Source organism: Ochotona princeps, chromosome 25, assembly GCF_030435755.1.
Source record: "Ochotona princeps isolate mOchPri1 chromosome 25, mOchPri1.hap1, whole genome shotgun sequence".
NCBI lineage: Eukaryota > Metazoa > Chordata > Mammalia > Lagomorpha > Ochotonidae > Ochotona > Ochotona princeps.
This window is the reverse complement of record NC_080856.1, coordinates 23,203,808-23,275,896: the sequence shown is the minus strand read 5'-3', so window position 1 is coordinate 23,275,896 and position 72,089 is coordinate 23,203,808. Positions and strand designations below refer to the sequence as shown.

At 43.9% G+C, this 72,089-nt stretch overlaps 1 protein-coding gene across 1 annotated transcript; it reads right to left on the bottom strand.

The window, feature by feature from the left end:
• Positions 1-27,442: 27,442 nt before the first annotated feature.
• Positions 27,443-55,051, bottom strand: MTPN (myotrophin). Its single transcript, XM_004594383.2, has 4 exons — positions 54,711-55,051; positions 38,727-38,840; positions 37,811-37,894; positions 27,443-28,634 (listed from the first exon to the last, which is right to left on the bottom strand). The coding sequence occupies exons 1-4, from the start codon at positions 54,780-54,782 to the stop codon at positions 28,548-28,550; spliced, it is 357 nt and encodes a 118-aa protein (XP_004594440.1). The 5' UTR covers positions 54,783-55,051; the 3' UTR covers positions 27,443-28,547.
• Between the last annotated feature and the right edge of the window lie 17,038 nt (positions 55,052-72,089).

Genomic DNA, 72,089 nt, shown 5'->3' with positions numbered 1-72,089 from the left:
CTGAAGTGGAGCAGCTGGGAGCAACGGGCACTCATATGAGTGCAAGTTGAAGCTTAACATGCTGTGTCATGGTGCCTAGGTTACGTTTTGGGAATCATACAATCCAGAAAATTTGGGAATAAGGCTCAAAGTCAAGACTGACTTAAAAATGTAGCTCTCTACCTTCTGTCTTCCTTTGCTTTATTTTGTGTGATTTTAATTTACCCAGCTAGTGCCAGCCAGCATCTTTTGTGAAGGACCCTTTGGTCAACATCTTAGGCTCTCTGAACCATTGGATTTTCTTTTCTTTTTCTTTCTTTTTTTTTTAACTTGAGAATCAGGGTCAGTGGTGGGTAGTGTTCTCGTTTACTCACTCACTTTCCAAATCACTGTAACAGTTGGGGTTGGGCTGGACAAAACCAGGAGCTGGGAATGAAATCCTGGTTTTCCCTGTGGGCAGTGGAGACCAGTTCCTTGAGCCTTCACCATTACTTCCCAGTTTCTGTATTGGGAGGAATTGGAATCAGGAGCTAGGACCAGCAATGCAACTCGGTCACTCTGATGTGGGAGACAGGGATCTCAGCTGTGAGGTTAATGCCCACCCCTGATGCCTTCTCTTTTGAAGCCATTCACCTCTGGTCTTGTAGAGCCGGAGGAACCATGGATACGCTCTAATGGAGGGGCTTGGGCTATGTTTGTTTGTGTTTGTTTACAGTAACAGCCATTGGACTGAATTTGCTTGCTGATGTGGATTCTAAGATTTTGACACATTTGTTGATTTTCATTGACAGCATGGAACATCATACTGTTTCTATTCTAGGCGTGGGAAAGTTCCAGCCTGCGGGTTACAGAAGGCTTGCAAACTGATTTGATCTGGTCCCACCAAGGAAACCATAGGTGGAACTTGAAATTCAATAGGTCTATAGCAGGTTCATTGCTAAACTGGTCATTTTGCATGGCCAACAAATGATGTTATCAATGTCCAAGTGGCCTGTGGCAGAGAAAAGTTCTCCACCATTGCATGGGCCTGCTATTCAGTAGGGACCATATTATTTGCATAAGAAATGGCTTAAGACATGTGTTGAACCATCCATCAAAGCACAGGCACCAGAGGGTTGGAAACTGCATGAGCTGAACGACATTGCTCTAGTAGCCAAACACTAAACTCCTCTGATGATGCTTGGGTGGAGATGTCTGTGGTGAGCACCATTTCAGTACTGTCACGTGGGTAGAGGCTGGACTCTGTTTGATATCAGAGTAAATAGGAGGAGACTCTGTAATGTGAGGCAGCTACAGACCATGTTTAAGGGGTCCCAGGGCTTTATGCTTAGAGGCATGTTAGAACACTCAGGAGGGCCCAGGTGTTGGCTTAGTGGTCTAAATCCTCACCTTGCATGCACCAGGATCCTACAAAGGCACCAGTTTGTGTCCTGGCTACTCCACTTCCCTTCTAGCTCCATGCTTGTGGCCTGGGAGAGCAGTGCAGGATGGCCCAAAGCCTTGGGATCCTGCACCCATGTGGCTCCTGGCTTTGGATTGTCTCAGCTCTGGCCATTGTGGCCATTTGGGGTATGAACCAGTGAATGGAAGATCCTTCTCTCTGACTCTCTTTCTCTCTGTTTATCTACTTTTCCAATAAAAATAAATTAACCAAACAAGAAAGAAGGAAGAAAAGAAAGAAAACTCATGAGACCTAGCATGGGATTTTACACCTGGCTCGGATCTACTGCAGTAAAACAATCAGGGTACACACTCAGTTGTAAGAGAAGAACATGCAGATCTGGAAGAATCCACATGGAGAGTCTGGATGAATCCGTAGGCAGGGTTCCTGATCTCTCACGCTCCCGTGAGGAGTCACACTAGAGCTTCTCTGCTCTGTCACTGCAGATGCAGCAGCGTGTGTGTACTATTTGTGCCCAAGGGACTGCAATCCACCCAAGGTTTCAGTTGGGGTCTGGTAACACAGGCATCATGGTGTCTCATCAGGATTCCAGGCCCTCAGAAAGAAACTAGGCACTCAGTACAAACCACAAGCTTTGCATAAGTGGCCCAGACACTGTCACCTAGGGAGTAGTGTTAATGTCAAGTTCCCAGAGGCCAATCTTCCAAGCAGATCTTTCTGAGGGTAGGAGCCTCAGCCTGGTATGTACACTAATTACCACAATATCACACTGTGAAGGAGAATGAGAGGGCAGGACATAAAGGCAAGGGGAATTTTGTGAATTGTATGAATTTTTAAAGCTATCTATTTATTTGGAAAGAGTTGTGAGAGAGTACACACACACACATTACAGCAATTTAAGCTCATTGGTAGCGCATTGTGTCTTTTGTGTCCCATTCTGTTTCTAGCTGCCGGAACAGTGCATATAGTGATGCCCTCTAAATATCCGTTGAATGACTTGGTTTGTTGGAAGGAAGATGGGTGCCAGGAGATTTGTCAGAAAGACAAGAGAGGGCACAGAGAGGGAGCCTGACATAGGGTACTGGGAACAGCCATAGAGAAGTGATTCGTTGAGCAATATTTGGGAGGTAGAATCAACAAGACTCTGTGACTGATGAGAGATGAAACTTATGGACAAATGAGGAAAGATGACTTGAGGATTTATATCTTGTTCTTCTAGTGAAAGGTTGATACCACCAAATGAGTCAGGGAATCCCCGAAGTAGAACACAAAGGATCCAGCAATGGTAAGTTTGTGATTCTTCTGGAGCATCTAGAGGGAGAAGAACATGTGGGTGTGGACCATGACAGACACATCTGTATGGAAGCTATAAGGGAATTTTAGAATACAGATGGTTGATAGATTGGTATTATATGTGTGTGTGTGTGTAATGAATATACAATGAATATAATGAATAAACACAGCATTGAGGTTTGGGTTGCTCAGATAGATGAGCAATAGGATGCTCAGAGAAAACAGATGTAGATATACATCTACAGATGAATACACCAGGGACAAACCTAAGGATTTACCACAAATAGATAATAAGTGGAGAAAGTGGAGTTCACAAAGGAATAGTCACATAAGAGAGAAGAATCAGGACATTTTTCTACGTGTTGTGGGGTTTCGTGGGAACATGGAAATTCTGAGGAAGTGGAGTGATTAGCGGTGTTAAATTTAGCATAGAGGTCAGAGAAGCAATGAATAGAGAGCGCCCATTGGATTTGGCAATCAGGTGCTCGTAGGCTCCTAGCGGCCAGGAGAACTCTGCAGGTGGAAGTCAAATTGCAATATAACGAAGACTGAATTGGAAGTGGGGAGATGATTAAAAAATCGTTCTTTCAAGAAGTTCAATGAGAATGCAAGGAGGAAGAACACAAATAAAGAGGCCACAGGAATGCTTGGTTTGAGACTGTCTTTAATGCTGTTAGACATGAATGTACTAGGCTTGTGTGCTGAGGGTGAAAACCCAATGAAGGGCTGGTGGTGAATACAGAAGAGAGGTGAGTGACAGAAGGAGAGCTAGGGGAAAAGAGAGAGAAGGACCTGGAGATGTGTTGTGAGACACAGAATGGTACCAGCCTTCAGCATATGCCAGGACACTTAATTCTAGCAATCAAAAGAGAAGAACAGAAGGGTGGGCTGAGGCATGCAAGATTTAATAAATATGACCACAAGTTTCTCAATACAGTAAGCAAGTAGTTTAAATTCTTACACTTAGGCAATGCTACTTTTGTAAAAAGTAGAAGCTGAGGACCTGGCACAATGGTGTAATTGGTTAATCCTCCCCCAGCAAGCACCGGGATCCCATATGGGTGCTGGTTCATGTCCTGACTGCTCCACTTCCCATCCAGCTCCCTGTTTATGGCCTGGGAAAGCAAAAGAGAATGGTCCAAAACCTTGAGACCCTGCACCCACATGGGAGACCTGGAAGAAGCTCCTGACTCCTGACTTCTGATTGGCTCAGCTCTGGCCATTGCGGTCAATTGGGGAGTGAACCAGCAGACAGAAGGTCTTTCTCTATATATTAAAAACAAAACAAAACAGAAACAAGTGGAAGCCAAGCCATCATACTCTGGTAATCTGAGCACAAATGTTCCAGCAAGTGGACTTGAGGCAGGGAGACCTGGGAACAGGTTCTTCCAAATTGGTATCATGAGCAACAATAAATAACCATGACCCATAAAGCAGGGGCAGGTTAGAACGCAAGACCACATCAGTCTCTCACTGGAGCATATACTCAACTTTGCTCAGGACCAGTGTGTGGGTATAGAGCTGCCATCTCAGACACCAGCATCCAATGTGAACACCCATTCATGTCCCATCTGCTCCACTGTTGACCTACTTTCCTGCTAATGTGCCTGGGAAAGCAACAGAAGATGGTCCACGTCCTTGGACCCCTGCCACCCATGAGACAGAGTTGGAGCTCCTGTCTGTCTGGCTCCGCCTTGGCCAGCCTATTCTGTTGTGACCATCTAGAGCATGAATCGACAGATTGAAGAGCTCTCTCTCCATCTCCCCCCACCCCCGTCTCTCACTTGTGTGTGCATGTATGTGCCTGCACACACGTGCATTATATACATGTGACTGAATTACACACTAAGCAAAAAAGAATTCAGATACAGCATGTTTCAAAGACAACAAATAGTAACAGAGTGACTTGAAGGATGGGTAATATTTGGATATAAGTATGTGACACATGAGGAGAGATCTGAATGATGCTGGAAAGAACCTGTCAGGGCAGGGGAGCTGTGAGACCCTCATCTATTGTATTTGAGGATAACAGTCCAGCATGGCTGGAGGCCAGCAGGTGAGCGGCAGGACAGTCAGAGGGAACAAGATCCTCTTGGGTTTTAGAGGCCATTGAACGGACCGCAACTTAGAATGTTAGGAGCTGTTGAAAGACTTTATCCCAAGAATGGCATGATCTGATTGACTCTCAAAATAGACTCTTACAGTAACTGCGTGGAAGAAGCATCCTTTCAGCGAATTAAATCCTATTAGATGCTAGGAATACACTGAAATGGTGTGCCACCACATAGCTGGTGAACTGCTTTAAGTAATAGAAAAATCAGTGGTTATATTTCCTTCAAGCATCAGTGATTTCTGACTGGATTAACTCAAAGTGCTCCTCTTAATGAATGCACAAAGTTTGTGTAAGGTAGTTCATATAATAATCTCTTTTGAAGAGTTACATCTATCATAAATTGAGTGCCAAGAACAAACTCCTAAGCAAAAGCAGGTACTCTGTTCCCCTAAGAACTTTTGGCAAGCAGTACCAAGTGCTAATTAGCTCATTAACGCCTCAGTGCTAGGACGCTTTCAATGATCTCTTCTGCCAGGTCAGAAGTTCTCAGCTTTGCTTTGCTTTCATATAATCTTGGACAAACTGTTGTACGTTGTCCATCACAAGTTACAAAGTGGGACGGGCAGTCCATTTTCTTCACCCTCCAAAGGCATCAGGGGTGACTCTCAGGTGCAGGGGTTCTGACACACTTCCAGAAACTCTGATCTTCTGGTGTCTCAGGCATGGGTGGCCAACACCAAAGCTGGAGGCAGCTGTGCCAACTCAGCTTGTCGCAGGAGGAGCAGTAGCCACATTCCCCTCAGCACCTGCAGGTGTTCAGGAAGTTTTGTGCTTGAACTTCGAGACATTCCTTTGATGTGAATGCCCTAAGACTCCAGAGGCCTGACTGGACTTGCTGCCTGGAGACAGACACTCCACTGTGTTTGGTAACTTCCAGCTGAGAATAGCTCCCACTCCCTTCCTACAAATCTCCAGGGAAGCAGGAAACTGCTCTTTTCCATAAATGATTGGGGAATTCTGGAACTGCCTGCTTCTCAGGTTGAGGAATGTCCAATGTTCCATTGGTGGGCAGAAGCATATACTCCAGGACAATTGAACGAAAACAATACTTCTCATTTGACTGCTGTTGTTTTTGTAGAGTCTGGATGGGACTTTATTGTGATCTGGGCTTGTGTTCCTCTGTCCAGACCTGGCAGTGCCGCAATCTTGTTGCCTCCCTTGGCCACATTGCTATAATCCTCAGCATTTTGAGACTTTTCTTTTATGACTTTCCTGTTTATTTCTGGGAGAACGAAAAAAATTGGTTACCTTAAGCTCTGACCTGCTGCAATTGTCTAAACAATCCCGGGGATTCAGCAGCAGGCAGAAGCGTGTTGGTAAAGGTTAGCATCTGGCAGCAATGGAACAGTCGTGCATGGTTGAATGATGCGGACAATGATGCGGACAATGATACGGGTGCTACGGCCTGGACCAGCCCAATCCCAGTGCCCATGACTGTTGGTGAGTGCCATGGTCATGCCTCGCTCAGCCTGTCACCACTCCCAGTTCTCAAACAAACCAGCTGGCATGGCAGTCCCAAAGGTTTGAGCCCACATTCCCCACAGAATCTGTTCCTAGACCCAGTTCTCTCGTGAGCTGGTTGGTGTCACAGCCCAGCGTAACATGGTCTATACCTTGCCCCGACACACGCTGGCAGTTACTGAGGTTGAGCACTATCAGGCAGGCCTCCCAGCCATGGCTTTTATTGGTAACAACTAGCCAAAATCAGGTCTCACACGTGGGTGGGTGTATTGGTTTGGCCCCAAAAGGTACTCTGGTTTCCCTCCTCTAAACCACCCAGTCTCAGCCCCCTGGTTTACCTGCAAGCACAGTAGCCTGGTTGGTGGAAGTCCCCTAGAAGTCACTCCTCATCTGTCTCGTTTTCCCGTAGCAGTCTTCCCTCCCACACATCTCTAGACCCACTTCCCTGAGCAAGCCACAGCCCCCCATGCCTGCAAGCACACAGATCCTCAAGCCTAGTCCTCTGGTGGTGTGCTATGCCAGCCTGGGTCGCTGCCTGCCTATCCTGTTAGTTACAGACTAAACAACTATGCTGGTGCACTGGTATAATTAACACAGATTGGCATTAACCAGGCCAAGGATGCCCTCCCCGCAAGCTCCATCCGACCTTGCTGGAGCGGCTCACGGAGGGCACAGCAGGCAGCGCACAATCAGGGTGTCCGAGACCTGGCTCGGCCTTGACACAGAGTGCACTCGGATTAAAACTTGTGACATTTGCTCATGCCACTCAGGGACCAATGAGCTTTCAGTCTCTGGAACTCAGTCCCAGTGGTTGCATTAACACAGAAAAACAACAACAACACAAAACAAAACAAAACACAAAAAACCAACATTGTGTGAAAGCTGGAGAAGACCACAAAGCTGCTGTTTACACAACACCCCACCCTGGGACGGAGTGTATTGCCATGGAGGTACATCCGGAGGACAGGTTGAGGCAAGCTTTGGCTGTGACCCACAACAGGAGATCTGCCCAAGTGCAGGGAGGTTTGAGAGCTTCGAAAGGAAGAGGTGGGCAGATTTGGAAATCAGCATGGCTTGGTGTTCTGGTCCGGTCCTGGTCGATGGATTCTGCTGATCCTAGAGAAGTCCACACAGAGGCGTGGGGCAGCTTGTCATTCTTGAGACTTTCTCACAAAGAAGCATCGTGTGTGTGTGTATGTGTGTGTGTGTGTGTGTGTGTGTGTCCCTGTAGTAGAGCCTTTCCACAGCAGGCGCTGGTGGGATGGCAGGGCTGGGGCTGTAGCTGGGGCGTTGAAACAGTGTCACGTAAAGCTGACTATGCAGCCAGTGCTTCCAGATTTTTTTTTTAAGATTCATTTCTTTTTATTGGAAAGGCAGATATACAGAGAGGAGGAGAGACAGAGAGGAAGAGCTCCTGTGCACTGATTTACTCCCTAAGCAGCCACAACGATCGAAGATGAGCCAATCCGAAGCCAGGAGCCTCTTTCAGGGTCTCCCAAGTGGCTGCAGGGTCCCAAGGCTCTGGGCTGTCCTTGACTGCTTTCCTAGGCCACAGGCAGGGAGCTGGATGGGAAACGGGCCACCAAAATATGAAACCAGCACCCATATGGGATCTCAGTGCATTCAAGCCAAGGACTTTAGCCGCTAGGCTGCCGCACCAGGCTCCAGATTTTTTTTTTTTTTGAATTTTTATCAGAAAGCATATGAGGCAGTGATGAGCATTTATGGACATTTTTTATGTTGAAAATTTAAAATTTTCTCATAAAATTTTAATATTTAAAAAATTCTAGTTTTAACAGATTAAATATAGCTCATATATACAATGTTTAATGCATTACGTCTTTCCTCTCTCTTTCCCTTCCTCCCCTTTCTCTTTTTTCCTTCTTCCTTGTGTTTGTGATCTCATAGTTTAAATTTACCTTTGAGTAAAAAGACTTAATGTTTCACCAAACAAGAGGCATAGCAAATAAAAAAGCAAAAAAAAAAAAAAAAAATCAGTTGAGTGGGAGTATAAGCCACAGCTGTAAATAATTGGGTAGAAAAGTGACCAGTGGCAGTGATGTTCTAGAACACTTGTCATCTCCTTGCTGGTCTTTCCTTTATAATATCAACAGAGTAGTTTTAGCCTTAGAGCTTTGGGAAGCCAGTGGTTACAAGAAAGAACTTGAAGTGATTATTTTCTTTGTAAACAGTTGCCTTCTATGTATCACAAACGACAGCTAGTTTTCCATAATAAGCTTCATACATTATTTAAGTAACTAAATACAACAAAAAAAGTAATTAAAAAAACTGTACAAACTTATTGTGGCTTTGGCAAAAATCTTGATGAGAATATGTGAATGACTAAAGTTTTGTGAAAGGTGAAATACCACCTTGGGGTGCCAGGAGCAAAGGTGCGGAGTGGAGCTCTCTAGGGCGTTGGGGGTCGCTGGCTTTAGGAGGCTGAAGGCATTGCTCTGTTGTCTTCTGGCTTCCAGAAATGCTGAGGGGACTTGAGGAGTCTTGGTTTCCTGTCTGGGAGCTTGAGGGACCTCCTGCTGCTCCTCAATTGCTCTGGGTTTCCGTGCAGATGCTCCTTAGTGCGGACCTGGTTTCATTCTGTGTTAAACCCTTGATAGACCCTTCGTTGTACTCTGGGAGAAAGACTCTCTCTCAGCTCTGGAAAGTTTTCTTGAGTATAATAATGATACTAATAATTATAATTTGTTTTCTGCTTTTCTCCATTTATGGTTATTGTCTTAAACGTGTATTTATTTCTTATGTATTTGGAAAGCAGAGATACAGATGGGTAACAGACAAGGATCTTCCATGCACTGGGCTACTCCCCAGAAGCCCTCACAGCTGGGACTGGGCTTAGGCTGAAGCCAGGCATCTCTAACTTGGGCTCTCACACGAAGGACAGTTGTTCAAGCACTTGGACCGTGACTGCATTCCTCCTAAGCTTTCATTAGCGGGAAGAAGTACAACCAGGACCTGGACCCAAACAGTCCTAAGTGGAGCGTGGTCCTTCCAAGCCCGGTCCTACCTGCGGCCCCAGGTGCTCCTGGCTCTCAGCTGTGGAGCCCCAGTTTGTCCAGGTGCCAGCTCTAGTCTTCAGCCTTTCTGTTTCTCTTGTCTTTTCCCCCCTGTATTTCATCTGTCTTTTAAGACTTTTTTCTGGTGGTTTCCTCAGATTTTAAGTTTTATTTATTGGGCTTTTTTTTTTTAAGATGTATTTATTTTTATTGGAAAGTCAGATTTACAGAGAGAAGGAGAGACAGAGAGAAAGCTCTTGCATCACCAAGGTTTTCCCGGCCATAAGCAGGGAGCTGGATGGGAAGTGGGGCAGCCGGGACACAAACCGGCACCCATAAGGGATCCCAATGAGTGCAAGGTGAGGACTTTAGCCACTAGGCTACCATGCCGGGCCCAAAAATAGTATAGTTTTAAAGAAGAACTTTCGCAGAACAACAAAAAAGTATTAGGGCAGAAATTGAAATGAAAGGATCTGGCGCAGTAGCTTAGCTCCTGGCTTCAGATCGGCTCAGCTCCCGCGGTTGCAGCCACTTGGGGAGTGAATCAGTGGATGTATGTAGATACGTATGTAGATCTCCTCTCTGTAGATCCAACTTTCTGATAAAAATAAAGAAATCTTAAATATATGTTGCCACTATTTTTCTTTCTTAGATGTCATCTTTGGAAATCTGTTGCGTTTCGCTCTGCTTTCTTGGCGAATGTCCTTTGTTTTTTACACATTGGCTTTTTTTATTCTGCTTGAATTTTTTCTCTTACTGTGAATGCTTCCCTCAAGTGTCTAGCGAGCCTGGGTTATCACTTGATGATAGTGAAAAATTAAGAAGAGACTGGAATATCCAAAAGAATTGAGTCGAAAGGAGGACTGAGATATCTGTATGCCAACGTCGGTTGTAGCATTATTTAAAATGATAAAAGGTAGAGACGGATGAAGGGTAGTGATGAAGGATAAACAAAACATGGCATCTGCATAAGATGGAATATTATGTGGTTACAAAAGGAAGATAATTCTGATCCATGCTGCAACACAAGAGAGATCACCCGAGTCAAATACACCAGACGCGAGAATACAAATTATTCTGAGTTCACTGTTGGGAAATATCTGGAATAGGAAGGTTCCTGAAAACAGAAAGTGAATTAGAGGTTGAGCAAGACCAGGGCAGGAGGAATGAGAGAGCTATTGCTTAAAGGTTGCAGAGTTTCTGTTTGCGATGATGAAAACAATGGAGGAAATAGAGGGTGGGGGTGATGGTTACGTAACACTGTGAATGCTCTTTGTGCTACCGCATGGCCAACTTAAGGTAGTATTTCAAATAGTTAATATGGCATGAAATAAGAATGCATACTCATGCAACAACAATAGACATTTTACTAAGGCAGGAAAAAGAGTGAATGGAAGTGCTGAGCTAACGGGTCTGGATTAGGCCCTCCCGGGGACTCTGAGCCAGTGCCTCAGCATCCCCTCCCTTCTCCAGCAGACTCTTCCACTGTCTTTCTTGGAGCACGCAGACCTGGCTGCCCGTGTTTTGAGAACGAGTAGGGCCACCCAGCCAGGAGGACAGGGGCCTCCATCTTTAGCACGAGTTTCTGCTGCAACTGTTGTGGCTAACGACTGTTACCATGCTTGGTATATCCCAGGTTGATAGGTCTCTGTCTTCCCCTTTTCAGAAAATACACATCCGGGCTGCCTCCAGACGAGGAGTAGGGGAGCGGTCATCTGGTTCCCCCAAGGAGGAAGGCAAGTTGAAGTCCAGGGACCTCCCATCCTGGTTTCTGATCACTGATGTTTTCTGGCCTTTCAAACCCCTCACTTTCCTGGTCTCTGAAGAGCTCAGATCTTTTGCAGGACTTAAAGTAAAAAAAAAAAAAAGTAGCTGGCTTCTCTTGGCTGTCACCACTGTGGCTTGGGAACCAGATGGAGTGCATTTACATCTTTAAACAAATCAGTTTGCTGTTTTAATGAGGCATAATTTCTTTAACCTATGACTTATTTATGAGCACACAGTTTAAAACAAATTTCATCTATCTTTGAAGAGCTACTTTCTGACTTATTTGCATTACAGCGAAAGACGAAATCTTTCTTTCGAGTCTCTGAAATTTTAGGAACTTTTGTGATTTCCAGCAGGCTCAACTTTGGTAAATCTTTTCTTGTGTAAGGGACTCTTAGAAGCAAGATTATGAACCTCATGTGATCGGCAGGTGATCAGGGACCCAGAGAATTACCAGGAACTTGCCCTAGGTTCTGCAGCAGAGCTGAGCAGCACTGAGGAGTATGGAAGAAGCAGAGCATGATGACAATGGCTTGGGTTGCAGAGCAGTCACCTGAGTCTGCCTCTGGGCCCAGACGCTTCCCAGCCACCTGCCTGCTGGGGCTTAGAACAATTCCTGCTGTACTGGGTGGTTGGCAGGTTTACGTATGTGGTATCTGGTACATGTGGGTCAGCGGTCTGCTATGGTTACTGTTATTTTGTACGTCTAAACAAGGTCTATAAGTGGATTTGTATTAATTAGTTTTATATCGAAAGTTGAGAGAGGGAGAGAGAGAGAGAGAGAGATCTTTCTCCTTTACTGGTTTATTCTGCAAGTGTCTACAACATCCTGAGCTGGTCTAGGCTGAAACCCAGAGTTCAGAATTTAATCCAGGTCTCCCACATAGAGGCAAGGACAAAGTGTTTGACTCACCATTGTTACCTCCCAGGGTGTGTAAGCTGGAATTAGAAGCACTACCCGGATACTCTAATGCAGGGTGTGGGTCCCAGGTGGTGGCTCAGCCGCTGTGCCGAATGTCCATCCCTCTGTGTTGACTCGTAATTCTGGCTTCACGATGCAGCTGGTATAATGAAGTCATTCCATTCCATCGTATGTCGTAAGAGACTTCTGCAGCCACACTTAGGCCAATAGTTCATGTGAAACTGGCCACTGTGCAGGCGACAGGCATGAACAGCACGGGCTGCGTGTAGGAAAGCTGTGGGAGTGCTCCTGAGGGCACTCGGTTCAATTCGTCAGGCCCTGTGTCGTTACTGCATGAGGGTTCTATTTCTGTCCAAATGTTATTCTCTGTCTCTGGGGTCTCACTCATGCCTTACGTAGTGTAGCTGCTCAAAATACTTCTGTGTCATCAACAAACGAAAAATGCCAAGAGGGCTGCACTTACACATCTTCAATAGCATTCTCTGGGCAGCCCAGGCTGCTGGGCGCTAATCCCTGTAATAACTGACCTTCAAGCTCTCCAAGCCACAGAATGAGCTGGCAGGGAGGGAGATCACCCATGGCACATGTCCACTGAGCTGGCAGGGAGGGAGATCACCCATGGTAGATGTCCATTGAGCTGTTGGTGTGCAAGTTGAGTTCTTTTGTAAATGCAAACAGCTGACAGTCTTAAAGTGAAGGCATTGTGCCTGCCTCTGGGAGGCATGCCTGGAACTCAGCCAACTTGTGTCTCTCTTATTGCAGGTCCTGTGCTGCCACATCTGGCTCTGCCACGCTGGCTTTTAAAGTCCTTCCCTCGTTGTCAGTCTCCCCAGCTGCTTGCTGTAGGGTGGAGATGTTTCATTCCCCACTCCCGCACCGTCAGCCCATCCACCCCTCTTCTCATCCAGACGCCTGAAGCAGAAAACGTCCATGATTTAGTTCTCCAACTGCCATCAGAGGCACCAGACAGAAAGGAGCAATTAAGAAAACCTTTGAGTTTGAAATAAATTTAGATTTGACGCAAAAGCAGCACAAATAGATTTCCTAAGTTCTTGATCTGCTGGCTGTCAGGTCTGAGGGTCACCTGAACCTATCTTGGGTGGAACCTATAGGTTGCCACATTATTGCATTTTACTGAGCCAGATGCGAGTTCACTCCCAGCCCCATGCATGCATAGTCCTGTTCCGTAAGTCTTTGTCTCCCTATACAAAATGGCACCTGATCCGGCTCTCGGGTGCTGACTGGACTGTGAAATCCACCCTGTTCCCGCACCGCTTGTCTGGGACCCTCCGCTCTGTCTCTGCTCCTGGTCAAGTCAAACAGACCAGCAGGACAGGCAGTTCTTTGTCTGGGTTCACCTCCTGAGCTCCCGGTGAATGCCCCTTCCCACCTTGTTGCTGGTGGAGTTCCAGCTGCAGGTGCAATTCAGATGGTGCTCGCTGAATGCCCCTGGGTACCAGTCACTGCAGCATCACACTGTTGTGTCTGCTGCTTTCCCATGTCTGTCAGTTTCCAGGTGTCCCTCTGCTGTCATTCTGTCCTCTCCTATTTCCTGGAATACACCCTGTCTGCTTCGCACTGGCTAATGTTTCTCCGTTCACGTAAACGTGCCTGTACCCTATTCTGCCATCTTGATTCTCCTACCTGTGCTTTCTGATGACAAGGGGATATGGGCCTATTTCACTTTTACCTTCTGTATTTATCAATTAGAATTCTTTTGGAAGGAGCATTCAACTGCTTACTGCAACTACGTACTTATATCAAGATAGACTTTTGTGTATTTCTTGTTCTTTATTTATTTTGATACTGATAATGGTTCAGCTTTGGTTACTGTGTGCTTTCTCAGGTTGCTTTCTATGTTTCTTTTCTTACTTTTCCTAATAACTTCCTTTCAGGCACAAGATATTCCATGATCACCCTGTGGTTTCCTACCACTTCTTCCAGGAATCATGATTTCTTTCCTTAGAGAACAGTATGGTCTGGATGGTAGGGTGTTCTCGGCCACTCTGCTTCCATTAGTAAAGAGACATGCTATCTTTGCTTCCCACCTGTCATGGTGCCTAGAATTCTAGAACCCTTGGTGGTTAAAAAAAAAAAAGCCCCTTTGCCACATTCCAAGGACCTGGAATGCTGTGTAACCCTTTTTAGAATACAGAAACGCCTGGATCATAGGATGGGATGATGTGGCACCATGTCAAAGTAGGTTCCTTGTGAAGGAGCCCATGGAAGAAGACAGCCATGACCACAGGGGCTGAGAGGGACACGGACGAGGAGGTAGACAGTCACAGGCGACTATTTCATCCACTGCATCTTCCTAAGGCTGTTCATCCTCCTTTTCACATTCCCAAAACAGAGCGTAGGCTTCCTTGGTTCTCCTTTGGGGAATGTTTGTTTTGAGTATTTTGGGGTCAGAAAATTTCCAGGAGCAGGATATTGACAAAAGTCACCCCTTAACTCCTTCAATAACTTATTTCAAGCTTACACAGCCCTCAGACCCTGCTTTTTAAAGTCCTTCTACAAAAATCTGCCCCAGCCCTGGACTCCTCCTCCAAGTCTGGCCCTTTAATTGAGCTCTACTTTTCTCCCTCAAGTGCATCTAAGCAATTGTACACTTTTCTGATAACCTGTCCTGATGCTCCTTTGCTTGTGATGGGGTTCTATCCCATTATAACCATTGTAAATGGAAAATATCATGAATTGGGAAACACATTTAATACACTTCACCGACACTTAAAAACATCAGAACTCAAGGCCTGCCTGCCTCAAATGTGCTCAAGAACTCTTGTGTTAGCTTGCATGTGAGCAAAGTCATTGACACGAAGCCCCTATAGGAGTGGACGACCTGCTGTCATTTGCTGAATACTGTGTCTGAAACATCCCGGCAGTGTAGCACCCTCTGGAGGACTGGTTGGTTCCCAGGCGATCACGGGTTGACTGGGAGTGGCTGCTGCCCAGTGTTTTCAGGGAGGATCATATTGCCACCACTGGCTCAGGAAAAGATCAAAATTCAAATTACAGTTTCAGCTGTGTGTGTATCACTTTCGCACCATTGTCAAGTTGAAAAACTGTAAACTGAACCATCCTCAGGTGGGGACTGTTTGTACTTCCTTTGTTCTTTGCCTTCTGAATACCTTCCATGGTATTTGAATTCTATCATGTCATCCCTTTGTCTTAGCCGCCTCCACACTCAGTGATGGCTCAGATCATCTGTATTTTGAGAGTCAAGGTCAAGGCCAAGCAAATTGCCTATTAGGGAGGGTCATTTCCAGCTCTGGAGAACCGAGTATGATAGAAGACGCAGGAGGAAAAGGGGCAAGGACAGGCAGGTAGAGCTGGAACAACAGCTGGGACTCTGGCAGGTCATCATGGGCCCCTCTGACTGCGCCGCTGGCAGCTTGCGGGGCTGAGTGACTCACTCGCTCAGCAGCGGTCCCGCGTAGTGTTGAGACGTGGCTGCTTGAGAGGCACGCTGCCCACCTCCAGTACTTGGGACGTGTAATAGCACATTGGCTGCCTGACTCTGTCAGATGTCGCTTTAAAACACTAAGTGTCCCCAGCCTAGGAGAGGACAGAGGCTCCCTCACTTGGCATTTGTAACGGTAAATTGTGTCTTGCAAAGCTGTCAGGACTCTCAGCCCTGACAAAAGTCCTGGGGAAAGGAGACCAACCAGAGATCATTTATTTATGCTTTCAAAGGGCTCTGGAAGCCCAGGTAACAATGGGGTGGAAGGAGCAGCCTGTCATGTATTAATAAACAGGAGGCCTAGTCACAGGCAGCAGGGCTGTCCTCCAGGGCAGGGCACCGGGGACTAATGGGCTCCCTGGGGCTCCAGGCCAGGCCCCTTCTAAGGACTCATTAGTGAGTCTACCAGAGAGAAAATGATGTTTGTCACCCTTCTTCAGCCACCTTTGTTTGAAGAACTCAGACATTTCATTAGCAGGCTCTTTGAAAGAAGGCTCACACTGCTTTACCTGGGATGGTTGGTACAGCTGAACCGACACCCGGAGGTCAGAGGTTGAAAGTGAATGAAGTGAAAATATGTACTGAATGTCTATGCGACACCAGACACTGAGCTAGGTAATGGAGACATAAGGATGAGAACAAAGTTCTGGGATGCTGTTCTGTCTCCCCACACATCCCAGATCCAGGGCCAAGTTTGTGCAAAGGCTAGTAGACAGATTCATCTCCATCAGAGTATTTGTGTTCAGGAGAGATTGAAAACAAACACAAACCATAGCCCATTGCTTAGGAGGAACGCAGACTGCTAGGGGAGACAGAAGGGAATTTTCTTAATGGAGTCGCAGGGAACAAGGGTGGCGCGACCTTGAAGGACAGGTACGTGTGCCTTGGCATCTGAAGGTCAGAGAGAAATAGTGGGAGATAAAGACGGGATGAGAGGAAAAAGTTCAGGACCTCAGGTGCTCTGGCCAAGAATGGACCTTGACGTAATAAGAAGGAAATCCGGGTCTTGGCAGGGCTGAGTGGCCTGGGAAGCTCTGAGCTGCGTCCTCCCTCCGCTCTTCCCAGCATTGGTGGTGGTCGTCGGCCCTGGCTTGCAGCCGTGTCCCACCAGGCTCTGACTCTGTCTTCATGAGGTGCTCTGGGTCTCACTTGGCCCCATTGCTTCTTCAGATAAAACAGTCAGATGATCCTACTTTCACCTAAGGTCACAGCTTAGGTATTTGGGGGTGGGAGTTAGCACTCCAATGCAAATGAACATCTAAAAAGTTCATGGAAAATGATATTAAAAGGTGAGTCTACTTTGGTGCAAAAAGAAACAAACAAAAAACCAAAAAACAAAAACCATGGAAATCCACGCATAGTTTTTCATACATTTTTGTGGACTTTTTGAAGACCCTTTGAGTTGGTCATTATTTGTTTAAGACATTTAAGAGACTGTCTGGGCTAAACTTGGCTTATATGCTTAACTCTTTCTCAAGCTCCACCTTCTGATGGCAAGCAGGGGTATGAAGATTTCCCGTGAGGCGCGACTTCAAACTTACTCCATTGACCATTAACACTGAGCCATTAGTAAGACCCGAGGGAGGCCAAATCATGCTCAAACTATAGTATTTCTTATATATGTGGATGTCAATTTTTCTTTTTCTTTGCACCAAAGTACTTAATCTTTGACTGTCATTTCCCAAAAACTTTTTAAAATATTTTTGGGGGACACAATTCAATTCATAACAGGGCTGATCTGGAGAAAATGAGATATTAGTAGAATGGGTCAAAAGAGAGTATGTTGATGGAGAGACTTCCTGTCGGGAGGGAGCCACGGTGTCAGGCTGGCCCTGGTGGCTAGCTGTGTCAATGCAGCAGGGAGCTTGCCCATGCTGAGATTTTTTTTTTTTAAGATTTATTTATTTTTATTGGAAAGTGAGATACACAGAGAGGAGGAGAGACAGAGAGGAAGATCTTCTGTCATTGATTTACTCCCTAAGCGGCCCAGCACCAAGCGGTGCTGAGCCAATCTGAAGCCAGGGACCAGGAGCATCTTCCTGGTCTCCCACTCAGGTGCAGGGTCCCAAGGCTTTGGGCCGTCCTCAACTGCCTTCCCAGACCACAGGCAGGGAGCTGGATGGGAAGTGGGGCCGCCAGGATTAGAACCGGTGCCCATATGGGATCCTGGCGCGTTCAAAGCGAGGACTTTTAACTGTGACGCTGTCATGCCGTGCCCCCATGCTAAGAGTTTATGGAAGAAATGATTGCAAGGTAGCAGGAAGCTCAGAGTAGTCACAGGTGAATGGAAGAATGATGTTGTGACATATATTCAATTAATTAATTTCAGTAAACATTTCATTGCTCCTTCCATGCAGGTGTACGGGTACTAACACTGTGAGCTTGGTCTTGATTGTAGAAGGTTGTTGAAAGTGAGAGACATGCGGCTGTGGGTGGTGGTGGTGAAGACTCATGAAGAATCCTTGAGTTCCGTTGCCTGACTCCGGCTCCTTGGGTCACTGTGTCTAGTTCTGATATCAAGTGTCCGTGTCAGGAACTGTTCTGGTTGTGCACTGTCTCCCCGACAGGAGCAAGACTCCAGGGGGTAACTTGGTGTGCTTCGTGTGTGTTTACTGATGACATGAAGGGTGGTGGGGTGGGGACTCTCCTGTGGAGGATGAGACGAAAGTGCCATCAGGGTTGGGATGCAGAGGGACTTCCAGGCCCACCTGTTGTCCTTGTTTCCAGAGTATCTTGCTCAGTTCAGCACATCTGCTTGACCTGGACAGATTGCCAACCAATACCCACCTTTAATCACCCTGTAACCTTTCAGTGGTCCAAGAGCTTCCAGGGTTTTCTTCTTATTTGGTCAACCTTAATGATTTTGAAAGAGTTGAAAATTGGGTTGGCCAGATATAGGAAGGAAAAAAGAGAATGTGCAAACAACGGTCTTGGCCACCTTCCTGTAGCCCTTGACCCTTTACGCCCTAATCAACTATGTAAAGACAACAACAACAACAACAACAACAACAATAATAATAAAGAAACTGTGGTACAAAAAAAATTAAGAAAATTGGGTTGGGGTCAGGCTCACTGGTGTTGCTCATCAAGCCGTTTGGCTTGTTCCAGTCTTTCAGTGCGCCACGTTAGACCCACCAAGCTGGCTGGATGCTGACTGGACTTTCTCTGAGTGGTTACACTCACAGAGAAGAGGAAACTGATCATTGGTATCAGTGTACTCTTGGACTCTGGAAAACCCCATTTACACTCAGCCCCCACGAGCGCGGGAGAGTCTGACAACCTCATCCAGGATGTAACTGTGTGTGCTAAGGATTGGTGAGGGTATGGGCAGGGAAGCAGCCAGCCGCGCAGGCGCCAAGAGGGAGGAGTCACTCCGCAGGGTCGCCCCTAAGCCCAGCCTCCCCCCTCAGCTTCCGGAGCTCTGTCATCTGCTTCCACATCCTCTCCTTTGATGTGAGTAGCCCACAAGTTTATGAGTTTGACTGTTTTTATCTCCTCCACAATGAGACAACCTCAACGAGAAAGTGGAGGGCTGAAAGTCAGGTGCGATTTTGGCAAAAGCGTGATCAAGTTTGTTCACAAGGAAGACTCTAAATAGCATCCGTTCCTAAAAATACATCAGCAAGCACAAGGTAGTCTGTAACCCAAAGAAGTGACTATGCCAGGAGAAAAGTGATAATAAAGATACTTCCTGTTTGTTCAACACTTGATCAGTTAGTAGGCGTGTGAAGTCATGCATGATGCTACTTCAAAAAGTTCATTAAAAATAGAACTAGAAGAAAAGTTTATTTTCATGTAAAATGTTTTGAAATGTAGGTAGTTTCTCATAATATGCACTTTTCCATGAACTTTTTGAAGATGCCTCATTTGTATGGATTTTAAAAAATGTTTGCACCAAAACAAATATACCTTTTACTCCTGTTTTCCATAAGTTGTTGATGTTCCCTTATATTTAACTTGTAAAAGCAGCAGTGAACATTTTAGGAAAATAAGAACAAAACTCATTAAGTGAAAATGTTGTTCAGAGACATTAAATTAAAAAAAAAATCTTAATAATACCCCGTGAGACTACGTTTTATAGTCTACCCTTTGAACTTTCTAGAATGAAGGAGTTAACAGTGTTTAAAAAAAAAGGTAACCCACTTGGCTCACACAGGCAACACGTCCCGCATTTGTTTGCTAGTCCGCAGACAGGACTCCGCTGCTTCCGTCCGCTCCACCACACCCCAACAATCCCTCCAGAGGGGACGGTTTGGCTGGCTCTGCCCCTGGGAGTAGCAGATGTCTAGGTTTTAATTGGGAGTTTTTGTTGATTATTATCATTATGGAAAGATTTACTAATAAAGACTCGCAACCAGAAACTCGCAGAGACTGAGCTGAGACACAGATTGATGTGATGCTGCTTTCAAAAGGAAAAGAAAGCTGTAAGCCACAGCTGTACACCTCTGTGCTCAGAGAGGACAGCAGAGCCCGGAGAACACACCTTCGGGTGTGACTCGGCCTGAGGACCACGGAGCCATCTAGGGCGAGAACTCTGTTGCAGAATCTATCAGGATCTGCTCGGGCTGCTGTGCGTCTAGGGAGCCTCTTTGGAGACAATGAAAACAGAGGTAGTGCTGGGATGAAGGGCAAGGCAGCTGGTGCACCTGCTAATATGCTGGGCATGGCCCTCCACGTAACACGCGCTGGCCAGAAGAGGGCCCTCTGGCTTTCGCTTTGTGCCATGAAGGCCAACTCTGGTGAGCGTGGTGGTTAGTGTGGGAGTCTCTGGGGAGAATCTCAGTGCTTGTGGCTTTTTTGGTTCCACCCCACGCTGCCTCGTCTCTACACTCTTCCCAGCTGCTACTTCAGCCATGACTTTTCTTTTTAAATTCTTTTCTTCCATCTGCTGGTTCACTCCCCAGCTGGCCACAATGGCTACAGCTGAGCAGCTCTGAAGTCAGGAGCTAGGAGCCTCCTCTAGGTCTCCCACATGGGAGCAGGGTCCCAAATCTTTGAGCCATCCTCTGCTGTTTTCCCGGGTCACAAGCAGAGGGCTGGGCGGGAAGCAGAGCAACCAGGACCTGAAGTGGCCCCATATGGAATGCTAGTGCTTGTAGGCAAAGGATGGCCGAGTGAGCTATCATATCACACCAGCCCCTCTCTTTCATTCTTTTTTCCTCTTTGGAGGAAGGACAGCAGACTTCTTTTCATACTGAGATTCAACAGGGCATGTTGGCCTCACGAGGAAGTTCTCATGCAGCCTATGCTGGTTTCGAGGCTGCTGCACCATTTGGGTTGAACGAATCACAGACACTGCTCAAGAGTACAGGTGGGAAGTGATCCTGTCAGGGTACGGACACTAGCAGGTGTCTGAGCAGTCTACCATGTAACTCAGGTGCATTGTTTATGGGCTTGGAGTTTTGATTTGCTTCAATGAACTTACCACCTCCTCCCACAACTTGCTAATCTCTCCATACCTCGGTGCTGTCTCATCCTCCAGGTGTGTGTAGCACAACCTACACCATGTAAGCATCTGTGTCTCGGGTTAGCAAACTTATCCAGTGTAGAGCTGGATAACAGATATCTCGGGTTTTGTGAGCCACACGCAGTACTGCTGCTCACCTCTGCTGTTGAAGAGTGGTGGCAGAGATGTCACATAACCGAACGGGCACAGCTGTGTTCCAATGAGATCTTTCAAAAACAAACAGACTGTGCAATACCACTCAGCCATGAAAAAGAATGAAATCCTGTTTTGTTGCAACAAAATAGATGCAACTGAAAACCATTATGGTCAGTGAAATAACTCAGTCTCAAAAAGACCAATAATATGTTTCTTTTCTCTGATATGTGACAGGTAATACAGAATATAAAAAAGTGTAAGAATGAAATGGTCACTTTGGAATATGGTTGCTATTTTTAGCCTGTGTTTATACTCCAGTGAAACTGTGGTCTTCCTACTTTTTGCTTGTCAGATATTATGACTAGTGGTGAATTAAGCCTGTAAATATAGTGGACTAAAATTATGTCTTTGCGGGCCTGGTGCAATGGCTCAGTGGCTAAATCCTCACCTTGCAAATGCCAGGATGCCGTCTGCACACTTGTTTGTGTTCTGGCTGCTCCACTTCCCTTCCAGCTCCCTACTTATGCCCTGGCAGGGCCGAAGCATTGGGTTCCTACGTCCATGTGGGAGGCCTGGAAGAACCTCCTGGGTCCTGGATTTTGGATCAGCTCAGCACTGGCCCTTGTGGTCATTTGGGGAGTGAACCAGCAGATGAAGATCTTTCTCTCTGTCTCTCCTTCTCTCTGTATATCTCCCTTTGCAATAAAGACAGATAAATCTTTAAAAAAATTGTATCTTTATAAAAATTGGTGAAGAGAGGGGAGGGAGGCAGTGGGTCTTGAAGGGTAGAGAGGAGGGAAGGAAGTGCGCTCATTTTCTTGGTAATGTATCAATGGAAAGCACAAATAAAATGAATTTTTAATAAAAAATTAAAACTTAAAATTTAAAAATTGTGACCAAATTTATTTCTCTTAGAATACTAGTTAAAACATATTAATAGATCTGTTTCATTACTTAATACAATAATTAGTATAACATAAAAATTAAGAATAGAAATCAGTAAATATTTTACTGCACAGAAGAGCTATATTAATTAAGCATTATAATTTTCACAACATCCTTAGGAGATAGGTGCCATTGTTAAACTATACCTACATTTGAAAATTGTGTTTAAGTAATTGCTTATCATTTGTATTTGTCATTCCTTAAGACTTGATATGATCAGAACGTGGGAACAGTACTCGTTGTTTGACCCAACAACATAATGTGTATACATATTATATATACATATACTTGATGTAGGGTAGATTTAAAAATAATAATACATATCTTACTACATTTTTATGAGCATGTAGTTTCTGGGAAATATTAATATTTAACCAGGAAAAAAAGAAAGATGGCAGGTTAGCTTTGCCTTGTGGACCGTGGCTTGTCGACCCTTGACTATATCATAATTTTCTAGACTGCTCCAAAGTCGTGTATCACACTCCAGGACTGCTACTTCTCATATTTACAAGTTAAATGTCATCTTAGTAGCATCTGATTTTATCATGGAAAGAACTGATCAGCACATATTACATACACTTTTTCACCTAATTGTTTAACATCATAAACAATTCACTGGGAGTGGTGCTACCAGTATAGCAGGAAAAGCCACAGCCTGTGATGCCAACATCCCGGTAGTGCCAGTCCGTGTTCTGGCTGCTCCCCTTCCCATCTAGCTCTCCGTTCACATCTTGCAATAAGCAACAGAAGTTGGTCCAAGTATTTGGGCCCCTGCCATACACACAGGGGACTGGACCAAGCTTCAGGCTTCAGCCCGGTCCAGGACTGGCTGGTGTAGCCATCTGGGAAGTGAACTAGTAGTGGATGTGAGATTTCTCTCACTCTCCCTGTGTAACTCTGATTTTCAAATAAATAAGCAAAACTTAAAAATTCGTAAGGTGTTTCCCAAGTATCTTAAGAGTCTTAGAAAAAGTTTTGCTGGCAGCATACATGGTCCAAATAGGCTACAAGAGCGCTGGATAGGGAACCCAAAATAGCTGTGAAATAGACAGTCACAGGCAAGTTAACCACCTTTCCTGAGTTTTCATCTGGAAATAGGACTATAGTCGTATCTCCTAGGGTTCCCGTGAAGAAAAAAATGAGTCAGCTCCCATTAAATAAAATGAGACCCAGATCAGAGTAAATGCTGCTAAAATGTGGAAATGAATTCAGAAAGTCACAAATGCTAACTCCCTTAAATGACTTGATGAAAATGAGTATACGGCTGTTTCTAAGGTTCACTGTGTTGCTGTATAAACTCAAGGACTTCTAGTAGGAAAGTCAACAAATTAGTTTAGGCCCGATTACTTTCAAGCACGTGGAAATTTGCACAGCAAACCACGAGCAGGTGAAGTGGAGCTTGATTTGTTAGCTAGCCCTCAGACGCCAGCAAGATGCGTTCCACACCTTCTGATTCGTTGCTAAAACCTTAGACAGACGGCACGTACTTCACAAACATACTGGCTACCTAGCAGTGCCCCAAACGGCAGGCGCTGGCTAGGAGTTCCTGATGTATCATTTTCCTTTGTCACGGGTGCTGTTGCTGAGCGCCCCAGCCATGTGACCCCCTGTCTTGTCTAACTCATGTAAATAAGACTGTCCTGCTGCAGCAGCTGAACGCACAGAAGCTGCTGGGTGGTCAGCCGGTCTTTTGTTTTGCTACGCCATGTGCAGCTGTGCAACGGCCCAGTGACCCATCCGTGCCCCCGTGGTCAGCGTTTCCTCAGTGAATCGCTTTGACTCTAGTGTTTGTCTTCACCTCACTGATGTGAGCTGACAACAGCGGTAGAGTTTAGGAGGCTGGCTGGGCAGTTTTTAGGCACACTACACTCTGGAAGCCTCATGGTTCTAACAGCCCACCTTTCTTGGATAAAGCTGCTCTCACAGCGTTCTTACTGTATAACGCTTTGACATCAATAATTCAGAAAAAAGTGTCTACTGTGTGCCAAGTCGTATTAAATCTGCCCAAATTTTTTCCTCCCAATAAGCAACTGGATTTCGAGAGCAAAAAGTCTTAAAGAACAATATTCCATGACTGATGTGTGATGATCTGGTTGGTACCTGAAACAGAAAATATTGGTGTGCTAAGGATTAAGGACGTCACCAAGAAAAGGAAGGAAGACGGGGGAAGGAAAAGGCCTCCCCTGTGGAGGGAGGGGCACTTGCCTTCAAAGAAGCTGCCACGGGGTCATGTGTGGTCGCTGGCCTGGAGTGTGCCCGTTGTAGGTGATCATGGCATGTAGGCCACCGGGCAGTGGGGTGGAGAGCAGCATTCGGCCTCCCAGCCTGACTCTGTTGGCAGAGCCCACAGACACACAGCTCAGTGACGGGAAGTACTCTCCAACTGCAGACTGCAGTTGATGGCATCATTCCCAACAACTTCTTGTGTATTCCTGCACCCTCAAACCCCGTGTTTGTGGAATTTAAGGGGAGGGGCTTGGTGTTTAAGTTAGGTGTTTCTGGAGTTCAGCTACAGGAACTGTCACCCTGGACCGTAGTGGACTAGCAAGATAATGTGCACAGAAATTGGCACCATCCCACAAGGGCTTAGACAATGGGATTCAAGATGCTTCTTTTGGTGTTAAATATGAATATGAAAGTCTTTCAAACGTGCATGGGCTGTGTGTTGAGAAACTGTGCAGATTCCTAGACTTCCAGTTTCTCTTTATGGCATCTTCTTACAGAATTGTGTACAGTGGTCCCCAGACTTCAGGCTAACAGAATGACCTGGGCCTGGCTTCAGCTTGTCTCAGCTGGGGCCTGGAAATTTGCATTCCTATCAATCTTCAGGTGGGAGACCTGAAAGCACTGATGTAGGAAGAGAACGGCTCCTGGCAGAGGGGTCAGCCGTGCCGTGTCCAAGTCCTGCGACAGCTTTCAGTCCAAGTTCACTGTTTCTTGGGGACGTACCTTCCATCCACATATGCCAGTCTGCTCCTCAGTCATTACAGGAAAACTAATCCTTTACAAATGTTTCAGTAGATTGAAACATTTTCTTTATAGACCCTGATTTTAAGATGAGAAATATAACTGAGATTTTCTAGAAACGCGCCTACCTAAAGCCACACAGGCCAACCCCCCTCTTTATATCTCAGTTGACAACTGCAAAGTGATCAGAGACAGCTTTGATTGCATCAACCATCTTAGAACTACTGGGATGGACGAGCACACAACATACTGACTTGGTTTTGATCATACGTCCTGAAAAGCCGACACCCAAACAGTGCTTGTAACTGAGTCTGCAAAATGTTACCCCTCCACAAAATATGTAGCAACTTAAGTGAATGGCTCCAAGATGTGTAGGCTACAAGCTGGCCCGGCCTGCCAGGGAGGTCACTCTCATTTCCAGCAGTTTCCCCCGCACCAGGACACCCACAGAAGAGCCACTCCTTCTTGGGGCTAGTGGCTGATGTCAACTAAATCTCTGGTAGTATTTCTCTTTTCGTTTTTTTTCCAAGAAATGGAATAAGTTTACCTAGACTAATCAGTTACAGTTAGCCGGGGTCATAGTGTAATTGTGGAGAAGACTGGAAAACAAAGGAGACCATAACTGAAAGACAAAAAATGCTGCTGACACGCTGGCTGTAGCACAATTCAAGTTTATTCCATTTGTTCTTGCAACACAAAACCTTAACACAGATTTAGCATTCGGATATACAGGAACTAGGATACTCATGAGAGACCCAACTGTGTCCAAAGTATAATATTTTGAAAAAACTTAACTCAAATATATCAAAATGCACAAAGCACTAGTCTTCCGCCGTTACTGATTAGAAAGATATGATTGTTTCTCCATTTACAAAATATAATCAGGACAATTTAAATTTTTTAATTTTTGCATGCAAAACACTGCAGTTGCTTATTTATGTAGGAGGGCACTCTTACCAGCTTCTCTATACACAACTGAATTTACAATATTGCATGGAAGAAAACAGTAGCTCAGTTGAAGTGTTAGAAAAACAAAATCAAATAGGTACACAGACGGAAAAACTCATTATCTGTAGAAGAAAATCAATGGCTAGGCCTACTCGTACACACTGCATCTACCTACCCTTTCTCCTTCGTGCCCACACGGGTTCAGAAAGGTGAGTGACTACCTGCGACACTTGGTGCTGTCTATGAACTCTAACCGCAAGAGGGACTCTGTTAGCACACTACAGCCAACAGGTAAGCCACCTGTCTTTACTTGAGATAGTGCATATGAAATGACTGACTTAATACAAAACTACAAAACATGCAAGATTTTTTCTGAGATGTTAAATAGTACTTCAGTGGAGAACAAAACTTACTTAACCTTTTGCTAATGCATGTAGTACCAAAAAGCAGACATGGTTTTAGCTTTCTTTACTCAAAATATAAACATTAAGTGTTGTGAATTTCTCTGCCAAGTGGTTCAGAAATATGTTATAAATAACCTACTTAAAAAAAAATTGCAAACCACCTTGGTCAGTCTATACTACTCTATCTTTATATGTTATTTTCTCAGGCAACTGCTTCATAATCATGAGTTTACAAAAGAGCTGAGATAATAAGAGGAAGGGCGAGACAGCCTCTACTGCATCACAAGAAACAGCGTGTCAGGACAAACTGTACAAAGAATCCCACGGTTTCTCTACCACAACGGCATGGCAAGCAGACCAAGAGAAGGAATGATAGGACAACACACACTCTACACAGCCAACTGCGAGAAACACTTTGAAAATAAAGGGTGAACTCAAGCCTTGTAAAGAGCATCATGCCAAGAGGTGACAGACACACCCTGGTGCCCTCGGGGCTGGTCAGACTAACAGAATGCCCTCCAACTCAACAGGGACATCGCTCTCACAGGCTGCATTCCATCAGCAGAGCCAGGCAAACAGAGCAAAGTATCTAATCACCTTTTGTGACTGTATTCTTGGATGGAAGCAAATTACAGGGTTAGGCTAGTTGTAAGTGAAAAAGCCACAGGATAAAAAAAAGATTCATGGGAGAAAACACACACACACACACACATGCCAACCAACCAATTAGTAACTGATCAGTAAAACTTATTAGCCAAACTGTTTTCTGATCATGATTTAACCTACTGCAGGATGAATGCTACACTGCTGTAAAAATCATTCTTTACAATTCTTAAACTTACCCCTCCCCCACTTAAAAATTTTAAGGTACATTCAATTATTGCATGAGTTGGCCATAAGCAAAAACTTCCATATTGTCAGTAAGCTTATATGGATGGCGAGTCAAAGGACTCTTTAAGTGCAAGATAAAAAATTAAGGTCATATACTTCAACTATACTGCCTGGGAAATAAACATTTTGGAGATGTGTCTAAATTTCTTCCAGGTTGTAAGAACCATTATTTTAGGGCACTGTATTCTAAGGGCACAATATGTTCTGAAACTGCCATGCTTTATGCAATGTATCATTGATATAAAAAAAATAATCAAAATATGCAGGTGGGTTGGCATATGTTCAGAAGTCTACCACCAATTCAGGGAAAGCTGGTTCCAAGCACACTTTGTAGGGATGGGGTTAAATTTGTCCACATGGTAAACCTCACCCCAGGGATAGCTTTGGTACACTAACTCATCAGCATCCGGGACAGTTCTGAGTGAGGCATTCCCAAGAATGTCCCTTAATTTTACAAAGTAATTGAGGTCACGCCATTCGAATAGGAAAGGAAGAAAATCCGTACAGTACGAAGACAACCGCTTCTTCATATGATGCTAACACACTTATGGCTATGATTCTATTTTTAAATCCCCTTTTACTACCAGCAAGAGTTTCAAAGTGTTTCAATGTTATATAAACGTCTGAATCTAAGGGAGAAAAAATATGCATACTGGAATGATTTCTCCTTTAGACTGCTAAAATTTAAGTTATAAATAAAACTAGTCAGTTTCACCTAGAGAGACATGAAATCCACGTGACGGGAGAGAAAACCCAAAGTTCAGTCATCCAGCAATTTAGGAGTGCGCCCCTCCTCATCTTCACTGAGCTTCCACCAAGAGTTGGAGCTCACCGAGGAATGATTTGGTCACTAACCGAAGGCGGCGCTCGGAACTGCCAGGGATCCCCAGGAGAGTGCATTCTTAAGGCAGAAGGCTGGAGCTAATTGCTTATCTCAGCACCCTAAGTTTACATCGCAGCAGCCACTACTGCTTGCAGCTAGGGCTACCAAATATGTAGAGTTGGCCTTTGTGGAAGTACACCTTCAACACAAACTAATGAACAAGCTAGCTAGGGAGCTGAAAAGATCCAATGTTTCTGGTGTGTTTTGTCTTTGCTCTCCCTGGGGTTCTAAGCTGTGTAGTTCATTAGAGAGGGAGAAGAGGTTGACTTGATCAGGAACTCTAGAAAAGCCTGATCACGCCTTCTTCCCTCTCCTCCAAAACATCACTTCTTTTTATTCTTTTCTGGTAGTCTGACTGGTTAGAATTTCTCTCTCCCCTCACCCCTCGTAAAGTATTTAGCTGGAGAAGCTGGCAGATAGAGTGACAGACAGACAGGCAGCAGTGTGAGGCCACAGGAGAGGCATCGTCCCGAGTCAGCAGCCCGTCCGTCCATCACTGCAGAAGGGCTTTGATTGCCTGGTTGTCAGTGGCTTCGAGCGCGGTCAGGCCGTCCGGACCCTTCACAGTCTTATCAGCACCCTGCAGAGAGAGGGGGAGACCCCGGTCATGAAGTGAGCCCACGGCTGGGAAAGCAGAAACCAGGAGACTGAGGGACACAGCTCACTGTTCACAGTGGGAATCGAGGGTTCTTTACCGACACGGGCCATTCTGTGACAAACACAATCTGCCATAAAAAAAAAAAAAAAACAAAATTTGCTATATTATTTTTAAGGCACTTGGAATTTTTACTTATAAATCCCCTTTGACATTAAAAGGGGTAACAGCTGGCTCTTTTATGCTATCATATTTACCCAATAAATTAAACATTAGAAAATAATATCCCCAAATGTAGTATGAGATGGGAAATCTGTTTTTTAATAAGAATGCATTCCTGTGACAAAATTACTTCTGCAATACTTCTGCAATTACTTCTCTGCAATACTTTCAGTAAAGTTCATACCTTTTTTTTTTTTTTTACATATTAAGAACATGGAGGCTGTTGGTCATTTTACTTAGGAATATCAAGCAGTGACTGGGACACAGGTGCGAAGCAGGTCCCCTGTATACTCTAGGGAAACCTTCAGTACAACCCAGGACTGCTTCTACGCCTCGTCTGGAAGCGCTGGCCTGCAGCAGTTCATCTGCAGCATGTCTCCGCTCAGCTGTTGAGCTGTTTCAGCGCCTTCGGGTCTGTGTACTGCTTTATCTGCCTGACATACAGTAGGTGAGTTTGTACTCAGCTAGGTCTGAACATTTTCACTCCAAGCAGAACACATTCTACAAACGAAGGGTTCTCTTTGCCAGCCCAAATCAACATTACCACCCAGATTCAGTGTCCCATCCGGCTCCTCTCACTCATCCTTCTATCATGCTCCCGAGGCCCACAGACGCGTCTAACTTAACACGAGCGGTTTTTCAGATACTAAGTGTAGGCAAGTTTGCCAGTTTTTTCTCCATCACTTTTCCACGCTCTCACCCTACAGAATGTCTCAGGAGTTCCACACACTAACACACGACACCTTTATCCACATGGGATGGCACAGGAAGTGCCTCTCCCTTTTTCTTGGGCAATCTATCCATTCAGTCATCTCACAAATATCGAAAGACTGTTTGACAGACAGCTACTGTTAAAAGAACCAGAGTATTGAAAAAACAAAACAAAACCCTGCCAGGAAGGCTAGTATAGGTTAGCATGGGAGGAAGTAAGCCGGTGACGAGCACTGGGATGGGAGAGTAAGAGCAGACCCAGGAAGGAGCAGCCGGACTCTAAGGATGTGAGACGAGGGTCGGGGGGGTCTGTCTACATGAACACTGTACGCCTGAGCCTGCTGTCCTTCATCATCATCACCATCATAGCAGTAAAGCATCATGGCTCAAGCTAAGTGATTTCTTGCTGACCAAACTGGTAGGATGATCCCGCTGTGGCGGTGTGCCCTCTCAGGGTGCTGCATGTAAGGGTGGGGCAGCTGACAACTTGTGCCGTTGTATTGTAGATGGTGACCCAGACGTGGCACACATTACCTGTCCACACTTAGGACATTTAGGGAAGAATGCTTCTCGGGAGTGTCAGGACAAGTCCTGGCTACTTGGCTTCAGCTCCAGCTTCTAGCTCCAGTGCCCGGGGAGGCAGCTGATGATAGTCCAAGCACTCGAGTCTTACGGGTTCTGGGTTCCTGCCTTTAGCCTGGCCCAGCCTTGGCTGGTGCACACATTTTGAGAAGTGAATAAATAGACAGTTTGCCATCATTCTATCATTCAAACATAAAAAGACAGTCCTGTTTACTACAAAGGAAGATGAGATACAAGTATCAGGTAGGTTACCATGTGCGCAACTAAAACATGGGGGTCTCTGTCAGACAATGAGCAATCAACAGATACAGCAGGCAATTTGCAACTTACCCCCTATTGCTCAGAGAAGACTTTGGAACATATAGACTAGTCCGAGCAGCACTGCGGTACCTGAACAGGATGAGAGCTGTATCCTTAACCCACCAGAGCTGCGGCGCTCCAGACACCACCTCTCTTGTTCTACCTGGCCTGCCTTTCCTTCCTCACACTCCCCACGCTCCCTCCGCAGTGCCTAGCCTGTGCATCCTGGTATACTCTACGGTTCTGGTTCTGGTGCCTTCTCTGATTGCCGCAGCCATGTCTATCCTTTATCCTTAACATCACTGAATGTGAAGCCCATAATTCTGTGTGTGTGTGGGTGCCCATGTTTATTACTTACATCTAAGTTGCACAAGGAGTTCCAGTTTGACCTCTCCTCAAATGAATCCGTACTCTTCCTACAAACTTGCTCTCTCTTTTTAGTCTCTCTATCATATGAGGAACACTGTCTTCCATAAAATGTGGAGATGTGATACAGTGCTGTTTATTTCCCACCCACCCAGTCAGCAGGTGTCATTTGGAACATTTCCCACCTGCCCTTGCTTCTCCACGGCAATCATTACTTTCTCAGTTCAAGATCATGTAAACATCCCAATGCAATAGTTTCCTGTTTTTACTGCTTTCATCATCCAATTTAGGCTTTACGCCCTCTGCTTCGGTGATCTTTGTAAAATCCAAGCCTGGCCATACTACTCACCGAAGAGCCTTTAATGACATCCTCACAAGAGACAATGAGGACAAATCATATGATGGTGAAAGCCACACTCATTCCCACCTCTGCAGACACACGCCTTCCTTTCTGCGCGCACTGCAGCCTGGCTCAACAACCTACTGTGCCCTAATACTGTGATCTCTCTCCTGTACCCCTGTGACTCTTACTACTGCGTCTGCTTGGAACAGCATCTCAAACCCGATAATCAGAGACATCTACCAAGGTTTAAGGTTCAGCTCCCACACCAACTGCTAATGAAGCTCCGTGGAGCCTGCATGCTTTTCTGCCCTCCACTTCCCTCAGGCGCACACTGTAGTCCACTGGCCCCTCCAACCAGTCACACTACTTCACTGCGTGACCTGCACACCGCTCCAGTAGACTGAACACGCTGATGGCAGGAATCAAGACACTTAGGCGCTGTATTCCTAACACTTTGCACAGAGCCAGTAACAGGCAAACAATAAATGTTTATCGATAGACTAAACATACATAATAAGGAATTCAATAAAACAAAGACAGTATTACTCAGTCAAGACAAAGTACTACTGAGTCAATGGATAAAATCTTTCCACTGTGAACAGGCTGCCTACAAGCACACTTTATAAAACTAACTTATTTTCAGGTAGTGTCCATGCTGAAGACCCATCAGCTGGATGTTTGGTGAGACGTAGGGCTGGGTTCACTAGTCTCGACTTAGTACATGCTTCAGGCGAGGAAAGTTTTCTGGAGGAGGAACCGGTCGCTATATGGAATACGGGGATTATTAAATTTCAAGTCACGCTACCTACTTGTGGTTAGTCCACAGGCTAGCTGGAAAAGCAACAAACAACAATGTGTTTCGCCTGCTTGCTACTTTCATCTGCTTCTTACCCCAGACAGTCCAGTTTCGTTGTTTTTTTTTTTAAAGATGAATTTATCTTATTGGAAAGGCAGATGTACAGGGAGGAGGAGAGACAGAGAGGATCTTCTGTCCGATGATTCACTCCCCAAGTGGCCGCAACAGCCAGTGCTGCGCCGATCCGAAGCCAGGAGCCAGAAACTTCTTTCCGGGTCTCCCATGTGGGTGCAGGGTCCCATGGCTTTGGGCCGTCCTCGACTGTTTTTCCAGGCCACAAGCAGGGAGTTGGATGGGAAGCAGGACCTCCAGGATTAGAACTGGCACACGTAGGGGATCCTGACATATTATAAGGTGAGAACTTTAACCACTAGGCTACCGCACTGGGCCTGCTATGGCAGGTTTGGAGCTAACACTGACTACACAGTTTGCAGACATTCCTAACCTTGTAAGACAGTGTGTCAACATGCAAATAAGAGGATATTCTTATACCAACTGTTTAAACATCCTTTATTATAAAAATCTCCTGGCTAAGATTTTCTTAGGGCCAAAAAAAGGGCATTTCTTTCAACTACAGTAATCCGAGCCTCAGACACTCTGGATCACAGCCGGTTTCCTAGTTTCGCTGGCGAGGCTGCACACACGGGGCTTGCGGTTACACTGGCCGCTGTGCTGCGCTCGGCCACTGTGCTCTCCCGGAGGAATGCTCGTGCGAGCCTCCTCTTTTCACGAACAGACTTGCTGAACACTGTTAAAGTTTTCGGGATGTTTCTTGACCTTGTATTTCTGTTTCATCTGCCATCTTTTCCTTATCTCTCCTGACGAGTGTTACCACTATTTCTCATGGATGCAGGGTTTGGTGAAAGAACGTCCATCATCCACCTCGTAAGTTCTTAGTTACCAATTCTTTGGCTTATGCTAATCTTACACTACTTCAGCATTTGTTTTGTATTTTGGTATTTAATTTCTTTGTATATTTAATTTCCTGGTTTTGAAATTATCTTACATCTAAGTCTTTCCTTTTGGGTTTAATTTACTTCTTGCCTACTTGGGAAGTTTTCTTCTTTGACCTCCCCAGCTGCTTCTGTTGCTCAAGCAGTCATCATAACTTCATGTCCAATGAGCCCTGTCTTCTGATCCAACGCAGACACTGATTTATCCATGTAAAACACATCTCACAGTGGGTTAAGCCACTGCCTGCAGCACTGCCATCCCGTGTGGTCGCTGGTTCAAGTCCTGGCTGCTCCACTTCTTATTCTGCTAATGAAGCTGGGACAGCAGCAGAGGAAGACCTGACTGCTTAGGCCGCGGCACCTGCACAGGAGACCCGAAGAAGCTCCTGGCCTTGACCTAGCCCACCCACATCTGTGGCAGTCATTTGAGGAATGAACCAATGGATGGGAGACCACTCTAACTCTGCCTTTCAAATAAATAAAATAAACCCAAAAAAAGAATCTTTTATGGAGTAGCCACTCGATACATTCTTATCCCCTAGGGAGGGCATGGCAGGCATCCCGGTTCCTCTGCCTCTGACCGAGCTTCCTGCCACGAGCACACTGAAAGCAGCTGATGGTTCAATGCCACAGGCCTTTGCCACCCATGTCAGGCATCCGCACAGAGTTCTGGGGTTCTGTGTACAGCACTGCCCAGCCTGCTGACTGCAGGCATATGGGAAGGTTCTGTGTACAGCACTGCCCAGGCTGACTGCAGGCATGTGGGAAGGCTCTGTGTACAGCACTGCCCAGCCTGACTGCAGGCATGTGGGAAGGCTCTGTGTACAGCACTGCCCAGCCTGCTCACTGTAGGCATATGGGAAGGCTCTGTGTACAGCACTGCCCAGCCTGCTGACTGCAGGCATATGGGAAGGCTCTGTGTACAGCACTGCCCAGCCTGCTGACTGCAGGCATATGGGAAGGCTCTGTGTACAGCACTGCCCAGCCTGCTGACTGCAGGCATGTGGGAATGCTCTGTGTACAGCACTGCCCAGCCTGACTGCAGGCATGTGGGAACTGAACCTGCAGAAGCAAGATTCCTGCCCGCCCCCCGACATCTTCTCTCTGTTTGGTGGCAAGGAAGGGGTTCCCAGCATGTGTTCAGACTTGTCTTGACATGCAAGTGCTACATGTGTTCATCTCTATGGTTTTTTCTCATTTACTAGCTCATCGATGAAAACCAATTTAAAAAGATCATATTTTTCTCCCCCGATCCCAAGGAATACGCACATTCTATTACTTATTACTGTCCTGACAGCAATTCTGGAAGACAGTCAAGAATTCTGTACAAGTTTGTAAAATAAGTAACTTAATGGATTCATAATAACCTGTAAGGATTTTTCTTTTGAGAAAAAGCAAAATAACTGCCTTAACTTAAACACTGATTTAAAAACTCTTAAAGGATGCACTGGATTAGTCTTATTTGTAACAAATATTTTTGAAAAGTCAAAATCAATCTGTAGAAAAAAGTAAAAAAACTGACTAATAAAGCTACAGGATATCCATTTAAGAAGCTTATGCAACAACAAAATCAAAGTAATTAATTTTGAAAAAGCAGAACTAAAACTTCCCCTGCTGCTTTCAAAAAGGTTTTTTTAAAAACTTCCTTTCCTTTGATATAAAACAAGTAACAGCTTTACATGGCTACAACTGACCTCCCATCACACAGTTCCCTACCATTTATCTGGCTACGGGAACTGAGACACCCAACAAGGATGACAGTGTACAGGCAAAAGAAAAAACAAGCTAGTTAAAAGCCAACTCATACTCAGTCATGTGTAACTACATATTTATTGAGCACTTTCTTGGATAACATACCGGGCCTAATACACATGCAAACCAAGCTGGCTTTTCAGGAACTCATGGACTGTGGATTCCAGCCCAACAAGGCCTCAGAGCTGGAGCAAAATGCTTTGGAATCAGGACTCTGGAACACCAGTTTGGGCCCCCTATAGAACATGAAGACTTACATTGTATTTTGTTTTTCCTGTGAGGAAGGAGAACTACTAAGGAAAATTTCTGATTAGAAGTTGGCCATATGGCTGAAAATGAGTGGAGCAGTTAAGTACATAACCCTAAACCAAAAGAATCCCAGAGAGTATAAACAGAGAACAAAATCCTTGTCTGATTAAAAATATCAGGAAAAAAAGAATAAGGAAGAAATCATTGCTTTCTTTTGCCTGTACCTGGCTAGCAGGTAGGCTGGCTGGTTGGTCAATGCTACAGAGGAGAGCTGCAGACAGACCAATGAGGTCAGCTCCTGGCCCGGGCTCAGTCCGGGGCCATGTGGACCTCCACCCCAGCTACAGGAGTTAGGAAGACCTCTACTGGTTTCAGCCAGTCGGAGTTTAGCTACTCACAATACAGAGTCCCAACTAAAACAATACTGCAATTATATAAACCTTTCATGAACCATGTGAGTTAATATTTTTTACCCATGGCAGTAACATTTTGCTATAATAATAAAAAATGCTTCCCAGGCCAGCGCAATGGTTCAACTGGTTCATCTTCTTCTTGCAGGTGCCGGGACCCCATTTGGGTGCCAATTTGTATCCTGGCACCTCCACTTCCCATCCAGCTCCCTGCTTGTGGCCTGGGAAAGCACTCAAGGATGGTACAAAGCCTTGGGACCCTACACCCAAGCGGGAGACATGGAGGAAACTCCTGGCTCCTGGCTTCAGATCAGCTCAGCTCTGGCTATTGCGGCCACTTGGGACTGAACTAATGGATGGAAGATCTTTCGCTATCTTTCCTTCTGTCTGTAAAACTGTCTAATAAAAATAAGTAAATTAAAAAAAAATGTCCCCTAGCGATGAAATTCTATAGCAGTATTCCAAGGTTCTTTGTCATCTTTTCACTTATTTTGGTTTCTGCCTAACTCTACAGCAGTATCTAAAAACTGCTCTTTATGCATACTGAAAATGCAAAACATCAAAAAGTCTTGTACTTAAAGAAACTGAGTAATGGTATCTACCATGAAGCTTAAGAGTCAAAAAACCTGGTAACTTTAGTTGACTGGAACTAACTGCCTTCAGTTTGCCAACAAAGAGCAGGAGATAAATGTGCTACTTCCAGCTCAGGTTTCTCTGCATCTTAGTGAACGCAGAAAATTCTGTTCAGTCCTAAGTTACAAGAAAAATTACTGTTTATTGGGTGCAATTATATGTCAGACACTAAGGCAAAATACTTTATGTAGTTTTACTCAACTTCCATTTCTTCTTTTTATCCCCCACAGGGTTTATCTTAAGATCCTAGGTGAGATGATACACACAGTAACTTCCAGTGTGTGGTCACAGGTGAACAACCTGCAGCTACCACTGGTGCCTTGTTTAAGGAAAATTCACTGCTTCCCAATAATCGCAGGCTCATCTAATATACTCAGAATGGTGTGACTATATTAGCTAGCCCTGAGATGAGATTTTGAACTCTGAGTTTTTAACATGGCTAAACACATTTAAATATATGAGAAACGTACAAATTTACTATCCCTCAACCACATCAAAAAACTAGATAAGTTGGACAGTCCCTACATACAGCAAACTATCGTTAATAATCCTACTCAGTACATACCACAGAAAGTGAAGTATTTACATTTCAAACTGGTACTACTCAAAGTGTTCTCTATGCATGATGCCAGACAGTAAAATTGTACTTGTCTAATACATTTTTTTCTATCACTAAGACAACATTTACTAGTTTCATTAAGAGATTCCTTTAAAAAATAAAATAATTATTTCAGGGTTGGTGAGCAGGAAGACAGGGCAAGCTAAATCTCCACTTGTGACACCAGCATCCCATACCGGTGCTGGGTCCAGTCTATCGAGCTCCCTGCTCGTGGTCTGGGAACACAGGAGAGCACGGCCCAAGTCCTTGAGGCCCCTGCCTCCCCTAGGACCCAGGAGAAATGCCTAGTTCTTGGCTATGGATTAGCCCAACCCTGCTGCCATCGCCACGCGGAGAGTGATCCAGCAGATCAAAGATTTCTCTTTCTCTCCTTCTAACAAACTTTCCCTTTCCAATCAAAGTAAGTGTATTTCAAGAAGAAGAAGAAGAAGAAGAAGAAGAAGAAAGGAAAAAAAATCCATTCACTTGGAAGGCAGAGAGACAGAGGAAGAGAAATGGGGTGGGAGGAGGAAGGGGCTGAAGGGCTGCAAAGCCAGGGCCTGGCCAGGAGCCAGGGATTCCACTCCGGGTTCGCATGTGGGCGTCACTGTCCCCTTTTCCCAGGTTGATTAGCAAGGAACCAGACAGGAAGTTGAGTAGCCAGGACTGTAACCAGAATTCTGATACATCGCTTCTCAGCCTTTTGGCTAAGATCAAGTGCAGAATTCTGATACAGAATTCTGGTGTTGCCAATTGTGGCTTCACTAGCTGCACCATAATGCTGGCTCTCATCAGATTTTTTTGCATATGTATTTGTACATAGATATTTGTTTATTTGAAAGGCAGAGTTTCAGAGAGAGTGAGAAATCTTTCATTTGTTGGTTCACTCCATGAACAGACACAAAAGCTACGGCTGGGTCAGGTTGAAGCCCAGAGCTCTCTTGTGCGTGGCAGGGCCCAAGTGCTTGGGCCGTTCTCTACTGCTTTCTTGAGCAAGGAGAAACCCAAGCTCTTACTCATTAGCAACTAGTCTGAGGACCACCAATTTTGAGTAACACTACTCTAAATCTCAATTTTGGACATTCTCTTTTTCTATCCATGCTACCACAAAGAGTTTTAAAAATAACACTTACCTTGAACAGTTAGAGAGGCTAAGACAAACAGTTAAATGAGTAATTCACCTTACCTTTGACAGAAGCAATTTCACGCAGGAAACATGACCTTCATAGACAGCAGACAGGAGAGGAGTAATATGATGTTTATCTGGAGCCTAGAAATAATCAGAGATCACCTTATAAATTTATTTCTTCTTTCTTTTTAGATCTTATCAGGGAACTTTTATGAATGATTCAGTCAGTTTTTGTCTATTTACTTTTGTACAATTATCTCAGAATCAAATTTCTAGTCTCTGAAGACTACCAAGAGGCCCCAGTCCACAGCCATGTCTCTTTCGAGAGCCAGTAGAATAGAAAAGGGAGCAAGGCTCTGACCTCGGCGAACTCAGCTCTGATCTCAGCTTGCCACGTTTCTACCATGTGACTATTGAGTCTCTGAGCCTTACTTTTCCACAATACAAATGCCACTGTACTCTCACCAGCAGAAAGGAATGGTGGAGTGGAGCTTAACCAGTCAAGGGTAAACCATGGCCTCCATGATGGGGGCGGGTGACACGGTGTCCATCACACTTTCTGCTGCAGTTACTTAAACATCTTCCCCAAACTCCAAAAGGCAGAAGTGACAAAAAAAGCTGGAGTCAGGAGAAGCCTGGGCCTGTCTGCCCCTGTCCTACATTCCAGCTGGGATTGCTCCTGACGGCAGAGTGCTGTGCTGCCGGCAGAAAGTGCCTGTTCCTTTAGCTTGAGAGCTAAAAAAGCAACAGCTAAGGGAAAAATAGCCCAATCTTGTTTGTCAACTTTCAAAAAAGTTTATTTGGTTTAACTTCTTAAAAGAACAACTACATATTTATAACTTACAGGAAGTTCTGAAAAATTTTAAATAGTGTTATTTAAAATGAGGTTTCTACAAGTAATCATTTTACACAAACAGAAACAGTAAGAGCACTTACTAGGAGTTTTTTCTAGAATAGCAATGTCTCTACGTACGTTGATATCTGCTCCTTTCAGCAGCAGGAACTCCAGGATCTCCAGCTGCCCGCAGTCGGCTGCGTAATGAAGAGGCTTCCTTCCACCTTCCAGCGTCCTGTTGACATCTTCTCCCTTACAAGAGAACCGCGTGCAATGAATGTCGTGTTCGTACACGACAGAGGAACATCTCCCTGCTTTGGGGCACCTGATACTTTCCGTTCCTTACAGCCATGACTTTCATGAAATAACAAAGTGAAACAAAAACTTGAAATGAAATTCTGCACAATAGGAAAAATGCATGTGAGACACAGTTGTGAGTTTAAACTTTCTCCTTCATCTCTCCACTTCCACAACAATTGTTACTTTAGCAAACAAGAAATTACTATACAGGCTGTGTGGGACTAGTGAAAGAGAAACAGCCTGTGTGCAGAGCCTAGCAGAGCAGCAGGTATAGAAAAATAAAAGGTTTCAAAGCAATGCTCATTCCACTTTCACCAACAGAAATAAAATTCAATCAAAGTAAGCAGGAGGAAAGAATAAAGATTAGGACAGAAATCAAAGAAAACAGAAAATAACACTGAGAAGTAAAAGGTGATTCTTCAAGATCAACACAACCGATACATTTCTAGCAGGAGTGACCAGGGCAAGCAGGCAGGCACAGAGGCCCCGCAGGCGAGTCCACAGGCAACCTCCCCACAGACATCCCCAGGCGCCAGTTTCCACTGGCAAGCCGTATCCAACGTTTAAGGAAAAAACAATACCAGAGAAAATTAAAGAGATGAGAAGGCATTCCAACTCATTCTGAGGTAAGCATTACTTTGATGCTAAAACTAGACAAAGACGTTGCAAAAGCCAGTTACAGGCACCCTCCGGGAAAGAAGTGCAACTGTGGCTCTCTGGTCACGAAAACTTCATCCTTCACTGACGGACAGACGTGTGCTTGTGCACATAGAAACTATATGCACGGCTCTGTGTCATCCATTCACAGGACTGTAAGATGCCTACTCCACTAAGTCCCTACTCCTCACACCTTTCACTGTAGTACTCCAACAGCGAGAATGCTTCCTTGAGTCTGAGCAGAATCCTAAATAGCCAAAGAAGAATTTTTCTCAAAGTACTACTTATCAAATTTATATAAACATATCCTCATGAATCCCAATGTAGATGTGTAATCAAAGTGTGGAGTTTGTGGTAATAGAGAAGTCACATCTCTAAATCTATAGTTATTGCTCCCCCTGCATTCTTCAGGCCTTTGGGCCACACTGACTTCATGGCTTAGAACAACTTTCCATCAGACAGCTGACTATTCTAGCTTGCAAAGCACAATGCTCTTCGCCTGCTTCAGCTTCGTCGCCGTTCAGCATGAGCCACACGGCCCATGCACTGACCCTGACCCATACTGCCTGCTGCTCTTGGGATCCACAGCCCACGAGGCAATCCAAGCGCACAGGAAATCTACACATTCTCTGGCATCTTTCAGTTTTTTAGACTGAACCTGTTACTTTTCATCAGATTATGCCATTTTTTCCTAGTTACCTGATTCTGGCTTTCACTGTCCATGTAAGGTGGTACTGAACAGAATGAACACTAGACAGGAGACCTAGTTGGGCTCCAAATTGCCTGTTACTAGCCACACTGGGGCATTTATTAAGTTTGGTGGACCCTTAGTTTCCTTATTGTCAACTCAGAAGCTGGAAGAGGTGATTGCTAATTTTTTTCTTTTTCACCTTTGTTGCTTTTGTTCATGTGCTAAAGGTATCTGGTGCTTTTATCAACCTATAACTCTTCTTCTTAGTTCTAGCATTGTACACCCAGGAAATGGGCTTTTCTGTTCTCATGTGAAAAGAAAGCAGTTTCAAAGATGGCTGAAAATAATGCTGAAAACTACCACTATTGTAACAGCTTCCTACCTATTTGAATAGAGCAAGCTGGTTTAACATGCATGAATAAAACAAAACGAAAACTATATACAAACATTTTAAAGTTCTGCGGGTTTCTTCTTTTTTTTTCTTCTAGTAAGAGTAGGAATGGGGGGGGTCAGCATTGTGGTGTTGGCAGATAAAGCTGCCACTTGCTCTACTTCTAACACAGCTCCCTGCGAATGGCCTGGGAGAAACAGTGGAAGACGGCCCACGTGGTTAGGGCCCTGTCACTCATGTGGAGACACAGATGAAGATGCTGCCTCTTGGCCTTCACCTGGCCTCATACTGGCTGTTGCAGGCATCTAGGGACTGAACCAGAAGATGGAAGGTTTTTCTTTCTCTGACTTCCAAGTAAGATAATACTTACAATTAGAATTTATTGTACTGTATGTAAGTTGGGCACTGTCTCACCCTCTCATCCATTGTCTTAGAGAAGGAAACATGTAAATACATGAATGCTATTTAACTGGATGTCACAGGAATAGTGTAAATGGGAAATACAATCAACAGGATGCTCAATAACTTTAACTCCCTGAGAACTCACCCTTCATTTCGCTCCACTTTGTTTTGTTTAATTTTAGAGGCAGAGGGAGAGAATGCACTTCCATCTGCTGCCTTTACTTTCCAAATGCCCAGAACAGTCCAAGTCTTGAGTTGGGAAGCCAATGACTTAACCCGTAACCACTGCATGCCAAGGTCTGTAACAGATGTAGCTGATCAGGAGCTGAGGCTAGGTATCAAATCCAGATCAGGACATGATGTCTTTACAAGCAGCCTTGTGGCAAGGCTACAGGTTCAACCCATGATTCAGCTTTTGATGTTATTAAGTAGTAAATCTTCATACACACACAAACTTTCTATTGGAAAGGCAGATATACAGAGAGGAGACACAGAAACATTTTCCATCTGCTGATATACTCCCCAAACGGCTGCAACAGCCACAGCTGAGCCACCTACAAGTCAGGAGCCATTCCAAGTTTCCCATGTGGGCACAGGGTCCCAAAACTTTGGGTCATACTCCACTGCCTTTCCAGGCCACAAGCAGGGAGCTGGCTGAGAAGTGGAGCAGTCCGGACCTGAACTGGAGCCCATGCAGGATCTTAGTGCTTGCAAAGGAAGGATTGGCCAATTGAGGCAGTGAGCCATCACAAGAGATTCCTGCACCCCCTCCCTCTTTTTTCTAAAGAATTTGAGAAAGAGACAGAGTGTGTGTTTTCCAGGGTCTATATCACTTCTCAGGTGGCTGCTGTGCTTGGAGCTGGGCCAGGTGAAAGCAGGAGTCTGAGTCTCCCACAAGAGTGCTGGGGCTCAGGTACCATGGCCACCGTCGCAGCCTTCCCACGCGCATGAGCAGAGCTGGATCGGAAGCAGAGTGGCTGGAACTGAAACTGAAGCTGGCATGCCGACGCGGGCTGCTGATGCTGTAAGCGGTCTAATTGCTGCCACAACCCTGGTCCCACAGACGTATTTATATCTCATGTAAATAGGGTTTTAAATGTGTTTAGGGGTCAGAGACATCTTATACTTCTTTTATTTCTGCCACGATGACTCATACTGTACTTTTATATCTCGGTAGCAGTCTGTTGTTAATGATCCTGCAGAAGTAAAAGCTCAAAGTTCAACACTCTCCCTTTCATGAACTACTACAGTTTTCCAGCTCATCTTAGAATGATAAAACTACACAGACTAACCCATACGTGCATTATAGCAAATTAATTTAAGATTAGCCTCATATTTCTGACCGAGTAGACACAAATAATCTGCAGTTATGGTGTCTGGAAAGAGGGTGGAGATCCTAATTCCCTGAGCTAACACTAACAGAAATGGAAGACATGTAAGGCATTTGTTAAACACACTGTGGGTAGGCAGGCTTGAGAAGTCCTGACCTACAGTTAGGACGGAATAAACTATGAGTTAAGCACATTCTATTCTACAAGCAAGTCAATATTTATTCATCACAACATATACTACTCATGATCCTTTGTAGTTAAGGGGAACTGGGAAGAGTACCTCCACACTTTGGGTATAGTGATTCTTTAATTTTTAGGATTAAGAAGTTTATTGCTTATATAAGATGTACCTATTAATATGACAGTATCTATTAATATAACAAAGTAATAATGGGTGGTATCTATTAATATCACAAAGCTCGAGGTAAAAATGGAATAAAAATTTGACATCTATACAGGTATTTCACAAAAGACGTTTTCCTTCTTAAAATTTTTTAGAAATATTTATTTCTGGGGCCAGTACAGTGGCACAGCAAGTAAAGCCACTGTGTGCAGTACCTGCCTCCACATGGGCTGTACCACTTCCGATCCAGCTCCCTGCTAACATGCTTGGGAAGGGACAGGATGGTCCAACTGCTGGGGCTATTTCTACCTTGTAGCTTAGGTCTGGTCCAGTCCTGGCCAATGTAGCCACATGGGGAGTGAATCAGTGGCTGGAAGATATTTCTCTGTGTGTAACTCTGCCTTTTAAATAAATAAAATGTTTTTAAAAATATATTCCCTTCTATCAATTAAGTTAGCAATTACAGTGGAAAGACTTTTCATTTTCAAATTAGTTCATTTAGAAGTAACAAGAATACATTGCATATTAATACAAATAAGCATTTTAGAATTTAAAAAAACTAAAATGAGAACGAGAAGGGCAGCAGGCACTACAGCACATTTCCTGCAAATTCTCTAAATGTTTGTTGACTCTGTAACATTGCGCGCTGGTCATGAATATTGCCTCAGTGAACTGCGTATGCTTTCCAAATTCTGCTAAGTTTTCTTAATGGAAATTCAAAGGCATCCATTAATACAACATCCAGTGTCATCAGAAAGACTTTAAAGTACTGGAAAGCTATCAAAATCAAAATGGAAGACAAATGTTTCAAAATTCTGTCTTGAGCTATAACTATCATTGATAAAGAAAATTTCTTACCAATAAAATAAATAAATCCTAATTTTTTTCTTTAAAATGACAGGGCTTTGAAAAACTGTTAAATATCCAGGTATGAAAAACAAACCTATAATTAGCCAGTTGTTTTTTCAAACAAAAACAGCACTGCAGAAGCGCTGTATGTCTACTTCCTGAGGACGGGAGGCGGGCTCTGGAATCAAGATGTGACCAAGGCACCTGTTCACTGCTTGCTCAGCGCACTCCTAGTGAGTGGCACGCTGCACACTCCTAGTGAGAGGCACGCTGCACACTCCTAGTGAGTGGCACGCTGCAGCCATGTGCAGTGTGGAAGTGATGGTCACAACCTGCAGCAGCAGGACAGCTGGGGGCTGAGGCATGACCATCCAGTGGCTTTACCTTTGTTAGTGGACCATCAGTCAGTTTATCGTAACAAAAAGCACAAAGAACATGCTAATATTATTATAACAAAAATAGTGTTAACCCAGAGCCCTTAAAAAGATATTTAGGATCCACAGAGACCCTCAGCACTCTGAGGATGCCTAATCTAATCAAAGAGAGGTGTTCAAAGTGAGGGCTCTAGATGTGGCGTTTCTGGCCTAAAACACTAAATAAATGATGAAAGATAAAGCAGTTAAGCCATTACCTTAAGTAAATATGTTTAAAAATTACACACAAATGTCAAAACTGAACCTTGAAAGAAGATATACATATTGAAAAATATACACAATAATACCATTTTATAAAATAATACAGAATGTAGGTGAGTAAGTAAATGTTCCAGGAGTCCTAGCCTCGGAAAGCCATCATGGTACGTGCACGGATCACAAACTGCCTTTTCGGAACGGTGCCTGGGTCATAGGAGGTGTTCAGGGAGTGTAAGCTGGCTTCATTTTTAAACGGTTCTGCTTCATAGAGACTATGGAATCATGTATTTTACAAGCCTTCATTTAACACACTGGGTTGTGCACCTGTATTTTAATAAAATGTCCAGCAGAATATGGAACACAAAAACACGAAAATAACCACACGCACATAAATCATTACCAATGATGCCACATCCCTCATTACTGATGAAATAAAGGACACTAGAATGCTGTTCTGAAAATAGTTTAAACATGAAATCATTATGTAAAGTGTCTTCAAATGTTTGTGGAAAATGCACTTAAATGAGTTACGCATAAATTTAAAGACTTTTTGTAACTAAATAAACTTATTTTTAAAAATTTAATTTCCCATGACCTTTTTGAACTGCTGTAAGCACAGAACCAAACTGAAAATCTTTTTAACATAAAATCAAATGCTTTTATATGTCATTTTTACATGACTGCTGCAGAACCTCAGCTTTTTGCCCAGGTTTTTCGACCCCTTCTCCTCATCTCTACACTGGTTCTAATACAGAATACAAGCACACAGTATGACATGTTTTGAATGGTCTCCAACTTCCCTTTAAGTGTACTATTTTACACGCATCTCAAAGGCAAGGCTTGGTAGGGGTTATTAAATACAGTGTTCTTTACAGATGTCCAGACGATTAGAACTGTTTGAATAATAAACGTTCGGTGGGAAAGCATTCTTTACCCCTGTAAAGAAGAGGGATATCGGGCCCGGCGGTGTGGCCTAGCGGCTAGAGTCCTCACCTTGAAAGCCCCGGGATCCCATATGGACGCTGGTTCTAATCCCGGCAGCCCTGCTTCCCATCCAGCTCCCTGCCTGTGGCCTGGGAAAGCAGTTGAGGACGGCCCAAAGCCTTGGGACCCTGCACCCGCGTGGGAGACCCCCGGAAGAGGTTCCAGGTTCCCGGCTTCGGATCGGCGCGCACCGGCCCGTTGTGGCTCACTTGGAAGTGAATCATCGGACGGAAGATCTTCCTCTCTGTCTCTCCTCCTCTGTGTATATCTGACTTTGTAATAAAATAAATAAATCTTTAAAAAAAAGAAAAAAAGAAGAGGGATATCTAGCTCCTGCCAAGAATGCTCTGTTAGAACTTGACACAAAGCAAACAACACTCTTGTGATCTCGTGGAAGCAGCCGAGTTCTAACGCCACAGCGCACACTGTACAGTCACCAGAGACCGCTGTCCCGAAAAGTGGGGCTGTTTAACAAACAGCACACTAAATTAGCATATGTGTGACCATTTTGTAGAACAGTATGTAGATGAATACTGGACAGCTGACTGATGATGGAAAGCAGTAAATCTACTAATTCTACCAAATTTTATACAGCTGGGCCACCGTCCCGAATAATTCAGTCACAGTTAAGTCTTCCCTATCTCTGGAATTCAGAATTCCTTCAGACTCTAGTTTTAAAAATGTCCTAAACGGCCGATCTTTTTGAGGTGAGAGGATTTCTTTCCTACCTCTTCCTGCTCCCCACTCCCTCTGCCACACCCCTGCTCCTCACCTGGGGTAAACGTCCTTACTCAGTATGTCACTCTGCAAAGCACCACGTATTGGTGCACTTGACTTCAGCATCTAAGAGCAGTACCCAAGTTACAAGTCACAACACAACAAGTTCACATGTAAAATCGATCACCCAAGGGCAAAGCAACAACAAGGTGAGTGACAATACTTTAAGACACGAAAGAAAAGCCAGAAATACAGTCAACCTGATCGACTCTACATATTGCTTTAAGAAATAATGGGTCTGTCACATCATTAAACCTTCAATGTCACAAGCACGAACTCAATTCAAAGCAACGAACAACAATTCCATGATCACCATCCACTTAGCGAGCACATGCTTAGTAAACAGAGTAATATGAAAATGCATCTCATAAAACATTCAAATACTTTGAAATATAGGTCCTTTTTATTAGTTAAATTCACACAAGGCCGAGGCCCACAGCAGAGACTCTCCACAATCCACCGGCCCAGTCAGTCACTCTGTTCCTAGGGGCAGGACAGCTTCACGGACTAATACTTCGAACCACACCTGAATGACGGTGGTAGCTGGGGAGATTACCAAAAGTGTTCATAGTTAAAAACAAAGCAAAACAAAAACACACAAAAAAATCACATGTAATTTCTTTCAGGGTTACAAAATTAAAAGAAGGACTGTGTCTTTAACACAGTTTATACAGAGTTTTGGAATTCCTGGTCAAGCCATACTCAAGATTCTGGACGTATATATTCAACCTGTGGGTTCATTCTCATTAATTTACTTTACTAGTACCCCATGGAACTAGTAAAAGAAAAAAGCAAACAGCAATTTTAAGTGCACATCTACCATCTAACTGTCGCATACATTTTTAATCCATAAAAATCATCCATAAAAATATTCTTACAAAAAAATATATATATATGTTGGAAGTCCATAATCATTAACGTCAAAAGTCTTATGATTTGCTCGTTCTCCCAACAGAAGACACGCCAGGATGAGAACCCCACACTTCTGCGGGTTTGGAAAGCTGGACACTTTGTCACTGCCACTTCATCCCTTCTCGTCCCACACCGTACCTGGTCTATCTTCTCCACACAGAAGTGCCCAATTAGTCATATTTGGGTCATGAGCCCACTTCCTGTGTGGGCAGGAGAATGTAATCTGTTTGTCTTTCTTGGCTTTTGTCGTGGTAGGGGCCAGGTCGTGCATTTCCCCAAGATTCATACTTTATAAAAAGGAACCCCTGAAGCACAGGTTTTTTGTGCTGGGAAGCCACTACAGCTCCCCGAAGACAAATGCCCAAGATCTGTAGCTGTGCTTTTTATGGCAGAATTTTTGAATACTTAAATAGCAATTACTGACCCATATGTATGAATGTACTTCTGTCTTATTAGTCATCAAGACAAAACCCTCTGAGCATTCAAAACTTTGTCACTTTCCTCAGAGAAAGATTTGAGTTTCTTTAGTCAGTTCTTCAAATCCAGTGGCTTTTCAATTAAATCAGAAGCCAGTAAGCTCTGGAGTTCTAAGAAACTCTACAGTAGTGTATACAGAAAGCTGTTAAGACAGCTGCCTGAAGACAGCACACTGGCATAAATGAGATCAATTACTTAAGCAATTAAGAAAGCTATGCAGAAAAAAAAATGCATAGGAGAAAAATCTAAAAAATAAGGAGAAATTTAACAAGCAGATGGAATTGAATGAAAAAACAATTCCACTAGCAGACACGGCTGGTACCAAGTACTTTACTAGAAGACGTAATGGGCTGGTGACAGAAGAACCAAGTCAGGTTTAAGAAAAAAACCCCTCTAAATTTACCAGTTTATTCCTGGCCAGGGTCTTTAACATTTCATTTTTCCATTTCCACAGAACTAGGGTAGGACTAGCATTAGTTTTTCTTCTAAAGAAATTCACGTTTGTTATTAGTAAAAGAGCTAACCATTTATTGCCACTCATACATTAGGTAGGCATGATTAGCGTCCTTAGTTTCTAACCAACTGAAGAACTTCACCTTCGGGACAGTAGGTATACCAGCTCAGACTGAGCCAGGGCGCAGAAGGGCCAGGGCTGGAGAGGCGGGCCCCAAGCCAACACCATGGCTGCTGCCCAGGCCCGCTTCTTTCTCCCGTGTCAGCTTCTGCCATGTGGTTTCTTCCTGTTCCAGTAATCACAACCCCATCCACTCTTTTCTAAGCTTATCAAGTTTATAAAGATGTAGCTGCGAGATCACCTGCTTCACTGCTGATCACAATGTGGCTTCTGACGTCATTCTACAAAGCGATTTGATTATTTAAACGTAATTTTATTGTTTCAAACACTCTGATATGACATATTCCCTTAATATCATATCCTCCTATTCCAAAATATTTAATTGAAAGAATTAAAAGCTAAGGTGTAATGTTCTTCAGATTACACAATGTCAGCACTTTCAAGAGAACAATGGTTAATGCTGTTAAGACACACGGGTTAGTGTGAGGTCACTCCAAATCAGCTTCTTACTCTCCTGAGATAACAGGAAAAAAAAATCACTAAATTATTACCAGTTTGGTATAGTTGAAAAAACAGCACGAAATCAACACATTTGAACCGCCTATGATAAAGACAGTTCAGTCAGAAGTTTCCATGGTAAAGATGGCAGCTCAGTTAGTCGGTAAAGATGAATTAATACATTAAATGTTATGGGAACTGGTCATTAAAGACAAACACAAACTGTATTCCTAATTCTGTCTCACTTCAGAATGACAGATGCAAAAAAATGGGGGCTAAACCTCTAGAAGACCAAAACCACTTATGATTGCACAGAGGAAACACACAGGTGCCATATCCAAAACACAAAAGGACAAATGTGGTGTATTTAGACACATAAAAATAAACAAACAAAAAAATCTTCCTAGTTTTGAAAGGCTCAAAGATATCACCAAGAAACAAACCACTACATAGGAAAGTGAACAAGAGGAAATATGAGGAAGAGCGTACATAAGGCTAATTCAGTTCTGCTAAGCTGCTTTTCATTAACGAAAAGCAAATCCCATTTTTCTTCTGTGTGCTGATGCCCAGCGTGGGACAGGCGGGTGCTCGGCCATGGGGGCCTGAGGATGGTGCAGACTGTCTCAGAACCTAAAACCGGCACCACCACGTCGCTTATCCACCACAGAGGATTAAACCAATCATAGCATAACCATAAGGTAGAATATCATGTACTATTTAAAGAGGAGACTGATAAATTTCAATGTGAACCTTGTGTAAGGTAACTTACCAAGGAATTTTTTAAAAAGCAAAGTTTAGAAGCATTTGAAGTTGTTTTTATTTTTATAAGTGGGGAAAAGGATAAGTAAGTCAATTTCCGATATTTTCTGAAAATACTTATGTGGTCGCATGAAGAGTAACTGCTGACAGGGAGGAGGGGAGGGAGCACTTGAACTTCTGGTTCTCAGTGTTGCATTTTCTAATCTGTACCTGAATTAATCTCGTTGTACTTTTTAAAGTTACTAGATAGAATCGTGAGTTAACTTTTCAGCTTCTTTGTACCTTTTTTTTTTAGGATTTACTTTTATCTGAAAGGCAGATTTTACAGAGGAGACACAGAGGTCTCCCACCCTCTTGCTCACAGCCCAAGTGGCCTCAGTCAGATCTAGCCGGTCTGAAGCCACGGAGCAGGAGCTTCTGTCCTAGTCTCCCACGCGGGTGCGGGGCCCAAGGACTTGAGCCGTCCTCTGCTGCTTTCCCAGGCCTTGAGCAGGGAGCTGGATGGGAAGTGAGCAGCCGGGACACGAACCTGCGCCCATTTGGGATGTTGGTGCCATAGTCTGAGGATTAGCGTGCTATGCCACCACAGAAGCCCTCTATTTTAAAGGAAACTTATCTTGGTGGGGTGATCAGGCACAGCACATTGTGTTTCACTGCATCCTGTCCAATAGTCTAATTCAGGCAAACACGATTTGTAATTTAAATCAGTTCCAATTCATTAAACTTTTAATTAATTATACTAATGGAAGAATAATGTTTAAAATCTAAAAGCAAGATACTGTATGACTACATGCTTATGACCTGCTATCAAACAAAAGATCCTCCTTTAATTCATAATTAGAGAAAAAAGGCTGAAAGTCTAATAGAAGCAAAGGGTTATCCCACACTACAGGAGGGTGGGTCTTAGGGGCACCTGTATCTTAGAGAAGCTGATACTTTCTGTCTGGGCTACCTGTTATGCTGAGAAAGAACAAAACAGAGTGATACATTTTTATAAGGAAAAAAACTGAAAAAAAAAAAAAAGATAATAAAAAGGAAACTGTCTAAAATCTAGAAACAGAAGACAGACTGACTCAGGATCCCTTTAAGTTAGCTGTTTTATTAGGCAAGTGAAAAGCAATCCCGGAAATTTTGCAATTTCTCTAACAGTAGTATCTTTTTCAAGTTTAAGAGATCCTATCTTTAATATGGTGCACTTGTTACTTTCCAAACCTATCAGAGTGTCAAAGGCAGATGCCATTAGGAAGGGTTAGTGAGGCAAAGCAAACCACAGAGAAAGGGGAGTCAGAGACCTGGTGACAGTGTTCACAGCAAGGGAAACAGAAGCACCTGCTGGTGAGCAAGGTGAGCAAGGCTGCGGGTCACGGGCATCGCCAGCGCCGCTCACGGGGCTCACCCGCCTCAGCCACGCGCCAGGCCTGCTGCGGATCATGGGGTGTCGCCAGCGCCGCTCACAGGGCTCACCCGCCTCAGCCATGCGCCAGGCCTGCTGCGGGTCACGGGCATCGCCAGCGCCGCTCACGGGGCTCACCCGCCTCAGCCAGTCACCACGCTCCCTTCTTGCTAGGCTTGCCGGCAACACCATACTAAAGTGACTACTTGTATGATGCGTGTACTTGGTACTATGGGCCCCTGGGTTATTTGGCATTACTGAAAACTGTGGGTCAAGAGTCCTAGACGGGTGAACATATCAGAGCTGTGAAGCGTCTTCAGAATTCCAGGGCTCAGGTTCAAATCCCAGCTTTGCTAACAAGAGCCTTAGGAACTTCAGCAAGTTGTTTAATCTTGGCCTCATTTCATTAATTTCTAAAATCTGTAAAATGAGGTTAATAACACTGAAAATTATACTCATGAGTAGATGTGATAATATCTATGTACTGAACCACAAAGCTCAATATGTAAAATTTTAAGATCATACTTTAAAAACTGCTTAGATACCTTCTTTAAAAAAAAAAAACTCAGAAAATTACTAAGACACAATTTAAGTTTTCTGGACTATGCAGAATCACAAACATAAATTCTAAGGTATGATGGCAAGTACAGAAAGTCCCCACACCTACCAAGCACTCTCCCCGTAGACACACCATGAGCCACGTGAGCGTCCGGCCAGGACTGAGGTTGGCGGGGTGCTCCTCTCCATGCTACTTATTTTCAAGTTGTTATATTAAAATTTTATAACAATTATAACTAGTTTCTTATCTTTGTTCACAGTCTGAACTAATTTTTATTTCCATATCTAGTAAGCCCCTCCCTCTCATTCTCCTAATGTACTGATTCTAAGCTTCAGTAAGCTAAGAAATCAAGTAACTATTTCATACAAATGGAACTGGGAAAAACATATATATATATTATGTGATATATGCATATGTAATGTATACTATAGATGCACCTGTATAATTTATGCAAACATAAGTCAGTGACAATTACAATGAATGAAGTTTATAAAAATAAGAAAAATAATTTCTTATGAGCAACATAATATTTTAATGAAATTCCTTGGCACCATATAGGATATAAAATGCAAACAAGGATCCAGCATCTGCCCCGCAGAAGTCCAGGGCCTAATGAAGATACGTACGCAAAATCACAGCAGACGAGCGAGGCAGCAAAGAGCAGAGGTTTATCTGAAATCAGACTATTTTTCTGCGAGTGACAGAATTTGTGCCAAGACAGAAGGGGAGTTTACCAGCGTGGGGGCTCAGAACTGAGATGAGCTGACATGGTCAAGATCAGAGTGCACCTGAAAGACCCACAGGCAGACAAGCCTGGCACTGGAGCAGAAGGCTCGGAGCGGGAGAGACAGGCCAACACGGACAGACTGCAATGGCCTGGGCCACCGAACTGAGCAACAGCTGGCTCTGCACCACGCACCGCGGAATTACCAAAGTCTATCCTCCCAGGGGAAGGTGCCTGGCATCTCAGTGGCACCCAACCCAAAGGGACGAATTAGTAAGACGGAGCTTAAGTTCACTTAACAAGCAAGAACGCCCTTGTTGAAAGACTTTAAAAATTGACATTTTAGATGAGGTAATCTAAATTTCTTCTCTATGCTGCCTTTTCCATATCAGAAATATGTAATTTCCAGTGTCTGGAAATTCTTAACTAATTCCTTAGAGTTCAAAAACTTGATAGAATCAGGAGTAAGTAGAAATGTATAATTACTGATTTTTTTTTCTCTTAAAAACTAAAATATGGAGCCCAGCATGATGGCTCAGTGGCTAACTAATCGCTTTGCACACACCAGGATCCCAATTTGGGCGCAAGTTTGTGTCCTGACTGCTTCACCTCCCATCCAGCTCTCTGCTTGTGGCCTGGGAAAGCAGTCGAGGGAGGATGGGCCAAAGCCTGGGGACCCTGCACCCGCATGGATAACCTGAAAGAAAGCTCCTGGCTTCGGATTGGCTCAGCTCCAGCTGTTGCAGCAGCTTGGGGGTGAACCAGCAGATGGAAGATCTTTCTCCCTCTCTTCCTCTCTGTAAATCTGCCTTTCCAATAAAAATAAATAAATCTTTAGAAAAAGATAAAACAAAAAACTCAAAGATATTAAAATGCTTCTCCTACAAGTACATTCTAGTTACTAAGGACAGTATTTTTTAAAGGTTTCTCCGAATGAAAACGAGACACGTTCAAATGTCTCTCTGTACTTTCTCTGTACACACTCAGATAAATGCACATTACATAAACTCATAAAACAATGTTCATAAATTGCTGACAAAGAGTTAATGAATTAGAACAGGAGAAGCTGCTGAGGAATTTGAGAGTGTGAACCGGCGCCCTCATTAGGGAGCTTATCAATAAAAAATAGAGGGCCAGTTTTTTAGTTGTTTTACTTCACAAAATAAAAATACTTTAAGAGACCCACGGTACTCAGTGAAAGCCAAGAACGGCACGAGGTCAGTGTGAAGGTCATAGGTCAGCCACACCTTTTCGGATCAGCCAGCACTCAATGCTCCCCTTTGTTCGCCCTCCTTCTTTGGCACATCTTTAATTACAGCGGGCAGTATGGTAGCAATGAGCAAAGATTCAAACTCAACACAGTTACCTAATTTTGAAATCACCTGAAATTCAATTAATCCAACCTTTCTGGCATGTATTTTTACAACATTTCCGCGTGACTGAAAATTCCTTGTCCACAAACAACTGGGCTGGCAGTGGAACATCTCTGCTCGGCAGTCAGGGTCACCAGTGTGGAAGAGTCTGCCCAGGCCTGCTGAGGGGGCTCCCCAGGCCGTGCCTGGCGGGGTGATGGCTGTGTCATCGTGGGCTGCCAGGTTTGTAGCTCTAAGTTCTTAACAGCTTGTATTTCAAGTAACCGGGGTTTACCAAAGCCCACGGGCTTTCCAGGATATTACAGAGTACCCCACCAGTCCTGAGGTGCCAGGCTGCAGTCCCCAGGACCTTGTCTGCGGAACTTTTGTTCAACCTTACTTTGCAATGGCCAATAATTCAGCTCTCCATGAGCAGCTAGCTACTAGCTGAGAAGGCAGAGAACAGAAGGCCACCTGGCCGAAAAACCCACTACACGTAACAAGTCGGCTGGCAAACTGCGAGCAAGAATTTGAAAGTTGTAATGCTACTGAACAGAGAATAAACAGCAGCGTCCCTTGCGCAATCCTGCAGGTTTAGGAAACTTCTGTTCTTACTGGAATAACACGGATCCCCGAGGCAGCGAATCAGTGGTGACACCTCCAGGGGCTTCACACGGTGGGCAAACCTGCACCGTAGGTCGTAAAATTACTTTGATTTTAGATTTTTTTGGGGGGGAGAAGGTTGGATTATCATCATATGAAAATCACAGGCAAGTTTCCTCCCCCGCGAGTTGAGGTTGGAATTTTACACTTAGCACGCCATCAGCATGTGGAGCCAGTTTTACGGTTTAGACTTTTGGGTTTTTGAGTTGGGCTTCCTGAATCATAACTTTGCCCTTAAATACCCTAAAACAAAAGTGCATCATAGCACGTGCAAGCAAGCACTTCAGGAGGCATCAGGGAGAAGGGGGAGGAAGCTAACAGGCTTGTTTAAAAACAACAAAAAACACTCTAGACACCAGGTGACAAGCCCACTGCTGGGAGCAAACGCGGATTTGCTGTGGTCAGGGGGAGCGGAAAGGGCCACACCCAGGGTTAAGGACTCCGCCACCAAGTGGCTACCAAGTTTCTGAATTTACACCAGTGCTTTTTTTGGTACTCGTTTTAGTCACTATGGACGGTTGTCTTAACTCACACCAGGGCCGCACTTAAAGAAAACGTTCCTCGAAGCCCAGTTCACTTAGAAACCTTCGCTCGGGGATGGCCAAGGCCAAGATGGAGAACTGACTCCCACTTAATGAAGGAATGCAGCTAGCGGCGTGCAAGCTGGCCTTGTGCCCCTGCTTTCGGGGTGCCCCGATCACCCCGTCCTGCCCAGCGCCCCTTGCCCCTGGCTGCTCCCGGCTCCCCTTGGGGCCCACCCCGTCCTGCCCAGCGCCCCTTGCCCCTGGCTCCCCTCAAAGCGCCCACCCCGTCCTGCCCAGCGCCCCTGGCTCCCCTCGGAGCCCCCCGCTCACCTTGGCCACATAGTCTTTCACCTCGTCCAAGTCTCCGTTCTTCAGGGCCCACATGAACTCCTTGTCGCACATCGCTGCGGCGGGGCGGGCACCAGACGAGGGGGCGGTGGACAGCAGCCAGCGGAGAGCGCCCGGCGAGAGGCAGACAGGGCCGCGCCAAGCCGGCGAGGAGGGCGAGGAGGGCGAGGAAGGCGAGGCGCTTGGCCGCGACGACGCTCGAAGCGGGAATAGAAGGAACTTTGGCGGCCCACCAGGCCCAGCGGAGCAGGTTCCGCCTGGCCGAGAGAAGCGCTTACGGTTCCGGTTCACTCCCAGCTAGGACCCTCCCCTAACTTCCTCTTCCTCTTCCCCTGAGCGGAGCTCCTCTCGCTGAGTCCCGCCCCTAGGCCCTTGCGCCAGTCGCACGTACACGCAGGCGCAGTGGCAAGGCGGGCAGATGCCTGGCTGGGAAGGAGGAGCCGGGGAGAGTGGGCGGGACTGTGAAGGAGAGGCCCGGGGAGTGGGCGGGGCTTGGAAGGGAGCTGGGGATTGGGTTTGGAGGGAGGTAGAAGCCGGGGCGGAGTGGGCGGGGCTTGGAGGGAGGAGACTGAGAGTGGGCGGGACGGGAGAGAGGGGCCAGGACGAGTGGGCGGGGCTTGGGGGAGAAGCGCCAGGAGAGTGGGCGGGCTTGGGGAGAGGCGTCAGGGGAGTAGGCGGGGCTTGGGGAGAGGCGCCAGGGGAGTGGGCGGGCTTGGGGAGAGGCGTCAGGGGAGTAGGCGGGGCTTGGGGAGAGGCGCCAGGGGAGTGGGCGGGATTTAGAGGTAGCTCGCGGATGGGGTGGGGCGCTTAGGACAGCAACGCTGGCGGTGCAGAGTTGGAGTGGGTCTGATGGGAATAGGACATGCATTGACCACCATAAACGGGAAAAGCTGTTACGAATTTTGAAGGGCGTCTTGCTCAGCTTAAGATATGTGCACCAGGCGATTTTTTGATTTGCGATTGTTTCCTCCCTCCTCCTTCCCCTTCTCTCCCTCCTCTCCTCCTTTCCAACTTTCCCCTTCATTCCCTCACGCTCTCCCTCTTCCTTCTAAAGCTGTACGGGAGGCACTTTTTGATTCGGGGTTCTTCCCTCTCTCCCTCATCTTCTCCTTCTATCACTTCCTTTTCCCTTTCTTTCCTTCCCTCCCTGCCCTCCCTTCTTCCTCACATCCCTCCTTCCCTCCCTCTCTCCTTCCTTCCTTCCGTTCCCGCCACATGCCAGATTCACTACAATGACGATATAGTAAAGAAAAAGTAATGCTATAAAGCAGTTTCTGCCTCAGAGAAACCTTGAATATTTAAGGCAAAACCATGACTTTAACATGTTAAGATGCATAGAGAGAAGGGAAAACGTTCATGTGTTGAGAACGAAAAAATGAACTCCCCCCAAAAAATGTCCAGGATTTGATATTCAGTTTAATGTCACAAGCAGAGCAGACTTCACTGCCTGACGGGATTTGTGTTTTGACACATCTTGTGTTTGTTTTTAATGGCTTGAAATTTCAGGGCTGGTCTCCCAGGGTTTGGCTGCTAATACCTTAAGGAACAACAGCGCGTGTGACCATGGAGGGATCTGGTAAAAGCTCTTAGGGGAGCTATCCTATCTGCATCTAATACACATCCTCTCATTTATACCACACTAAACAAATAGGCTGTTACTCTGCTGTGCTTACCACAAAGTGTGGGCGTTGAGAACACAGGCTCTGGAGCTGAACTGCCTGGCTGTGAATACAGGAGCCACCCTTCGGAAGTTTGTGTTATCTGGGAATGTTTCCCTAACCGCCCCCCTCCCCACTTCGATGTTCTACATGTGTAAAATAAGGAGGTAATGTGTTTACTAATTATTAGGCGTGTGCTAGCATTTAGAAATAATAGGCCAAAGCTTCCCACGAAAAGAAACACTTCCAAGTGTTGAATAGCTACCTAGATGTTTATCCTGCTAATTTTACTTTCTTACAATTAGAAGTACAAATCCCCACACCCAACAATGATACATTTCTGGAAGCAAATCTCCGGAAGGAAATTGTTAGGGACATTCCGGAGTCTTCATCTCTCTTCCGGCTCCCACACTGTCCGGTGTAATCTCTGAGTCACATGTGGACAGCTCTGAATATGTATCTTTGACCCAGAACTCTCCCATGGAATCCACTGTAGATTGAATTTTTTACCCATCTGAACATCTCAAACTTGCCATGTCTCATCTGGTGTTTGGTGTTTAGGTTCTAAACCCAGCTTTCTGTTGTATTTCTCTGAAAATAATGCAATCCACAAGAACCTTGACAACAAAAACAGAAATAAGGGAATCATGATAACCCCTCCCGATCCAAATTTTTATTTAAAAATTTTCTTTTAAAAAGTTCGTTCATTTATTCGAAAGAGAAAAGAGTTCCATTTCCTTAAATGGCTGCAATAGCCAGGTTTGGGCCAGTCTGAAGCCAGGAGCCAGGATGTTGTCTTGGTGTCCCACGTGGATAGAAGGGTCATCTTCTGCTGTCTTGCCAGGCATGTTAGCCACAGGTGCAATGAGTAGTGCGACATGAACTGGTGCTCAAAATGGCTGTAAGTGCTCCGAAGGAATCTGGTGACAGGCCCACGATTTTTACAAGGGGCAGTCGGCTCTCATACATTTGCATCACATTCATTATTATACATTTATGAGATGATTTGGTGAACATTTGTCTCTCTGAAGATTCCACCACAGCTGTTTCTTTGCTCCTTGCTTTACTCTCTATTGTGTTATAACACTTAGCATAACAGTACTGGTGAAGATCAGTAAACATTTGATGAATGAGTAATGAACACATTGTTGTAATAATGATGAGGAGTAGACGGCACATACTGTGCATCAGACACTTTTTAAAAAATACTTCTACACATATTAACTCATCTACTTCATACAATAACTCTATGAGATAGGCCAGTTATTTTTTTCCCAGTGTATAGATGTGGAAACCAGGGCACAGAGCTAGTAGCCCAAGAGCTGGGAATGCAATGTTGTTCTAAAAGAATCATGCTTTTACCACATTACTGTACCACCTCTGAATGAATGAACACATGCACAAGAGACAGCTTGGGCCAGGCACTGGGCATAGTGGTTCAGATGCCAGGGAGATGCCAGCTTCAGCACCTGCCTTTAGCTTCCTGCTTATGCAGACTCTGGGAGATCGTGGTGATGGCTCAAGTGATTGCATTTCTGCTAACCAAGTGGGATGCTTGGATTGAGCTACCAGCCTTGGATCATCGCTCTCTCTTCCCCTTCTTGCAAGTCTCTCTCTCTCTCTCTCTCTCTCTCTCTCTCTCTCTCTCTCTCGTGAATCAGAGGATTGGAACACGCTCACTCTCTCTTCCTCTCTTGCAAGTTCCCACTCCTATCTCTAAACACGATTGTTCTCAGGACCACCTGTTACCTCTGCTTTTGGACAGGGAGGATTCTAAGACTTTAATTTTAAAGCCAGATTTTTCTTTCTCAGGTTGAAGATTTCTCATATCCTGTCTGTTTGATCTCCCTTAAGTTTCACAGAGGGAGCAGTTTGGCCTGCGGATAATTTGATGCACAAGGCAAGCAAGTGAGATACATCTGGACTAGGAGAGGTGATAGCAGGTGGAGATCAGCAAATTATAGCAGACTTTGGAGTGAAGACATTCTAAGGTTATGGTTCAGTGTAAAGCTAGAGAAGATGGAGGTAGGGCAAATATGGGTCAGATCTGACAAGGACTTAGCAGGTATAAATTGAGTAACACTTCCTATACATGATTTTTTTTCCAGACATGAAGATAAAAAAATACAGAGTGAAGGAGATTCAATATTAAGTTAGCATAAAAATGAACACATACATTTCATTTCTTGATTATCAAAAAGCCTGAAAAGCTTAGATTAAAATCTACATTTAGAAATGTTACAGCAGAGTGTATCTAACTGTAGAAGTGCTATAAAATGTGATTGATAATCTTAAACAATACACTGTTGTCTTCATCATGGTTTATAGAATAATGATAGAGTTTAAGGTCCAGTGCTTTAAAAATTCATCTTCTCGGGGCCCGGCGGCGTGGCCTAGCGGCTAAAGTCCTCGCCTTGAAAGCCCCTGGATCCCATATGGGCGCCGGTTCTAATCCTGGCAGCTCCACTTCCCATCCAGCTCCCTGCTTGTGGCCTGGGAAAGCAGTTGAGGACGGCCCAATGCCCAATGCATTGGGACCCTGCACCCGTGTGGGAGACCGGGAAGAGGTTCCAGGTTCCCGGCTTCGGATCGGCGCGCACCGGCCCGTTGTGGCTCACTTGGGGAGTGAATCATCGGACGGAAGATCTTCCTCTCTGTCTCTCCTCCTCTGTGTATATCTGGCTGTAATAAAAAAATGAATAAATCTTTAAAAAAAAAAATTCATCTTCTCCTGTTCCTGACTCCGCTCTGTTTCCTGATGTATTACTGATACTGGACATTTTTACCTAAGGCCATTTGGAATCATATAATTTAGTCTCCCATATTACTCAGAGACTGAATTGAAAACAAATATTTCTTAAAAAGCAATTACATATTTCCATGCTTAGTGTTCACGTATATTATAAAACTTGAGTGCTTTATGTTAGACAGCTTAATAAGAAATCATCTTAGCTAAACTTACTGTTCTCTGAACTTATTACAGAAAGTAGAATAAAATAGCAGCAGCAATCTAGTCTAAGCATCTTGACTATTTGGCAAACTGTGATAATTAACATTTGAAAATTTCCAAGATGTTGAGATCTTATTACAACTCACGGTTGCATCTTACGATTATATCATAAAAGTCACATAACTAGACATGAAGCATAATACTAATGATAGTTGTTTTGCTATTTTCCAAAATATTTTTCAGATCTATTATTCTTTGGTACTCTGAACAACTTTAGGAAGTTGATAACAATGTTATTTTTATTCTAATGTTATTTTTATTCACCTACAACAGTAGCTTGTGATATTGGAATAGGAATCTGTTTTTCTGGCTTTCAACTCTATACAATTTCATTACACGAGGCTAACAGATTTGCATAGCAACGTTGAGTTTGAGGGGCCTTTAGGATTTTCAAAAAGAAATACTTAGGAAATAGAGACATTTGATTTAAGGTGTGAGAGAGTTTTCAGACACGGAAAAGAATTCTTCACAGTCAGGTACAGTTTATTCTTTCGAGATGGAAGACAGGGCATAATCAGATCCTCTCTTGCTTCGTGACAGGCATGCTCTGTAACATGTGATGTTGAGCATCCATTTGGAAGCAGACCAGGGATCAAACCTGATTCTGGCATCCCCTAGCTTGCTGACCTTGGATGAGTGAATTCACTTCTCCACAATTCAAGCTCTGCATCTGTAGAATGCAGATAAATAAAATACCTATATGAAAAGATTTGACATACAGACAAAATGAAATGGCTTTTTATAAGATATCCAGCAAGTTGCGTCATCACTACTATCATAATGCTCTATATCTTCAAAGAAAATAAATTGATTTGCATGTAATATTTTAATGACTTGTGCACTAAAAAGGATGTCAGTGATCCAAACATGCCTAGCTTCAAATTGATGGTCCAGGTACTTGGGTCTCATATGAGAGACCCAGAAGAAGCTCCAGACACCTGCTTCAACCTGGCATAGTCCCAGCAGTTTGCAGCCATTGGGGAGTGAACCAGCAGAGGGAAGATTTCTCCCTCTGCCGCTCTGCTCTATCTCTCTATCTCTGCTTTTCAAATATGTAAGTAAATCTTTAAAATATATAAATAACTAAAAATTAAATTAAAACCTCCAATTCTCTTTTCCAAGCTAAACATTCTCAATTTTTAGGAGTTTTCCAAATCTATAACTTAACCTGGCATTCTCAACTGGATTCTGTTCAAGTTTCTCAATAGGATAACAAACATGGAGTTATCCCAGTAGAATCGGACAAACCTTCTCATTCATATTTTAAAATGTATCAAATTGGGTAATTCAAGTTGTAAGAGTGGTTGACCCCTGGTAAGCCGCAGTAACGCATGTTCATCGCTAAGGAGAACAAACACATGATCTGAAACATTCTCTGATTTTTCTTGAACGACTTCTTGTGTTCCTGTGGCACTGGATGATGTTTTCAGTCTCTCCATCTTGAGCATTGGTAGATTCTAAGCCTGGACATTGGAAACTGCTGTTGGGAGAAGTATGTATTTCCAGAGCAGTCCCCTTTGCTTGGAACCTACCTTTGATGGGTTGCAGGAGAGGACACCTGGGGAGCAGAGGCAGTTGCTGGTTGGCTGGAAGAGCATCTCTCCGAGCACAGAGAACAGAACTGAAGGTAACGTGCACTCGAAGGCATTCCAACACAAACCATTCCATTGCCGAATTAATGGTCTAGAAATACTAGCGTTTGCTTAGACAATGATTATTTCTAGTGGACGTGGCCAAGAAATCAGGTGTAAGAATACAAGTTTTATGAGAGGAAGGGCCTCCCAACTGAGCCCCTAAAAAATGACAGAGCTTGACAGCTACTAAGAATTTAGTGATATTTTGATTAGGGAGTAAATGGATGAAGGAGAAGCAAGCGGATGGTTTCCCCACTTATTCCTTCATACTTGTAATGTTGTGGTTGTGAGAGCCCCCTGCTGGTAGGTTGCCATTACACACACCATTTCTAGCTAGGTCCAGTATTTGAAAATGTTTCCGTTATTTACTTTTGCTTTTAGACCAGGTTACTCTTAACTGGTCAGGGTACTAGATTAAAAAACTGTAAAGAATCGTTAGATAGCATTGGACTGATTGTAACCAATTAAAGATATTATAGATTGAACAACTGACTTTCAACTGCAATTCAGATACCCAAATTTCTGAATGAATTTACAGAATCATAATTTGTCCTGTGTTTGGACATCAATATTATAGATTATTACAGATATACTAAGATGACACTGTAAGAGGAAATTTATACTAGTTTGGTATACTTCATGATATATGCACACTCTTATTCATGCAATAGGAAAATAATCTTTGTGCAGTTGAAAAATATCAGGTAAACAATAAACAATTCATGAAAATTACTCGGTACCCTTTTGTGCCCAGAACAAAATATTAATTTTTCTTTCAACTGGTTCTTCAATAATTAAAATCATTTGCAGTTGAATCCAGGAACAGAATCACACATTTTTGTGGAAACTGATCGTTCAATTCTTTTCAGTCCCAGCGTGCATGTCTTTTATTCTTATGTTTCATTCATTTTGTATTTCATTCCCCCGTAGGGTCTGACATGAGCATGTGTGCATCTTGTTCTGGGATATCCTGGATACTGGAGGACTAAGTGAGACACTGGTAATAATAGGCAAAAATGACCTTTCCAGAAAGCCAAAACACTGTTACCATCCTTACGGAGCACGTTAGAGATGGTGGAGAAAAGCCTGTTTCATTTGCTTAATTCAATTATGCTTGACCTAAAGGTTTCTCTGAACAAGTGAATTGTAATATAATTTGATGTATGAAGATTGTCATCTGCTTCTGTAATGTGTAGCCAAGTCTCGCTGTATCAGAACAACTGAGTCTTAGTAAACCAATGGGAGTCAAATACTTAAGTCAGGTTCAGATACGGCAAGCATCCCGCCGAGGTATTTGTGTACCTCACTTCCCTTCTTTGGCTTTTGTCTGTAAAGGCTATGGAGCTACTGGCAGTCCTGGAGTTGTTCTGTCTCTCTTCTTGTTTTGGGGCTACCACTTCACAAGTTGCTCAATTACATCTGTTGACTTGAAGATGTGTTCCTTGTGGCAGTCTTAGCAGCTTCTATCACCAGATGGAGGCGAGAACTGGGTAGAATGGTGCATTGGAACCCGATGGCTTGGGGACTTGGGGATGACTGTGGGGCAAAAGAATTTAGAGAAAGTGAAATGCCAGGGGAACTTTCACCAGGGAATGGAGGAAGCAATACAGGGTTGAAAAGTATCTGAAAATAGGAGTGAACCAAGCAGGAGAGCCATAGGTCCCTGCTGCAGTGAGGAACACCGGTGATCCACAGACTCACAGAGAGGCCTTCAGCAGTCACCAAGTGGTTGCTCTAGGGGTTTGCAATTTTGGTTACATATTGGAATTAGTTGAGAATCGTTAGGAAAACCTGATGTTTCCTACTTCAGCGGTCCTGAGTTAATTGGTGTGGGGGTGTAGGCTGGGCATTGAGTTGTTCCAAAGCTTCTCTGGAGACTCAGATTCACTGTCCATGCTGAGAACTGCCTGTTAGCATTCTGCTCAACCTTGAAATTTTTACTCTCAGATGAGTGACACCATTCTTCGTTTTTCAACTGATCCTTCTCTGCCTGTATTTCGTTCTCACTTCCCTCATCACAGTGATAGGTGTACTGTTGCACTCCCCTGCACCCTAAGTATGTTCAAGCCCTCATCTTTAGAACCAGAGGCTGTGTTACCTGACTTGGCAAAAGGCACTTTGCTGGTGTGCTTCAGTGAGGAATATTAAGATGTAAAGATTCTTCCGGAGTATGTGCAGTCACAAGAATCCTTAACAATAAAAGAGGGAGAAGAGTCAGAATCTGAGGGGAGGGTGTGATTGAGAGCTCAGAGTGATGTGAATACTGATTTTTGAAGATGGAGGGTCAGCACTAGCTAAGCCAATAAATGTGTAACTCACTACAGCAAATTGCTACAGAAAAAATAGGAAACTAATATTAGCTCCCTCCCCCCTTTTTGTGTTTGTCTCCTCCACTCCTTGAGCGACCCCCGCAGAGGGTTTACTATACATACTTTGGTACATATACACATCTATATAGAATATATTTCCCAAAGGAGAGCTTTTCCTAGGCTTCCTACTTAGCTTTCTAAAATATTTAGCAGAAAGCAAAGCCTGTTTCTTGCTAACTCATGCATAAGATGTTTAAAATTCAAATGCATATAGAGTCTTGGCTGAGTTTTACAGATGTATAACAAGCAGATTTGTTTGATTCCAAACAACTTAGTGTTTAGAGGACACATGAGATAATGCTGCAGAGAACATAGAGCAAAAATTAGAAAGAACCATGATGCTTTATTTGTAGGAAGACAATGATAGAATGATATGTCTCTTTGTTTATTCAATATTATATTACTATATATGCTATATAATTATATGACACTATTATTCATTACTACATAGGATATATTTTTTAAAGACTTCCATATGCTGTATTCTATACAGTTGCTAGAATTTTACTAGATTTTCGGCTTATAACTTACTGGAATGAGAGAGAGAGAGAGAGAGACAGAGAGACAGAGATCCTGTTTATGTCATGATCCACCTGAACCGGCCAGGGTAGGCTTGGGCCCAGGCTGGAGCCAGCAACTGGGAGCTCAATCCAGGTCTTCCACATGGGTCGTGGGAGCCTGGTCACTTGCTCAGTCACAGCTGTCCTCCAGGGTCTGCGTTAGCAGGAAGCTGGAGTCAGGGGTCAGAGTTGGGTATTGAACCCTGGCTTTCCCTAGTGTGGGATATGGGCATGTTAACTGCTAGGCTAAGTGCCCATTCCTAAAGTCTTATTAAAAAAATTAGTTCATTCTCTAGGTTTCTCTTTATACAACATCATAATTTGCAAATATTTGTCTCTTCCTTTTTGAAATTCATATTTCTTACTTCTTACTTTTGAAACTCATACTTCATACTTCCTTATTTGAAATTCATACATCTTATTACTGCATTTGTGTGAGGCGAACGTGATAACCACTACACTACAGAAACAGAGCTTTATTACTGCATTTGTGTAACATGTTTTGACATTTGATGAAGCTGTTCTCTTTCAGTTACTCTATTTGCAAAATCATCTTCTCTGTTCTGCCTAATTATACCTTGCACCCTTCCTTTGGATTTCAAAAATACTAGAGGTAATTATTATTATTTCTAACTTTAACTTTTAGTTACTTAGCAGGTCGAGTGTGATTTGTAGATGCAGTTCTTAGAACACAATGCCGTTCCCCTCCCTTTCTTTCTCCCTCCTCCTTCCCATTCTTAAAAACTGATTTTTCAATCCTCATCGGCAAGAAAAGTCCGTTTTTTCCCCTTCATTTTACAATATAAAATCTTTTAAAGACTTTTGAGTATTGCAAATGAAAGTTTACGCCTTCTGTCTTTTTGCTGGTTTCAATGCTTTTTCTGGTATGAGAATGGAGAGCCGGGGAGGACATGTAGGTAAAGGAAGAGCAAACATGAAACCTCAGGGTCAGAGGTTTCAAGGCTTGGGGGTGCAGAGACTCATGAGTTCCTGGTCATGTCTCGTTCATCAGCAGAGAGGGCGACGGCTCTTGCGGAACGTTAAGAGGTTCATTGTAGTAAGAACAAGGAAATGATGCACTTATTTCACGTAACTGAGAAAATTTCCTGGGTGTGTGGATGTTGTACAATTCCAGCTTCGCCACGCAAAATGAAAAGTGTTCCAGCCAACAGTCAGAAGTGAAACAGCAGTGATAACTCCCAACATTAGTATTTAATTTTATTCTGAAAGGATTGGTCAACAATATCACACAGAAAGAGCAAAACCGCTGCTTCATGACACTAAAACCTTTTTATTATTCTATTTTCATCTCACAACACTCACAGATTAATCTAAATGGAATTGTTATCTTTAAACTTTTTTCCTTAGAATAGGGTATGTCTTTCTATTTATTTTAGCCTCTTTCATAGATCTCAACACATACGTATTTTGAGGAAGCATTTGTTGAGTTTTAGTTATTCCTTAATGTTGCAAAACTTGTTTCTACTATAAACATACAATATTCATATGCTATTTAAAATATGATCTTTAGAGCAGATAATACATACTCAATGACAACTAGAAATAAGTACGATCTTCCCCCAAGAGCTCTTTTCCTTCCCTTTATTTTTACATTTGAGTGCATTGTGGGTAACTGCCATTGCATTTTGTATGCAGGAGGGCTATTGATTTTGATATTATTAAAGTAATTAATCACATTATTGAATATTCTTATTACTTCTAATACAAGTAGTTTGGAGTCAATTTTGATTTCTGTGTTTCAAATATAAAGCTGTGTACAGTTTTATCTCTGCCTTTATGATTTTTTTTCCTGTTTTTTCACATCTGTAGCACGGTAAGAACCAGGAGAGGGTTGTATCTGAGACCGTGAGTGCCTCTGTGAACTCTGCTGAGAACCAGCTACGCTGTGTTTTGGTTTCCCTGCCTGTAGAATAAACAATAGGACTTAAACCACTACGCTATCGCGCCAGGCCCAAAACAATAGGACTTACAGTGCTGTTGAGGGCATGCCATGAGATGATCTGTGTAGCATATTTGCAATAGTATCTGTCACTAGGATCCAGCGCATGTAACTGTCAACACCCCGATCCAGAACTTGGCCAGACACACAGGAAGTTCTTACTAGTGAAGCTGGTGGACATTATGGTCTTCCTCCTTTTGACTTTAATGGAAATATTTACAACATGCAGTGCATGTATCTTAACCTGAGTCGTATTGTGTTACGCTCTTGAACACTAGCTTTGCAAAGGTGGTAGGTTGAGTCGTATGAAATTGCCAATATTCAATTATAGTTACCTACAAATTGGAAATTTCATATATCCCAACCTTAATTTCTTTCATAACATTGAATATCCTCTTCTAATTTAAAAATCTACACTCTATTTGGGAAGATATGTGTTTTTTTCCCCTAGTACCTAATTATATGCATTTATGCTATGAGATCCACTGGTAGGTTATGTCAGAGGTCATGAGGAATAGAAACACTGTGCAGGTGCCGCCTGAAGCTGTCTCTGGCCTATGCCACCGTGTCAGACCTGGCTGCATGAATTTGTTTTTGATATATATATATATATTTTGCCTTATCTTGTTTGGATCTTCGTTTTAGCCCCTTCCCGAGGTGCAACATGCTACATCTTCATTTTCTTTATGCAACTCATTGGGTACAGGGATGGAAAGTACTCAAAGCTCTAGGGTGTTTCCTGACATCCTATGCTCTTTTAAAAAATATTCATTTAATTTTTGTTGGAAAAGAAGATTTACACAGAGAAATCTTCTATCCATTGGTTTGCTCCCCAAACGACAGCAATGACTAGAGCTGAGCCAATCCAAAGCCAGAAGCTTCTTGGTTTCCCAAGTAGGTGCAGAGTCCCAAGGACTTGGGCCATCCTCTGCTGCTTTCCCAGGCTGTAAGCAGGGAGCTGGATTAGAAGTAGAGCAGTTGAGACATGAACCAGCAGCCATATGGGATGCTGGTGCAGGCAGGTAGATTAGTCTGTTGAGCCACAGTGCTGGCCCCTGCCTATGCTTTTAAAGAGGTGCAAAGATAGTCTTGTCCCTTGAGTTTCTGGACATTGAGTGAGTAAAGAGGGCAGCTTGTGTGGGGGATAAGAGCATGGCCAACAGAGTGCCTTTACATATTTCAGTAATGAGCAAAATTTCATCAGGAGTATTCATCTCCTAGACTGTGGCATTGAATTGCATTTTAATTCAGCATTTCTTTTAAATTTCATCTCTCTCTTTTAAAAGATTTATTTATTTTCACCGGAAAGGCAGATATAGAGAAGAGGAAAGACAGAGAGGAAGATCTTCTGTCCAATGGTTCATTTCCCAAGTGCCTGCAATGGCTGGAGCTAAGCCGATCTGAAGCCAGGAGCCTGGAGTCTCCTCTGGGTCTCCCACATGGGTGCAGGGTCCCAAGGCTTTGGGTCATCCTCGACTGCTTTCCCAGGCCACAAGCAGGGAACTGGATGGGAAGCAGGACTGCCAGGATTAGAACTGGCACCCACATGGGATCCCGGAGCGTACAAGGCAAGGACTTTAGCCCACATTTCATCTCTTTTTAAAAAAGATTTATTTATTTTTATTGGAAAGGCAGATTTATAGAGAGAAGCAGATACAAAGAAAAAGATCTTCTCTCTGCTGGTTCACTCCCCAAAGGGTTGCAACAGCTGCAGCTGAGGCAATCTAAAGCCAGGTATCAGGGGTCTCCTTCATGTTTTCCACATGGGTGCAGGGTCCCAAGGACTTGGATCCCACACAGAGAGCTGGATAGGAAGTGGAGCAGATCCACATGGAATGCCGGCATTTATACATGGAAGATTAGCCTGCCAGGCCACGGTGCCGGTCCCTTGTTTCATTTATGTAGTAATGTCTTGTTTTCTGTTTCTCTTTAATGAAAACCTAATTTTCAGAACAGCTAAACTGTTGCAGCTCTTCAAACAATTCTCCTGTAATTCCTTAAGGGAAATATTTTTAATAAATAGCCAAAAGTATAGTTCTGTTTTTTGCAGTTCTTAACTCAAGCATCTGAAAAATTCCTAGGAAATTTCTACTGCTCTATTTAGTCTAATCCCTTTCAAACCACGAGCTCAATTACATAAAGCTTTTCCTGGAAGAATATAAAAACAGATACTTGATTGAAGATGTATGTAAGTATGAACACGTTTGGTAAATACTGTGTATTTTAATGCAACACTATATAGTATTTGAAAATAGCATGAGACATATACATTTGTTAATGTTGTATACAAAGTCTTCAGAAAGTTTGTGGAAAGCATATATTACCTCTTAACTTCATTTTTTGTGTCCTCTTTGAAGTACCTTCCTATAGCTATTATAGTTGGCTGCTTCTTTATACATAAACCAATTATTGCATTTGTTTCAACTTGTAAACAACAGTGGGATTAAACATTGTCCTCCTCTCCTGGAGGTTTGATTTAATAAATTAATTCTCTGGAAGAATGAATGTGTAGGTAGGAGACGGTGAACAGAGCTTGCTAAGAGAGGATTAATAATAAGTTTGATATCTTTAGAACATTGCTGTATGCCAGCTCATTAAGCTATACAATTATAATTATATTGAGAACCTCAATAACAAATGAATTTATGACTTGTACTTATTGGAAAGTTTAGAAGCTTAGATGATTTATGGAAAAGGAAATGAACAAAGAATTCAATTAACTCAACTAGAGATGCAGTCATTATGGCTTGATTTCCAAATGATCACATGGTTGTCAAGAGCTCCCGAATGGCCAAGGTAGAAGTAGAAATGGGACAAAGGATTAAAGTGTTGATAAAAAAAAGAAGAATTCCAATAAGACAAAGCAAACTGTAGGTATTCAGAGACATTGTCTTGAAGTTTCCAATGTCTCAGTAAGTTCTTGCTGGTTTCTGATATAAGTCTCAGTGTTCAAGGCTTCTCAGGTAAGTTCAAAACTTCCATTGAATGGAACTGGTGTTTGATTCTGTAAGGAAACTCGGAATGCTTTCAGTCATCCAATAATAGTGTAGAGTTGTAGTATGTCAGTTCACTTCCCATATTCCAGGTGAAGTTGTAGTGCTGGAAAACTCAGAATTCACTCAAGTAGTTTGGCTTTAAGGAAAAGCTTGTCTCAAAGGATCCTCCTGTTGATATCCAGGAACATCAAGGAAGTGCAAGAGATGGCACAGCTCACGACTATAGAAGGAAAGCAAACCCAAGGACATCTTCTAGACCTAGAGAGTGTGTAACATCTTCCTAACACAAGCTTTCTGCTACCCCAGTCTTCAACTCTACATAGGCAGCAGGCATGCGCTGCTTCAACAGAAACAATGTTATCTAGGTGTGATATTTGGGGCAGTTCTTAAAACATGGATAAACAAACTGTGCTTGCTGAAGCCTTGTGGTTACAAACCCAGGACTGAAAATGCCCAGAACACTGGCTCTTAAGTATGTCCACTTATATACATTGACAGAATCCAAATCTAATGCTGGTTTATTGAATGGATACAAATCGAATGCACAACTTGTGTCACTCTGTGGCTATCACCTACCATTCAAGATGGGTCACTTCATGATCACTGTCTGTCCTTGCAACGGAGCTTTAAAGCAGTTTCACTATGGTGGCCAGCATGAATAGGGCCAAAGCTTTACTGGGGGAACTTAGAAAGGTAGAGTTGACAAGAAGAAAAGCATGTAGCTCTCCTTGGAAGGATCAGTGTTGGGGATGGCAAGCTTTGCTAGGTGAGATGTGGATGCATTTTTAATGAAGGTTTTTTTATCCCTTATTTAGTCAACTTTTTGTAATATGCACATAATAAAGTGGTCACAGGGATCATCATTTCAGTTGGTTTTAAAAGAGTTAGGTAAATCAGCGAGTTAGGTGCTGTGTGGCGCTGGATTTGGACCTAGATCTTCAGGCTGGGGAGGCTGGTCACCAGCTACGTCTGGTGCAGTCACTGCTGTCCGTAACTTGTAGTCTAGGCACACCTAGAACAAGCTCTAATGATCACTTTCGGATGGTACTTCTTGTAGACCATAGTGTCAGATGCTGGGATAGGGGTTGGCTGGAGTTTGGGATGTTGAAGGCATGATGAGTTATGTAGTGATTCAATTTGCTAACCATTTTTCTCTGTTCGCGCTATCATAAAACTTCTGTTTTCCATTGCATATCATGATAACATTTCATTTTCACTTGGAGAAAAAACTTCATTTAAGTATTTTCTTTGAGGTAAAATCTATTTTTTTTTTTTTTAAGATTTATGGGCCCGGCATGGTAGCCTTCTGGCTAAAGTCCTCGTCTTGCACATGCTGGGATCCCATGTGGGCATCAATTCGTGTCCCAATACCCTGCTTCCCTTCTGGCTCCCTGCTTGTGATCTGGGAGGGCAGTAGGGGATGGTCCAAAGCCTTGGGATTCTGAGCCCATGTCCCCAAGGAAGGCTCCAGTATCCTAGCTTCAGATCAGCTCAGCTCTGTCTGTTGTGGTCAATTGGGGAGTGAATCATTAGACAGAGGATCTTTCTCCCTGTTTCTTCTCCTCTCTGCATATCTGGTTTTCCAATAAAAAATCTGAAAACAAAAAAAAGATTTATTTATTTTATTGAAAAGGCAAGGCAGATTTGCAGAGAGAGAAAGATCTTTCATGCATGGATTCACTCCTCAAATGGCCACAATGGCTGGAGCTGAGCTGATCCAAAGCCAGGAGCCAGGAGCTTCTTCTTGGCCTCCTACATGGGTACAGGGTTCCAAGGCATTAGGCTGTCCTGTACTGCTTTCCCAGGCCACAGGCAGGGAGCCGGAAGGGAAGTGGAGCAGCTGGGACATGAAGCGGTGCCTGTGTGGGGTCCTGGCACTTGAAAAGTGAGGATTTAGCCATTGAGTCATCACACTGGGCCCAGTAAATCTAACTGTAAACCCAAATACAAATGCAGGTCCCAAAGATGAGCAGTATTCATTTGTAAGGTGAGAAGATGACTTTCAATACCATTCTGAATATGCTCATTTTTAAAATTTGAGCTTATCATAAAAATAAAAAGACAAAACAACACCTGCTTGAGAATATTCAATTCTTTATAGATTTGAGAAACAGTGGAAAGCTATAGAAGCTTTAGTTAGGCCATTTACTTATTTGTTTGAGAAAGAAATACAGAGGCACAGCAAGAGACACACAGAGAAGAGAGAGACAGAATCTACTACCTAATGGTTCACTTCCCAGTATCCATAACAGCCAGGGTTGGGCCAGTCCAAAGCCTGCAGTCAGGAACTCCAAGCCTTACCTTGGTGGATGGCAGGAACTCAAGGACTTGGGCCGTTACTCTGTGCTTCTTGGGTGCATCAGCAAGGAGTTGGATATGAAATGGAGCAGTTGGGACTGGACCTGGCACTGTTGCAGGGGCAGACAGTACCACAAGTGGTAGTTTAACCCAGTATTCCACAATGCCAGTCCCCAGCTAGACAATTGAGCATGTGACCTTGCGTAAATCATGTCATTCAATCTTTTTGAGCCTCAAATTCTACATTTGTAAAGTGGGAATGACAGTCATTCATTCGATGGGTAGTGACTAAGCCTTCACTATCTTAAGTGCTGGGAACATGGGTGTGAACATGCTAAGCAGCTCTTTACAGAGTGAATATTGTCGGGAGGTGGGAAATAGAAAGAAGGAAAACACACATTTAAGCAACATAACTGTATACAGTGATAAGTGGTATGGAAAAGGCAGTGGGTAGGTTGGGTGTGAAGGTAGATTTGGTCCAGGATAATGGAAAAACCCGTCGCATTTAAGCTGACTTAAATGATGACAGGAAGCCAGATACCCAAAGAGTAAGGGACGTGGGCATGAGCGTGGTGAATTGCAGGACAGTTAGAAGGCCACTGTGACTGAAGCACATAGAAGCATATAGAGGGAGGAGGTAATGAAGCCTGCTGACCAGGGTTATTTAAGGACTGTGTGAGCTCATGCTAAGAGAGTAGACATCCAAAGAATGGCCAGTATCACCTCGGGTTTTTTAACATATCCAATTACATAGCCCCATTTCCATAGGATAAAGAGTTAATCTTCTAAGTCAGAAAGTTTGGCTGATTTCTTTTAGTTTCTTCCATTTGGAAATAGATAAGCTTGCAAGATGACGATTTCAATTATCTGCTTTGC

Excerpts from the sequence above, each read along its gene's own strand:
- MTPN (XM_004594383.2), bottom strand. The coding sequence starts at position 54,782 with ATGTGCGACAAGGAGTTCATGTGGGCCCTGAAGAACGGAGACTTGGAC. Across the intron at positions 38,841-54,710 it reads TGAAAGACTATGTGGCCAAG|GGAGAAGATGTCAACAGGAC; the intron begins GTGAGCGGGGGG and ends TTCTCTTGTAAG. Across the intron at positions 28,635-37,810 it reads TGAAATTGCTTCTGTCAAAG|GGTGCTGATAAGACTGTGAA; the intron begins GTAAGGTGAATT and ends CTCTCTCTGCAG.